Source organism: Haliotis cracherodii, unplaced genomic scaffold (genome assembly GCF_022045235.1).
Source record: "Haliotis cracherodii isolate W230 unplaced genomic scaffold, xgHalCrac1.p SCAF_6, whole genome shotgun sequence".
In the NCBI taxonomy this organism is placed as follows: domain Eukaryota; kingdom Metazoa; phylum Mollusca; class Gastropoda; order Lepetellida; family Haliotidae; genus Haliotis; species Haliotis cracherodii.
Window position 1 is genome coordinate 23,990,363 of NW_027266319.1, and position 62,157 is coordinate 24,052,519.

At 40.8% G+C, this 62,157-nt stretch overlaps 3 protein-coding genes across 3 annotated transcripts; 2 read left to right on the forward strand and 1 right to left on the reverse strand.

Annotated features, from left to right (window-relative positions):
- The first annotated feature begins 7,513 nt into the window (after window positions 1–7,513).
- Window positions 7,514–8,590, forward strand: LOC139446320 (homeobox protein prophet of Pit-1-like). Its single transcript, XM_071227668.1, has 3 exons — window positions 7,514–7,523; window positions 7,670–7,875; window positions 7,997–8,590. The coding sequence occupies exons 1-3, from the start codon at window positions 7,514–7,516 to the stop codon at window positions 8,588–8,590; spliced, it is 810 nt and encodes a 269-aa protein (XP_071083769.1).
- A 4,132-nt stretch (window positions 8,591–12,722) lies between these two features.
- On the reverse strand, window positions 12,723–14,037 carry LOC139446321 (homeobox protein prophet of Pit-1-like). Its single transcript, XM_071227669.1, has 3 exons — window positions 14,007–14,037; window positions 13,482–13,681; window positions 12,723–13,322 (listed from the first exon to the last, which is right to left on the reverse strand). The coding sequence occupies exons 1-3, from the start codon at window positions 14,035–14,037 to the stop codon at window positions 12,723–12,725; spliced, it is 831 nt and encodes a 276-aa protein (XP_071083770.1).
- A 6,641-nt stretch (window positions 14,038–20,678) lies between these two features.
- On the forward strand, window positions 20,679–60,261 carry LOC139446033 (uncharacterized). Its single transcript, XM_071227297.1, has 16 exons — window positions 20,679–20,825; window positions 30,681–30,802; window positions 35,049–35,197; window positions 36,238–36,314; window positions 37,046–37,168; window positions 41,442–41,602; window positions 43,132–43,321; window positions 45,464–45,697; window positions 47,212–47,511; window positions 48,120–48,305; window positions 49,656–49,838; window positions 50,444–50,614; window positions 51,897–52,068; window positions 55,376–55,563; window positions 57,329–57,724; window positions 58,826–60,261. Exons 2-16 carry the CDS (start codon window positions 30,732–30,734, stop codon window positions 58,997–58,999), a joined length of 2,775 nt encoding a protein of 924 aa, XP_071083398.1. The 5' UTR covers window positions 20,679–20,825; window positions 30,681–30,731; the 3' UTR covers window positions 59,000–60,261.
- Window positions 60,262–62,157: the final 1,896 nt, after the last annotated feature.

Below are 62,157 nucleotides of genomic sequence, written 5' to 3' on the forward strand. Positions count from 1 at the left end.
GTGTTGTAATTTCTTCTGGCATTTTGGTTGTTTTATTTGACATGTGTTCATGCCATTTTGTATTCATAACGGTGACATTATGACTGTGCCAGGATGACTCACGCACGTGTTGCAAGTTCAATTTACATTGTCATGAAACGGGGAAATATTTGTACAGATCTTTCAATGGTGAATGAGTATGGAAGGACACTGCATTTTTCCTTCAATATCCTAGCAGGGGATAATAATCATTATAATCATAATAATCATAATGATAATAACAACAACAACAACGACAATAATAATGTGTATATTCATGATGCACCAAATCCACACACTGAAACATGCTCAACACACTACAGTATTACCCCGGTCAATGGATCAGTGTTGACTCGAATTTCATTCTCAGCTCCCTGGGGAGTATACAACCCAAGCTGCCTTATGAGCACTATCACATTTAACAGTCACATTACCATCTAACCCTACCGGGTACCCATGAACAGAGGCATATGTCCATGTATACTTAGCACAGTGCACACCTGTTGTGAGATGGACGTAACTGAAGCTCAAACACTTTGGCTACTCTATGTCTGTCATAATGTATGGATAATATTATAAGTCATTTTGTAACTTGACCGGAAATGATTTTGATGTTTCTTAACAATGGATATGCCTGAAGTGAAACACGACCACTGTTGGTGTGGTGGCAATTCTAATCCATTCTTATTTCTGTACCCTGATCCTGTATCTTGCGATACATATGTGACATAAATGTTGCTTTCTCCATTTGGAAGAATACATCTTTTGATCTAATACATATCTTGCCAGATAATAATTTATGGATTTGTTTTAAAGCCAGATCAACTGTTTTTCTTTTTTATGATATGTGCAATCCAATCCCAAATTTTGGAGAAGTTGCTTGATGTATTTTGAACGAGTTCTAGTTCGAACATGTTCTATTTCAAAGTTTTATTGTCACAAGTTTCTTTGGGAAACTTAACTCTAATCAACCCAAATAATGTTTAGTGGGTTTATTTCCAGGCTAAGGGCTTCACTTTTTGACATGTTGATACAGTATTAGTGTGGTGGTCAGTATTGCAGTGTTATACTCTACAGTGTTTCTGACGTCCATTTGGCAAGATTTTTTTTTACGGTTTATGAATTTTTTGCCCAGTATTTCAGGGTGGTTGATAAAACATTAAAAAAATAAATAAAAAAAGAATTCATCAAAATATAAAGTAGGTAGAAAAAATAAAGTTAGGACAGGTGTAATCAGGAAAGAAACAAGTTTAGAGTTACCTCCCTTCAATTAGAGACGGGTATGTGTGGCAATCTGTCATAATTGGTTGTGTTTTCAAGTTAAATTTTCAACAAATTTTAATTTTTAATAATTAATCCTTTGAATCATTTATTTTTATCGATAACGACAGTAAATGAGAATTTTTAACATTCCACTTATTTCTTGCCGATTAATAAGAAAATGCTGCTTTTCATTTGTATTTATATTTTTACATTTCAATTTTGGAGAGTTGGTGGATTTGTAAACCAAGTTTTTAAAACCTGGTCTTACCACAATGCAAGATTTTATTTCATTATTGAAGTCAGAGTATTTTAGTCAGCACTTTTAATTTTTTTATGCCCCAACTCTGATCTTTTATCAGCATATGTGATTCCATTTTACAATGACATCTCTTGTGTAGATGTTTTGAAAATGTGTGTAAATGTCGTAAAATTGATGATTGCACCGATGTTTTGTGTAAATGTATGAAAATTGTGTAAATGTATTGAAACTGAGTGAAATCTTACTGCTATTGAAATATCACAGTGAAGTGATAAAGAATAAAGGTGATCTGATTCTGTCTTTATTGTGTTATTCATCATTGCTGAATCTAAGAGCCTGTCACTAAGGTGACTATGCTGTGGATTGGGTGGTCAAAATGACTGCACATTGTGAGCTTCCTGGATGAGCTTGGTGTGATCATACATAACGACAAACACTTGCATAGTATTTCATGACATTAGGTGGGTTTTTCAGGCTATGATCTTTCAACAATTCCCATGTATCATTGCACTACAGTAGGATAGTTGTATGCAATTGCCCCATGAAACATGTATCTTTGGTTATTGCTTACAACTATCCTACTGTATTCTTGTCACAGGATAAAGGCATTAGCTTGTGGGTTTCACCAAAGTGGTAAATGTCTGAGACCTGCATCACTTCAGGCATCAGGCTTTCCTGCCTCTGACACATCCTGTGAACACTGTGAAAAGTGGCCTTAAACCCAACTCACTCACTCACTCACTGTAATATAAAGTCCTGTGGCTTATGTACATGAAATTACATTCATAATGTTTACAAAGCGGCACTTTATACACCTTTGTGAATTCCTTTAATTTTCAATCTTAACTTTCTTTTGTAACCATGCATTGTTTATCAACTTAGCACAGTTATTCAACATGATTTTACTAATCCAGAGAAGCAATTATTTCTGGACAGCAACACTTACGCAATAAGAGCGTGAGAAATATATTATTCTCAGATAATGGTTAAAAGGGCTCATCAGTAAATGAAATATATTTTCTGTGACATGTTAATCACATACGCGACCTAGACATTGCTTACTGTGGACTATAGGATATACCTTTTTGACCTAACTTATGGTTAATGATTCTTCTGGCAAGGTTAAAACTTTGATGGAAAATGGCAGACGTATTCAGAGACAATCTCCCACACAGCTAATAGGGTGGGAATAAATAATTATTCGAACTAAAATTACCGACCGCCTCCTGGTCAAGTGGATAGAGCATCTGCGCGGAGAGTCGGTGGTTCGATTCCCCTCCACGTCTTACCAAACAACGTTAAAAGATGGCACTTTTTACCTGCATGCACTTGGCATTATAGGGTTAAAACAAGGACTGATTGTCTCGGAGTCCGTGTACTGTGTCTGAATGGGGTATCCGTGTTAAACTGTGGCATTGTATCTGACAACAGCACTATAAAACCGGCATTAAACCCAGACAAGTACAAGCAGACACACACATGTGCATACACATGGCACTATAAATGCAACAATATTGAACACAACCTGAAACCAATTTCCCCTCACCTCACTAAAATATAACCATGGCATATAAATCTGGGGTTTTGATTTCATATTTGTTTTAAAAAAAAGAAAAGATGAATTGAGCAACAGGCAAAATGCTTAATTTAAGACCTCAACTTACCTTAAGATTGCAAATATATTTAGAACATTAGCAAGTACAACACAATGGGGTAGATCAAATGTATGCATTTTTTAAAGGAAATTGGAAAACTGACATAAAATATTGACCCAGATATTGTTTTAAATATGATCAAATCGTTTACTGCAAGTAATTATCCAAATGTTATATAAAGATATGAAAGAGCATATATGTATAGCCAAAACGTACATATATGTGAATCTGTTTATATGATAACGGTGGGGCAAAAGAAAGTTGCTTTGTTGTTTAACACCGCTCTCGGCAATATTCCAGCTCTATTACGGCGGTTTGTAAATAATCGAGTCTGGGCAAGACAGTCCAGTGATTGACATCACGAGCATTGATCCACGCAACTGGGATACAATGACATGCATCAACCAAGTCAGCGAGCCTGACCACCCGATCCTGTTTGTCGCCTCTTACGCCAAGCATAGGTTGCTGAAAATCTATTCTAACCGTTATTTTGTGAAATACTAAGCTTTAAGAAAGCTTTATGTCAATAAATTGACCCTTGATTCTTGTGTATGGTTCAGGAATGAGTGAGAAATTCTCATTTTTGGCCCTGTTTGAAGTGTTTCAGTGACTGTTTTAAGACTAGTAACGTTTGTAATTATTTGGTCAATCCAATTTTCAAGTGAGTACTTTCTTTTTCTCAGCAGTTTAGTACACAAAACATGAAATTGATGTACAGCAGTCGAAACACATATGTAGTACAAGGGCCTCGTACACGCAGTACATAAAAGACACTGTATATTTAAGTATTCAAAACTTCATATTAAAAAATAATTTTCAATTAAGTAAATGAATTGTTTAATATAAACTGCAAATAGATTTATTATATGTACACATCTAGCTTGGCATGTGCAATTTATTTGTTACATCGAACCTTCATTGATGTATTTATTGTATCTTGTCTTATGTGTAATGGAGCGGTATTAACATTAGCGCTTCGCTTGTTTACCAATCAATTTTCACACGTTTGTGAAAATAAATATGTTTAAATCATATATAAGTAAGATATAAAACAAATAAGTGACACATTTGTTATATAGATTGTATTACACAATTAGGTTAACTTACCTGACGTAGGGCGGTCGGGTAGCCTAGTGGTTAAAGCGTTCGCTCGTCACGCCGAAGACCCAGGTTCGATTCCCGACATGGGTACAATGTGTGAAGCCCATTTCTGGTGTCCCCTGCTGTGATATTGCTGGAATATTGCTAAAAGCGGCGTAAAACCAAACTCACTCACTCACTTACCTGATGTATAAATCTAGTTACATACCTGGATGAAACAGTCAAAATCGTTCGTGAATTACACTGCCGATCAAAAGAAAGTTTACACCAGTGTTTGATGGTGGCTACAAATGAAACAAACAAGAAATGGTGCAGTTATCATAGTTGTGTTTTGTACCGTACGTTTGCAGTGTTTCGGCGACTGTTTTCAGTCTAGTAACGTTTTCTTAACGTTTGTATTTTTTTGTTCAAATCAAATTGTCAAGTGTGCACTTTCTTTTGCCCGTCAGTTTATCAAGACCTCCCAAAACCTGATCCCAACCTCTCAAACAACATTCAGCACATCCTGTAATAATCAGCATCGTGTGATGAAGCAGTCATCATGTCACTCTGCATCCCAGGTGTGGGAGGGGAAACCACCTGGACGGCTGCTACCACAGATGTGAACATACATTGTCAAACTCGAGTACTTTGCATTAGGTACTTATTCAATGTGACAAATCCAATCTCTAATAAAGAGGGATCGGGTCGTTGATAGTGCCACAATGCAGTGTATGGCGTAGGTACACCGGGTGTCTGTGGATTATTGAATTCAAATGCCCATTAACGATAAGGGGGATCTTGAAATAACATTATTATATAGTATTAAAGTATTCTTAAAACAAACACGTAATGAAGATTCGCACAGGCAACAGAAACGCCATTAGCGCATGTGTATTGTGACGTTTATTAGATAGTTGCACATTAATAAACACTCTTTTGCAAAGTGATCCTAATATCCCTCCACTTCGTGTACATTTACATATTTTCCAATAATGTTTCACGGATGAGAAACTGGTTAACAGGCAAAATACTGACTTTAATACATTTCTATAGGGATAGTTACCACGAGCAGTACGTCTCGAAAACTTCAATAGATATGTTATTTGTACCCGAAAACAAACAACTTGACCACATGTTTTACTCTCCATCTCCGCCACCCGCCCACCCCCTTCCCAAATTATATTTTCAAAATTCACGGGATATTCTGCATGTCCTCAAAAAAATAATGTGTCGAGAAAAAATGTTCAGCTACTATCACAGAAAATTTGCGTTTTGATGTTGTGGCTGAAAAAATACCCTTCTCCAACAAAATTCCAACCTCGAAATCACTTGCAATTTATTTATACATGTATATTAAGCTTTACCGCAATCTTCTCTGTATGCATTCGTTTGCAGAAAGACAATACAACCACACACAGTGAGTGTGCTAATATTTAACGCCATTGTAGAATTAAAAAAAACATGTCATGAATAAACTGCTGGTCAAAAGAATGTACACATTTGAAAATTGGATTTCACCAAAAAGAATACCCAAAGTGTTACTTGACCGAAAACAGTCGCCGAACACCGGGACCCAAAACACAACCATGACATCCGTATCAAATTCATCACCATCGAATAACCATTTTTTGTTTGTTTCATATTTAGCCACAATCAAACATGGGTCTATACTTTCTTTTGCCCTACAATATACATAGCATACACATAGATTAACTTTAAAACTGGTCAAGATTACGGTGATAAACTTCTGTTGGATTTGAGGGTGTAGGGAAGGATTATTCCTATGCGGAAGGTTGCACACTCTTTCAAAGTATCTCGAAATATTAAGAATTTGTCCGGTTTCCCTACATGATTTATTGTTTCGTTAAAAGGTTAATGTGATACAATTCTAAATTCTGCTCGCTTTATGCAACGTACGATTAAAACACATGCACTCTATCAATACCGTAATACTCATATTATAAATGAGAAATATTTTATCGTTTGAGTATTGCGAAAATGTCTTCCTTTATATACATATGTACATGTGTATACCATTAACATGTACGTTGATTGTATTTGACTGTTTGTCTTTCTGGTGCGATTTCAACATAAGTCGTAAGCCAATCCATCTGTTTTTGTTTGAAATAAATATATTGACAACACTTATATCTGACAAAAATATCACTTTTAATTTTAAAGAATCAGTATCACTGGACGGGACACAATAATTAAGTGTATGATCTACCAGTTTTAATATGAAGTTTTGAATAGCATCTAATATAGAATCAAGATTCTCAATTAAGTAAACGAGTTGATTAATATGAACTGCAAATATGTTTATTGTATATACACATCTAGGTTAGCTTTTTTAATATTTTTGTGAAAATATATATGTTTAAATCGACAGCGAACAACCTAAGGAAATCTGAATTTATTGTTTTATGTACAGTTTACTCTAATTAATTGTTAAATGTCCTTGTAGGGATTGTCTGTTCACCAACCGCATTTTTGGAAATAAATATTGTTTAAATCACAATATTCCATTCTCCTATTCTTTGTGTATTAATGGTTCAGGTAACAATTAAGTATTAAATTCTAAAGAAAGTGAATCAATTTAATTTGTCCAAATAAAACAGTAAACATCTTAAGATTAAGTATATTTGGCGAATTCTATGGACTGGCTATGTGATTATGTGTTAAAAAATGGTTTCACGTGTAATTGGCGGTATTTTTTGAAGATGGGCTTCCTCTCCAAGCATATGTTTTCCCGTGGTGTCTATCAAAACACTGGCATCAAACAGCGAGCCGCACTGTAGAAGCCAACGAGTTAATGATTGACTGTGATCAATTTCAGAAATAAACAACCATTTTGTGATAAGTTGACGTGTTTTCATAACACTATCAACACAGCAGTGATGTTTTGACTACACTCCATGGAAGGTCAAAGGGTGTTTGCATAGTTAACTTGGTAGGGGAGGGGCTTGATTGGCACACGAGCTTTGATCAGCTTCAAACAAAAGACGCCGATAATACTGATAACAAAAAACTGTGAAATCTCTGGTTTTGTTTTAATCGTCTTTTTGATGGCTCTACTCAGGTCTTTAATCGCACGTGCCGGGTATATATTGGGGTGAGCGGTGGTCACCATCAGTTCTCTTTCCGACTTCGTCACTTAAACATACCCGTGGATAATACACTGCTGACTGCTTTGGATATATACAAGATGGCGTTTACGATGGCATCTATCCTTGGAATGAACAAAGGTTTGTCAATCATTAATATCCTTGTCTGAATCGTGGCGAGTATTAAATCAATCTAGAAAATGTTCAAGAAAATGTTATACCTCAAGGTAATTCAAGAACTTACTCACGTTACTCCCTCTGTTAAAATATATATGTATGTTTTTCAGGTACTGATGTAAACGAATCTCCCGACAAGCCGTCCCTGAGCCCATCCAACAACCTTCCTCGTAGTCGTCAACGTCGTAGTCGCACCATCTTCAGCGACACCGCCATAGACCGCATGGAGGCAGTATTTGGAGAAAACCCTTACCCCGACATCAACCTTCGCGAACAGCTGGCAGAAGAGGCGGGCGTTACGGAGGCTAGAATACAGGTAGGCCAAACATAATTAAAATAATTGTCTTATAAAAGGTCGTATATTTCAACACATAATAAATGTAATGACAACTCAGTAAAAACGTATAATAATAAGGCTATTTCTGATTTCCTTCCAGGTGTGGTTCCAGAACCGTCGTTCACGAAGTCGTCGCACCAAGACCAAGCCCGCCAACGCCGCCCGTCGTGATTCCGGGTTTGTCTCGGCCTCACCCTCACCACCACAGAAGCTGACCCCACCCAAGAAACCCGAGTTCGTCGTGCCCACACCGTCAGTGACGTCACCGTTCCGTCACGGCTACCCGTTCTCCTACCCCTATCTGTTCGGGTGTTCACCCCTCATGTCTCCAGCCATGTACCCGATGTTGACCGGCTACACTGACGTCCCATCCATGCTGTCCACGTCGCCAATGTTCTCCCCCGGTGCCAGTCCAACCTATCAGCGTCTGTTCGACTTTCCAGCCAGTCACATCCCAGGATCTCCACTGACGAGCCCCACCACCCAGAGCCCCGTCCTCACAACCACCCGACCTGGACTTGTCCCCTCTTCATCCAGACTTCCCAAGCCACACCCTATCCGCCTCCCTCAGATGTCGTCTGCTGATTCCAGCCCTGTCGGCTGCAAGTTGGAGCCATTTTCCACTTCCGGTCTGGAGAGAAGCATCAGTCCCGTGCTTTCAGAAGAGGAGATTGACGTCACTTCCAGTACATAATCCTAGAAACAGGACATTTATATAAATAGTATGCCAACAACTGTGAACAGAAATACCTGTACTTGAATATCGAATGTGTTATCCGAACGGAGCAGATTCCGTTAACTGTCAAGGTGCGCTCCTGATAAAAACCCGACAGTTGAATTACCCTCATTTTTCATTTGTACATATGAAATAGTGCTGATGTGTTTTCAATAACAATTTTATTATCATTATCATGTCAACAACTAACCTCAATATTTTCATATACTCATTTCTAGTGCTAATTTATCAATGTACATATTGTCACATGTATGTATTAAGGTAGTGCTGTGTCTGACTTCATTGTAAATGTTCATTTCCGACGTGAAATTAAATTGAAATATTACTCATTAAATGACTGCTTGTTTTCTGTGTAGAACATGTGAGGACGAGTGCATGCATCGACCATATACAGTTTTGGGAAAAGGGGTGTTGCGTTTCATGAAATGGAAATAAATCTTGGTAGTCGTGTTATAGTATTGAAATCATCACCAGATGAGATGAGGTGAAATTGGGTTTAACGTCGCGTCCAAGATTATTGCACTTATATAGCGACGTGCATGCACGCGTGTGTGTGTGTGCTGCTTGTACTAGTGCTGTTTGTACTAGACCGATTTATAGTGCTAGCTGACTGAGATACCATGCCGCTGTTTAACATGAATACCCCACTCAGACACCTTATACTGACTCCGAGCCGACCAGTCCTTGTTTTGGCCCCTTAATGCCGAGCGCCAGACAGGGTAACAACAAGTACAATCTTTTAACGTCTTTCGGTATCGCGCCCCGGTATCGAACCCTGGACCTTCCGCTCTCCGGGCGGACGCTCTACCACAAGACCACGGGGGCGGTCCATCACCAGATGAGGTTGTAGTGTACATGTATGCACTAAGGATCGCCTATAAAATGTCCGCGTGTAAAACTGTTTAGCATGCCTGACCCCATCAAGGCCCGCGTATGTTGATTAACGTTGAATGGACATACATTGGATACACGCTCAAATGCATTTTCAACATGCGTGTTTTAACGTACTGCAACAGTATTACTAGCTCATATTTCAACAAAATATGTCCCACGACTGCCAAGCGTAATACCCCCTTTCCCCAACAGCTCTATCCATGCGAGTGGTTTTACGTTGTTTACCAATATTCTATCCATATCACGGTGGAGTTTTAGAAACACGTTGAAACGCTAACATCGCCAACAATATGTTGTAACCCAATCGACCTCTGTTTTACGGGTGGCCAAGTCGTCTCGCGTGCCGCTATTCCTTGTGTAGATTCGCGTTCCTTAGACTTTTTTGACCAAAACTAATTATGAACAATTAATGTTCAGTCTGGTTCTGTCTATGCCACTAGATTGTTGTCATCATCTGACTGTTTGGTTCAGTGACAAGTCACGATTTATGCTGAATCGAGGGGAGGGAAAACGTCGCCATTTGCGTCTAGCCGCCACCTGCAAACGGGAGGTAGCTGCAACATTCCCAGGGAACCACAGCTACGTGAAGATTCCGGAGTAGAATAGGTCTTCGGTAACTCATGCTTGCCGTAAAAGGCGACTTTGCTTGTCGTTAGAGGCGACTAACGGGATCGGGTGGTCAGGAGTGCCCATGGAAGAATATAAGATGACACGTTGGGGACTGTCGCCTGTGGAGCTCGTAAAAGCTGTTGGATCACGCGATTTAGAGTGAGTGAGTGAGTATGGTTTTACGCCGCTTTTAGCAATATTCCAGCAATATCGCGGCGGGGGACACCAGAAATGGGCTTCACACATTGTACCCATGTCGGGAATCGAACCCGGGTCTTCCGCGTGACGAGCGAACGCTTTAACCACACGGCTTTAACCCGACCGCCCCACACGATTTAGAGGATAACGGGAGGTCCGGTATGTTGTGGTTCCCATTGTTTGTTTGTTGTTTAACGCCGCACCCAGCAATATACCAGCTATATGACGTCGGTCTGTAAATAATCGTGTTTGGACCAGACAATCCAGTGATCATCATGTGCATCGATCGACGCAATTGGGATACGGTGACGTACATCAACCAAGTCAGCGAGCCTGACCACCCGATCCCGTTAGTCGCCTTTAGATGACAAACATAGTCGTCCGTTACGGCATGCATGGGTTGCTGAAGACCTATTCTAACCCGGATATTCACGGGTTGTTTCCAATATCAAGATATTACACGGACAATTCACAAAGATCGTGAGAATTGAATATCGCATGTGTCCACCATTAGCGTCATATGTATATTAGTTATAACTATTTTCTCTTTTTTTTCTATTATATTTTAAATGTACCATTATGTAATTATTGTCTCGTAGGCCAACTGGCCGGGTGCTGTTTTTTTAATGAAATGTTTATATGTCTACATATTATGTAATGCAGCATGTGACACTCTAATAAAAAAATTTTCGTCTTCTTTCTTTTTCTATATTCTGCCTGGCACCTGCGCATGGATAATATCAGAACCCTCGGCTTGCAGACCACGTGCAAGCTGTTGCAGTGTCTGTGGTTCAGGATGATGTTGTCCAACCAGCATGAAACAGCAATCATCTTGACTCGTCATTGAACCAAACAGTTCTTGATCTCGGTTTAGCTCATGCTGATTTCCCAATCCTGGAATTGCTGTTGTCGAAGATGCCAGAAATGACGCAGCCCTATGAAGCGCTCCTTGGTTTCGTTGTAACACGGGATGGGCCATATTCCCGAACCAAGGGATTGAAGAGACTGTAAAAGTCCAGTTTCCCCAAAACTTTTATAGTCAGTTAACTCCCTTGCCTCGGGAATATGGGGACTGGCTTGACCTGACATGGATCGGTCAAGCTACCTTCCATAATGTTGACACCGATACCAAAGTTTAGATAAGAGAAGAGGCTCCGGAACACACTGGCTCCTGGTTTTCCCACGACGTCGCACCGGTGTTTTGTTTGTTTGTTAGTGTGTTGTTTAACGACGACTTGCAAATAATATGGAGTCTTGGGCCAGACAATCCCGCAATAATTGATTTTATGAGCAACGATCCCCGTCGTCGAGGTACGTTGCCGTGCCATCAACCAAGTCGCCGAACCTGAACCACCTGTTCTATTTTGTCGTCTCTAACGACCAGCATAGGTTGCTAGGGACGCGGGACGCCACAGCTGAACCCACACATCCCTTTTTTACATGTCTGTTCGTTATGCCTTACACACGTGCATCTTTTCCATGGTTTTCATGTTGTGCAACTCTGTGTATTGTTACATCAGGGTTATGTCGTTGCTCCGTTTTGTTGATTCCAACAATGAATGTATTAATTTAATTCCAAATAACACCTTATTCAAGTATTCATGCTTCAGATGTCGTTCATGTGCTAATGTCTTTCATATACTAGTATAGACTACTACCCAAATGAAGTTAAGGACCATGGATTCTTTAAAGTTTTAATTTATACCACTGCCGTGCATCCTCAGCGCAACTATTGAAGGGCCACGTTTATTTTTATTTTGTCTCGTACGAGGTTGGCATTGTTTTGAATCGTTTTCCTTGGCTAAGCGTTAAAGTAATGTTGGAAAAACATATATTTAAAAACAAACCAAATAAAAAATCATTCGAGATACATACTATACAAGTCATAGTGATGCATGCCATCGTATCCCAATTGCGTGGATCGACGCACATGATGTCAACCACTGGATTGTCTGGTCCATCACGATTATTTGCAGACCGCCGTCATATATACAACAAACAAGCAACTTTACAATAGATCGAAATGAAGCCAGTTTAGAAGCCACGTATGGTAATATCTGTGCCCATGTTAAATAGCGGTGGATAACATCGACGTTCATATACAGAATGAACACGTTACCACCCGCTGGACATCTCATTGGTTGAATCAACAGAGAAAATGAGTGATTATGAACAATGTAAAATGTTTATTTACAGCAATAAAATACACACAAAATCATGCAATATTTGACATGTACATATTCTACTAATGTAAAGGAAGCACTAGATACAGGGATGAATATATACATCGAGAGAACAGCACTAAATTCTTCTGCCACAGGACCGGTAAACAGTATGATCACATGTCAATACAATATGTTTAACAATATTTACAGCAAATGTTTATGATTTACACGGAACAATCGTTGGAAGTGACGTCAATCTCCTCTGAAAGCACGGGACTGATGCTTCTCTCCAGACCGGAAGTGGAAGATGGCTCCAACTTGCAGACGACAGGGCTGGAATCAGCAGACGACATCTTAGGGAGGCGGATAGGGTGTGGCTTTGGAAGTCTTGATGAAGAGGGGACAAGTCCAGGACGGGTGGTTGTGAGGACGGGGCTCTGGGTGGTGGGGCTCGTCAGTGGAGATCCTGGGATGTGACTGGCTGGAAAGTCGAACAGACGCTGATAGGTTGGACTGGCACTGGGGGAGAACATTGGCGACGTGGGCAGCATGGATGGGACGTCAGTGTAGCCGGTCAACATCGGGTACATGGCTGGAGACATGAGGGGTGAACACCCGAACAGATAGGGGTAGGAGAACGGGTAGCCGTGACGGAACGGTGACGTCACTGACGGTGTGGGCACGACGAACTCGGGTTTCTTGGGTGGACTCAGCTTCTGTGGTGGTGAGGGTGAGGCCGAGACAAACCCGGAATCACGACGGGCGGCGTTGGCGGGCTTGGTCTTGGTGCGACGACTTCGTGAACGACGGTTCTGGAACCACACCTGGAAAGAAGGAAGGAAGGAAATCAGGAATATGCTCACAAACATCTCGATATATCTTTAATTGTCAATTATAATAACAATTTTGAATGCTGAATGTTCCGAATATATTTCCTTATATATACAAGGGAAAACAATGATTTTATTTCTGTTTTGGCCTACCTGTATTCTGGCCTCCGTAACGCCCGCCTCTTCTGCCAGCTGTTCGCGAAGGTTGATGTCGGGGTAGGAGTTTTCTCCAAATACTGCCTCCAGGCGGTCGATGGCGGCGTCGCTGAAGATGGTGCGACTACGACGTTGACGACTACGAGGGGCGTTGTTCGGGGGGCTCAGGGACGGCTTGTCGGGAGATTCACCTCGAGCTGAAACTTTCCAAATATTCCACCATGAATCAACCATCCATGCTTAATTATCCTCAATAATGTAATTATCGACAGCACACGATATATATATATCACACACATGTATACAAACTTTTGTTTAAAAGAAAACGTAAGCTAGTCTTTTATACTGACGCAAGAAAATGTTACGTATGTATAACTTCTGGGTCATTATTATAGTACAGACCCAGAACATTTTGCTATAACTCCCTGGTATACTGACCCAGAACATTTTTATGCATAACTCTCTAATAATCATGGTAAGGTCAAACAGAAATGTACACCAAGCCGTTGATTAAACACGTACCTGCGAGTATATTTGCGATGCTGAAAGCCATGCTGTCTGTTTTCGGTGGGATGTCTAGGACTATCGTTGAAGCTGTGACTATTTGCAATTTCGTCTGTATTTTATATACCCGAATTGAAGCCACTAATTGGTCTTGAGTAAAGGGATTAGATGGGATATAGAAAACTGTAAGATCCCAGAAACACTGTCTGCTTTTTGACCAATCACAGACGTTAATTGCTTTGTGATTTCGGGAGACAATGAAAAGGAAACCATATTGGACGAACCGTTTAATGACGAAGTCAGTTTGTTGTTAAAACAATACGGCTGGTATTGGTGTGGCTATAGTTACTGGCTTCGTTGTATGTGTTGTTGTGATGTTGTTTTAAGAATATGGTGTTTGTAATTGTTAATGTTTCAGAAAAGTAAAGAGGTTTCTAATCAGATTACAATTTGCTTGGTATCTACTTGTGTTTATTTTGATGGTATAGTTTTAAAGATTTACGGTGATAACATTTACCCCATGGTGTGGTTTAGACTAAAATATGAAATATGGATTGGACAAAAGTCAGTTTGCCGACACGAAACCGTTCCAAAATCCCGGGCAAAAGACAATATACATTAATGATGGCTAAAATGGAACAAACGGGGAAATGGTTATTCAATGGTGATGTATTTCATACAGGTGTCATAGTTGTGTTTAAGACCTGCGTCGGCAACTGTTCAGCACCCGTAACGTTTTGATAACGTTTGAAATACTTTGGTACAAATCCAATTTTCAAGTGAATACTTTCTTGTGCCCGTCAGTTTATTACAAATATGTCGGACAATTTGAAGTATAACACTCGTTGTTTGAATATACACGATGGTGTCAGGGTTATTAGCAAATGGATGGTGTCAGTGTTTAAAGTAATGCCTAGGACCAAAATCACCGCCCTAGTAATATCTGCACCCAACTGTTACAACTTGGGCAGTTGAGATGTTAGCATTTAGCAAAGGCAGTCATGTAGCATATTAAACAGCTTCCAATATTTTCTAATAAAATATAACATAGGCGTTTTTTCGCAACTTTGGAAGAAGAAGTTGAAGCCGATTTGAACGTTTCGCAATGATTAACACTTTATTAACAAACAACTTATGACTTTGTACTTCTTCAATAACAGTTCTCTCCATGTATCAATTTGGTCTAAAACTAGAATCGACTTGACTTGATGATGACGTCCGACCAAGGCCGACAACTGCAGAAGAACTGGTGTCAGCCATTCCTCAGAGTGTGGGCTCAAGTGCCTATGGTCTTCAACTATTCCATGTATCGACGTTGCACGGCAGTCACCAATGCACATTGCGGACACACGAGATACTGACTTGAGATGGCATTTTCTCATAGACTAGTGTTGTGTTTCACTTTAAGAACATTTGACAATTTAATTTCAACCTTGATGAACAGTTTTGCCAAGTTTCATCTTTTTAATATGTCTCAAAGTATGTTTACAGTGTTTGGACAAATAAGGTTTCTCATATATCTATCCATGGTGACGTTTCTTTTCCGGTTCAGTATATTTAACTATTGTTTCAACACGATTTAAAAACAACAACAGCACCACTTGAAGAGACATAAAATCACTCTCTGTGGTCATTGACTGTTCACATCACACCGTAACTGTCCACCAAGGAATATCTTGCGTAAGTATCATGTATACACCTTGACTTTCTTCTGTTACTTGATTTATATAGGAAGGGGTATTAAAATAAGCGTTGTCTGCTTTATCGATCCCAATTTTCAGTCGAAATAAAAAAAATTATTTAAACCATACGCGGCGTGTGGCATGACGCAAGCACAAAGTGCCGGATGCACGCTTTTCTCGTGACGTATAATACATAGGTATGGCTAATAACGGTTGATAACAGTTTGGTTTGTTTGTTTATTTCAGTAACAGGCCACCGGCCCATAATGCATTAATATAGCATGATAAATCACGCATGTTGGGGTAAAATACATACACATATATACATACATAAAACAATTTCATTGATGTAAAAAAAGTATTAGGTACTTTCTAAATTGTAGGTAATTGTTAAGTATATACCAACACTATGAAGGACAGGATTATCACGTGTTTGCATTAGCTGTGTGAATTGTATTAGAGATGGATATTCAGTGTTATATGGTGGGAGATACTTTCTTCTTATGGTTGCAGATCGTTCACATGTAAACATCACATTGTATTCATCCTAAGCATATTTACAGTTTTTGGACAAACAGAAATCTCAAAATCTTTTTAATGGGAAGTGTAACTGTGTCTTCCAAGTTCCACATTTAAACGGGAATTCTTACATCTAAACTTTTAAATATAAATCGTACTGCAATGTGGAATGTCATTTATTGAATAACGTTCTGTGTTCCGCCTATTTTCCATTGAAGAATGCCAGGTTTGATAAAGTTTTTCATTTAGGAATAATGTTATAACGGCGATTTCTTCTTGTAACCAGACCAGCCCCAAACCTAGGCTGAACAAAGCGTTTTTAATTGATGTTGCCCATGCCCCTCTTCCGACCTCATCTCGTGATTTTTAGCATGAAGAAGGCTTGGCGAGGTAATCTTTGAGAGTAAAGTCCGCACCAATATTTTACAGCTCTTGTCGTATAGATAGACTGCAGAGGAAGTCTGCTAATACTTCACAAGTACCATGATATTAGGCGTATTCTTTGAGAGAGGAAGATACCGTTTGCAGAAGGACATTTTCAATATGTGTGTTGTACGATGTTCTCAAACCTTCAGCTCCGTAACAAAAGACCGGAACGACAACACAGTCAAATATTTTAAAGGCATCTTGAAATGATGCTCTTGATTTCTTTTGACAGTAGTTGGTGAATATGATTATTTGTTTTCTTGAGCGGTTAGACTACTGAAGGTCTTACTCCGCGACAACTTGGGGGTGAAACCTGTTCTCAAATATATATAAAATTTCACTTCATTTTTTGTTCCATTGAAATACCATTTTTCGCAGTTTTTCAATATTCCACCTCGTGGAAACAATGATTTTAATTTCGTTTAAATTTGCATCCATTCCATGGGATACACAGACGTTTTTCGTCCCTTGGACACGCCAGGAACCTATGATTGTGGGTTCGAATCCCGGTTCGCCCCGATTATGTTTCTAGGTTTGTCAGCACCATACCCGTGCTTGTGGGTTTCACCGAAGTGGTAAACGTCTGAGACCTGCATCTCTTCGGGCTTTCCTCCCACATTAAGCTGACACGCCGTGATATAACTGGAATACTGTTAAAAGCGGCGTTAAACCCAACTCACTCACTCACACAGACGTTTTTAAGATCATTCATTTTCTTTTGTAGCTGAAAAGCACTGTCCGCAAAAGACGATACATCGTCTGAGTATAAATACAAATATATGTGGTATCTCACTGCTAATAAATATGCCTTATCCACCATTTGTTTCCAACATCACTGTGAGTTCATATAAAAAGATAATAAATAGTTTAGGGCTCAAGACACACCCCTGACGGGTGCCGACATTACAGGTGAAATAATAAGGAAGACCATCCTTCACTCGAACTCGTGATGATAAGTTAGAGTACATCGATGCTGTTGCAATTGGGATACGATGACAGGATCAAACAAGCGTATATTTGACAAAGTCATCTATATCCCTCGCCCATTTTAACACGTTATGGTCCCAAACCAGGTAACTGACCCAACATTGCTCTTAGCCCATGTCAAAATAGCTGCAATGGAAATTCTAAAATAAACATTTCTAATATCAAATTTTAACTCCTTAATGGCACTAGTTCAGTATGCGCTTTATATATGGACATGCAATGTTTGGCAAGGAAATACTTAACAGTATATGTGTTATACTACTTAAGTAAACCAATCCTATATTAAAACTTTAATCCAACTTGTTGTCATGGAAACATAAACAATAAAAATGTCTAAAAGTGCCATATATCAAAAGGCACCAGTTCAGTATGTGCCTGGTAGACATGCAAAGTTTTGTAAGAAAGTATTTAACGGTTTTTGAGTTACGCCCTGGAAACGAACACCACCCCTGTAGAACCTAAGTCCAACTTATTGGCATGGAAACGTGAACAATAAAAAATTCTAAAATTCCTAAATAGCAAGAGGCACCAGTTCAGTATGTGCCTAGTAGACATGCAAAGTTTCGGAGAGAAATTATTTAACGGTTCCTGAGTTATGCTCCGGAAACGATTTCGGGACGCACACACACGCACGCACACACACACACACACACACACACACACACACACACACACACACACACACACACACACACACACACACACACGGACGGAACCCATTTCTATATCCCCCGCCAACTTCGTTGAGGCGGGGGATAACAAGTCAGCGAGCCTGACCACCCGATCCCGTTAGTCCCCTCTTACGACAAGCATAGTCGCCTTTTACAACAAGCATAGGTTGCTGAAGACTTCACAGGATCGGTCTATAACAGCTATGGAATTATCGGATTTACTGATTCGGTTTGATACACGATATTTTTACATGGAATAACTCACATCATGTGTTGGCCATACCAATACTTCACAGGCTAAAGCAACCAAGTCAAGTGAGTGAATGCCGTTAGGAATACTCTACCCACATCACAGTCAGTGGTAATATGTACGTGTTGTTACTGATGCACACCACATGCCATCGTGGCATTACTCATGCCTAGCAGTACTAATGCCTAACAAACAAACCTGTCATGACGGTTCATACCAGTCGCCATACGTGTCATTACTGATGCCTAATAAACAAACGTGTCATGACGGTTCATACCAGTCGCCATACGTGTTATTATTGATGCCTAATAAACGAAAGTGTCATGACGGTTCATACCAGTCGCCATACGTGTCATTACTGATGCCTAATAAACAAACCTGTCATGACGGTTCATACCAGTCGCCATACGTGTCATTACTGATGCCTAATAAACAAACGTGTCATGACGGTTCATACCAGTCGCCATACGTGTTATTACTGATGCCTAATAAACAAACGTGTCATGACGGTTCATACCAGTCGCCATACGTGTCAGGACAGGGCAATGTTTGCTGACGTGTCATTACTGATGCCTAATAAACGAACGTGTCATGACGGTTCATACCAGTCGCCATACGTGTCAGGACAGGGCAATGTTTGCTGACAAGTCCTCAATTATCTCTATAAAGTCGTCTTAACTAGGTCTATCGACCAGTATTGTAATTGAAGATTTCGGACTCGATGTGATCTTGTGCATTAGAATCACTTGAAGATAATTACTACACCGACCATCCCAATTGTCACCATTAAGGACTCAGTGTGACCATGACAATTGACGTTTGAGATGCCCCCTGTCCAAAGTCTCGCCAACCTTCGCACAGGAGCTGTCTGTCATTTGATTGACATTTCATATTATTATTTCTAAGAAGAGTGTACATAACTGATTTGTTTTCTATAATTCAATAGTAATAACAAAGTCGAACATCATTAATAATCGCTTTCCATATTAGGCATGGACGGGAGTAGATACATGGTTGTGTCTCGCAGTTGAAGGATGGGGCCTGTTGTTACCCTGCCTGGTAACGGTATACTGTGTCAATGTTATAATAATAATAATAATAATAATAAGAAGAAGAAGAAGAAGAAGAAGAAGAAGAAGAATAGGCGATTTATATTGCGCATATTTCCACACCACACATGGGATTGCCCAAAGCGCTATTATTACCCCAGTCACTGGATCAGTGTACACTCAACAAACATTCTCAGCTCCCTGGGGAGTATACAACCCCAGCTGCCTGTTGGGTGCTTGAAGGTTAACAACCACATTGCCAGCTCATGTACTGTGTCTGAGTGGGGTATCCATGTTAAACTGCGGCATGGGAAATACACGCGCACGCACACACAAACGCACACACACCTCAACTCTCCTCACCAATCCATATAGTTATGTTGTCTTTGAAATGCCTCATCATGGCAGGCTCTTTGTTATCGTGTTTCATCACACGAGTCATCAGTAGAGTGAATCCACGCACGACTCTTTCAATATCATCTTTATTTACTCACCGTAAAGTTCACTGAAAACTTCTTATAACCCTTACAAGAACCATTGTACGCCTTAACGGATAAATGAAAATGCCATCCCGAAAGAAATATCATTTGTAGAATTACTGCTGCCTCAAGCCTATAGAAGCACGCTCGATCCCATTCCACTGATGACATCCTAATCATGAAATACAACAAGCTGGAATTTAAACCCACAATCTGTCTCTTTAAGCAAATAATGACATTTCTAAACATAACAAAAGTGATTTGCACAATCCAAACATGCTTTACTGAAATCCGAAATCCATTCACAAGCTGCGTCTCCGGTAGAACATCTATTCGATATTTCATTTAGTTCTAAGCCAAATTCCATCAGTGTAACACAAACCAGTCGATACAAGCATGCGAGGCGCCCGTTGACAAAATACCACCTCATCTGCCCATCCACAACTCAACACATGCCGAAAGTCTTCAAAACTCAATCACAGAGATCGAATTTCGCTGATCGATCTGACCCGTGTTCTTTTCCCCTTGCGTGGGACTCCAAGCAGGTGCTTTGGTTGCTATGGAAACCTAGAACGCTGAGGCGGGTGTTGAATCATTTAAAGCTCTCAAGGTGAAGCTGAGGCGGGATGTACGTTCAGTGGTGACACTAGAAATCGTCTCATTGTTGTAGTTGGTATTATAGGATAACTCCTACAGATATACTGCTTCACGAGAACACTAGGGACAGTGACCCCGCGGCGGGAAATAACAACATCTTCTATGTAATCACATAAGGTAAGAAATAATTATTACAAAGACATTTTTTGTATTTTGTTGTCAATAACACACAGTGCGTGATGCCCCCGTTAAGATCCGGGTTAGAATATTTCTTCAGCAACCCATGCTTCTCTTAAGAAGCGACTAACGGGATCGGGTGGTCTGACTCGTTGACATGGTTGATGCCTGTCATCGTATCCCATTTGAGTAGATCGATGCTCATGACACCAATCAATGGCTTTTCTGGTCCAGACTCGAGTATTTACCTACCGATCAGATAGCTGAAATATTGAGCTGCGTTAAACAATAAACAACAAACAAACAAACAAACAAACAAACATTGCATGGTGTCGATATGTCCAGGTTAAGTAAAGAGGTGTTGATGTGCCACCTTGGGCCATACCATTTTTACCTCCAACGTGATAATGTTTATACTGTAACCGTTTTAGGTGAAAATGGGCTGGGTGAGGATATCGTGTCACGAATATACTGTTTTCGTAACGTGAAACGTTGTGGGTCGATCGGTTTCATAAATAAACTATATCCTTAATATTTTTGTATTGAAGAATAGGCGTTTACCTTCATTACAAAGTGAAGTGGGTGCGGATGGTGTAATCGTTTCCCTCTGTCTAGATCCGATAACAGGGGCTTCGAATCCAAGTTTCCCTTGTTTTGACCCTTCGAATAAAAGGTTTCCGCACCATACCCGTGCTCGTGGGTTTCACTCAAGTGGTTATTAAACGTCTGAGACCTGCATCACTTCAGGCTTTCTCCCACATTAAAATTTCACTACGTGATATATGACCAAAATACTGTTCAAATTAGAGCCGCCTTCTATAATTAAAGTGTTCTGTTATGCATTCCATCTCTCACATGCTAAATGTCTGCATATGTTGTTCTAAGTTTAAGAACGGGTTAATCTACAGTTCCATCATATTTCTCATATGGTCCAAGGAAAATTAACATAATACATACAAAATTAAGACATGATGATAGTGAATTAAAAAAAATACATTTTTAGAAAAGGTTTAAACGAGGATCCGATGTGGCAGCCCATGTGAAAATTCATATAATTATTTCACTGAATGTCCTTTTTTTAAATCAGCTAGAAAAGAATTGATGCTCTCACTATTGATGTAAATATTGACCTGATGCAAGTTGGCAATGCAGTTTTACCTAATCCTGTGAACGAAAACATTTTTATACATGTACATACATATATAAAGAAAACAAAAAGGTTTGAGTGAGCAACGTGAATGTACATACGTTTCTCTATTTCTTTTCTTTCGTTTCTGTCATTTAATGTATTAATTGTAAAGAAACACACACGTAAATCTATGAGAGAGGGTTTTCTAAGTTCATGAGAATAAAATATGTTTAAACTAAGCTTATGGAGTAATCATTTGATATTCAGGGTGGTGGGTCACTTTAATATATTCTTCTGTACAGGGTGTCAGGTCACAGGTCAGGTCACAGGTCAGGTCACTGGTCAGGTCACCTTGTGTTTTTTTACTAAAATGCGATGTATATGTAAAACAAACCTGTAAAACGGGTCGATTATGGTTTCCGCAAAAAATCTCCCCAACCACATTTCACACCCTACCCCAACGACACTCCACCCCACCACACCACACTCAACACCCCACCCCGCCCCGCCCCGCCCCACCCATCAATTTGCTTGATAACATTACAATTTCGATTTAACTTTGTCAGGCATGTAAATTCACGATCATTAGCCAGTAGCTTTCAGTTTATACCATATGTCAACGCTTTCACTTAGCGGGTTTAGTGCGAGTTGGTGTTTATTAGAGCGAAGGGGCCACCCAGGCATTATACAGCTTCAAAGTGAGTAAGGGAGTGAGTTGGGTTTAACGCCGCTTTTAACATTATTCCAGTCATAGCACGGCGTGTCAGCTTAATGTGGGAGGAAAGCCCGAAGTGATGCAGGTCTCAGACGTTTACCACTTTGGTGAAACCCACGAGCACGGGTATGGTGCTGACAAACCTAGAAACATAATCGGGGCGAACCGGGCTTCGAACCCACAATCATAGGTTTCTGGCGTGCCCAAGGGACGCAACTCTGCACAGCGAATCGCGACGCCTTAGACGAGTGGGCCACCCGTGTCCCCTACAGCTTCAAAGCATGTAAAACAGTTATCTTACAGAGCGCACCGATGGGGTTGCAGTCTAATATAATCCAGCATGGTGACAACAACAATAATTTAACAATAATATAAAATATATTAAAGTATACAGCACAGATCACAAAGAAATTAAGATATTGCTTCGAATACTTTATATCCTTGAAATAATTATCTCTCTTTTTTTAGCTAAGAATAAATACTTTGCAAGATATTTTAGTTAAGGGGAGTTACAACAACTGTCTGAATTTCTCATGACTAGGAAATTCCCAATAATATAACGGAAGGATATTATGTCTAAAAGGTCAGAATAAAAGGCGCATTCTAAACAAAAGTGGTATTCAGTTTCTATTTGTGTTACTTACACACTTAGCAGAACAGATGTATACATGTTAAAACTGTTCATTCATAATTGAGCGTTTTATCCAAAGAAAACAATTTAGAGAGATACTGTAAGATAAACGTAACAAGGTCCATAGGCAATTCATGTTGTGGAATGAATGTTTTGTAATAATCTTTCTATTGATGTATGTTAACATTATTCATACTTAATCACGACTCAGTGAGAGGCGTTTTAAGGTAATTGTCAAGATATGACATAATGAAATATGAAGTTAACGATCCCGTGTTCATTTCACGATGCTTGGAAAAAAAATCCCAACAGTTTCTTGTTAACGAAACAACACCTCCACTTTCGCCAGGACAAGAAACTGCAATGTATGAAACACTGCATTCGTTATTACTGGTGATACACTTGATAATTGTATGCTGGACTTTGAGTAAAAGAAAATAATGTTTCTCTGTGTTTGTTTAAAGTATTATTTGCACTATATATTCCCGTGGCCATGTCCCAAGGTATTCGTGTTGTCACATTTCGGAACGAGCGAAATGTGTGTGTACAGGTGTAGCACGTGCAGCACGTGCAACACGTGCAGCACGAGCATATCCACATGAGCTGTTGTTGTTCTGGTTTGAACACCTGCCATATCACAAGAGGTTGTATGACGGCCGGCATTGATCCAAGGTTTTTGATGTTCCAATCGCGCGAACTTCCTTTTTGTAAATTTAAGTCAACATATACTTCGATGCCAAACGGGTCGTTTGAGAAAAATAAAGGCTATGTATTTGTTTGGTGTCATTGGTTGTATATTATGCTGTGAAAATATATGCCCGGGTATTGGGCAAAATAGGCTGTGTAATTCAAGATCGGAAACATTCTCATATCCGTTTTGGTTCCGTCTCCCGATTTTGTTGAATAATCGATATCACAGTAAGAAAGTTGACTTAGAGACAAATGTCACGAAATGTTTCAAAGCACTAGCGATATGAATTGTTTATGTTTGATATATAATCGACACGTGTACTACATGAATATTATTGATAATAATTCGACCTGAAAAATATTAAATTCTCTGCTCCACTTTTGAATAAAATGAGAACGTCAGACGAATATACTGTAGAGATAATTATTGTCGTCAAGTTAAACATTGACATTCCTGGTTTGCGGGATCTTTGTGAAGAGTTGCTTCCCTTAATCGTGTCACGATCCTCTGATCGTGTGTTCGAATCCCAGATTCGCCCGTATAATGATACCTGGATTGTCAGCACCATATATATATAAGGTCGGTCAGGACCCCGTGGACGTCCCGGGGTATTATTTAAAATGTGTATATCGTTATGGTAGGAATAATACAGGCCTAAGGTATGTCTGAGAAATGTCAGAGATTCATAGGTATGAGTAACACAAATGTACGTTTATTTTTAATTGAAGCTCCATATTTTACAGGGCGAAGACTGTCTCCGCGCAGCTCCGTTCTAAACAATTCAAGCCTCCCGTTTTACTGAAAATAAATTACATATGCCTCGCATCGTATCCCAATTTCGTGGATCGATGCTCAGGATGTCAATCACTGGATTGTCTGGTCCAGACTCGATTATTTACAGACCGCCGTCATATAGCTGGAATATTGCTGAGTGCGGCGTTAAACAACAAACATATGCTTCGCATTGTGGGTAACATTGTTTCCATTTCTTGCAGGTGTGTATTGAAATTTCGATAAATTATGTGTTTTTTTGTGTGTAAAACATGATAATTCAGCACTTACTTATTTTTGAAAAAGTAATAGATATTCTAAACATTTCCTTGAAAAAATAATTGATATCCTAAACAGATATCAACAGTTGAAAGCCTGCCCGCCTTGTGAACTAGTTCGTAACTCAACCATTTCGCCATTTAGATTCCTGATAGAATAACATTAATTTCATTGTTTGTAATTATGACCCGAATGTTAATTATTTCTCATATTGTATGAATGGCTTTAACTGATTATTTACTCAATATAATCATTGGATCGATCAAGTGTTCCAATTGGTGAGTGAATGGGTATGGTTTAACGTTGCTTAGAACAGTAACTTGACTTACAGTGAATTCTGTCTGAACCGGATTTCTTTGGGGCCGTAATTAAAGTCCGGTTAGAACAGAGGTCCGGATTATTGCGACTATAGCGCTAGATACAGATATAGAAACAAAGATGAGGTTGAAGGAAATACATGTATCATATTTATTAAAGTATATTCGGGACCAGGTGTTCGCGAAAAGGTGGACGTATCTTGCCCCACCGGTGGCACCTATAACAAACACACGCAAAGGCAAGTCAATTGTTCACCTGAAATAAACACGGGATCAGATATTACAGATTTGAAAATGGGAATTGTACCGGACGTATATTTTCTGCGTACAGTAAACTACGGTTATAACGAACTCGAAGGGACTACTAATGTTAGTTCGTTATAACCGTAGTTCGTTATAAGCATATATACAGCATAACTACAGCAAATAGTCGGGACCAAAAAAGTGAGTTCGTTATATCCGTCAGTTCGTTATAAGTGTGTTCGTTATAACCGTGGTTTACTGTATATGTGTTACATTCAGGACGCCTAGGCCGACTATTTAACAGAAGTGTTTGTTGTGGTCTGTTGTGCTTACAAATCAATATATCTCAACTTATCTGTAGAATCAAGGAGAAGTATCGACATAAGCTGATTGATTGGTATCGGAAAGGAAATTTGCTTCGATATCACTATTTTTGTGCGCACGCAATGGAACATACATTCCATTTACATTGTTTAAGGTGGGTTACATTCACTGAGCTAGTGTTATTCACCAGCATACAATGGCTACTACTGGGTGGGACAAGCGATTGTGTGTAATGTCACGACAAGAGCGTCACCGAAAGAAACAATTAACTCTTGTACGACATCGGGCCGGAACTATGCTTCTGTAGTAATTACGTCTGAGCCGAGCCTCTAGCCACAGCCTGGTAAAGACTTGATGAATTCCTATTTCCAATATCTGTGTAAAGTCTACATCAGAAAACGACGGTGTTTGCAAGAGTCGTGTGGCGCTAGAGTACCAGAGTGGGTGAGTGTTGTTATACGCAGCAATCAGCAATATTTCAGTTAATGAAAACTACTCAACCCAAATTAAAGAACACCTACAATTTGAAAGTTTTGTGTTGCAATACCCACGAGGGTGCCGTTGTACAAAGCAACCTTAGCGCCACGGCTGTCGTTAGTGAGTATGTGAGTATGGTTTTACGTCCTTTTAGCAATATTTCAGCAATATCACGGCGGGAGACACCAGAAATGGGCTTCACACATTGTACCCATGTCGGGAATCGAACCCGGGTCTTCGGCGTGACGAGCAAACTCTTAAACCACTGGGCTACCCGACCGCCCCCTGTCGTTAGTCTTTGTTAGGGTATAGGAGTTACGATCACCCCCCTTGACAGATTAACTGAAGTCATATGAATATAGCGGGTGTTCTTTAACTTCTTTAAGTAGTATATATCACGACCGTCTATACATAATCGGGGCGGTCGGGTAACCTAGTGGTTAAAGCGTTAGCTCGTCACGCTGAAGACCCGGGTTCGATTCCCGACATGGGTACAATGTGTGAAGCCCATTTCTGGTGTACCCCGCCGTGATATTGCTGGAATATTGCTAAGAGCGGCGTAAAACCATATCCACTCACTCACTCACTATACATAATCAAGTATGGGCCAGGGGACCCAGTGGTTGATATCATGAGAAACATTCCATGACGTCGGGTAACGATACCTAATCAGGCAGGTAAATATTGTGACCATCTGGGTGTCCTTGTACAAAGCGATTTCAGCGCTGAGGTGATCATAGCTCCATTACCTTAACGTAGAGTTACGACATTCGTAGTGCTGAGGTTGTTTTTGTACAACGTCACCCGACCGCCTCCGTGGTCTAGTGGTAGAGCGTCCGCCCGGAGAGCGGAAGGTCCGGGGTTCGATCCCCGACCGCGTCATACCAAAAGACGTTGAAAGATGGTACTTGTTGTTACCCTGTCTGGCGCTCGGCATTAAGGGGCTAAAACAAGGACTGGTCGGCTCGGAGTCAGTATACTGTGTCTAAGTGGGGTATTCATGCTAAACTGCGGCATGGTATCTCAGTGAGCTAGCACTATAAATCGGCATCAGTCCGGACTAGTAAAAGCAGCCACACAAACACACACACGTACACACCTCACCTACAACGACACCCTGGTCCAGTTTAAGTCGACTCTTACCACAAGCATGGGTTTGTTTGTTGTTGAACACTCACCAATCTCCAAAACCGTTAGGGTATGACATGCCCCCATCCGATTCATTTATTTGCCACTCACGAAATTTCCGTAGAGTTCATTCTTGTATTTTGTAGACAGACAGACAGACATACATAGTTTATTAAAGTGGCACATGGCATGGAACAATCAGAATGCATCATATTAAATTTATCATACCACTCAGCCTAGCTAGGCTTATGAGACACTATTTTAAAACAGATATACACTAGTAAGTTCATACCTAATAGAAAAATAAAATAGATTAAAATGTATTAAAATATACAGATATCAATCGAATAAGACATATATTATGTAAAACGATTTTAAATCATCTGATAAGACTTTTACTATGTTTACATTATTAACGAGGCGTCAGAGCTTGACATGACGTCATTTAACACAGTAAAAGTCTTATCAGATGATTTAAAATCTATCTGTATTTTGTATTACGGGTGTACGACAGTACGTGAATGTTTATGTAGGTAATAAGGAGTAAATCTTCCCTAGGCAAGAGAGTTAACTGACTTAAACAGTCCAGTTTCCACCCTTGCCGAACTAGGCTCTCGTATCACTTGCATTTGTTTCAAACAAAACGTTGGCGCCCAGTCAAGACGATCTGATCGATAATGAAGATCTATATTGTGATAAAACGAGTCTTACATCGCGAAGTGCATCAAATCACGTAAGCACCTTGATTAAAAACATGAAAAGATTTACAAAATATCTGTTGACAACGAGTTCGCGGTGCACATGCTTTTCAAATTTAGCAGTCGACCGAAATCTGCATGACAGTTTACGAACCAGATTTCGATTTCGGTGCGCGATTTTGATTGGACTATGAACAGACTCGTTAGTCCAGCCAAAATGTAACTCCATAATACCAGCGTAGTTCGGCAAGGGTGGAAACTGTACTTTTATAGTCAGTTAACGCACTTGCCTCGGGAAGATGTAAGGAGTTACGGTTCTTGGATCCCGCACTTCTGGACTTGGAGAACCTCTCACAGCCAGGCGTGTTACAGGGTAGCGTCTCAGACTCACTCTGGGACACGGAAGGCAAAACTCAGATAGCTGCTGATTGACCCCTTGGAATCCCTCATGCTTGTGGCACCATGAGATGATCGACGGACTCCCCACAGGGTACAAACACGGGTACTGGGGACACCCTGTCCCAGGTTATAAACCTATCACTGCGTTACCCTATATTGCATTAGGTTCCTGACAACGTCGGTTAAACCTAGTAACCAGCTCGTCTTCCATACCTAGGTTTTGAAATGGTCCACTTCTAAACCTGCGTTTGAGGTTTTACATCTCAACTGCAATACCTCGATTTTACAATTGCCTTTGTGTAAACTTGCGTCTTGATATGAACACAATAGTTATTCACACGTATCGTATCACTCGTTAAGTTTTGTAATCCACTGTTTTCCAACTGAGCCACAGCGGCAGGTGATGAAAACTTGTTCAATTTTACATGTCATGACTCCAATTGGTCTATGCTGCACGTGTTTATTCTCTCGCACACTTTGATCGAATTCCTTCGTAACACGCTGTATTGTTCCACTAAAGGGTATCTCTGGTATTTCTTGCATTAAGACGGTTCATAAGTTGGATAAAACACGCCTCCTCGGTTTGGGTTGAAATTGTAAAACCTTGAGCTCGGGAAAAGCCCTCAGACTTTTCCCTCGCTCGCTCGCTCGCTACATTTTCAACCCAAACCTCAGATGCGTGTTTTATCCTGTACTTAATGGTACAGTGTACAAGTATATATCCTTCATCAACTGAAAGCTGATATCCTCAGCCAATCACAGTGTTTTTGTGACAATGGAATGAAAATGTTTGTGTTCGAGGCTGATCATGGCACTAAGAATATTATGTTAGGGGCCCACCAGTTCATATTCCGTTCCCGTAAATGTTGGGAAAACATGTGTCCTCATGTTTAACACAGAAATCTACCTTTTCACTGGACATGCTAGATGTTCTGTAAAAACATAGTCAGTCGATACAGTTAAACTGTTATTTCTGTCAAGAGGAGGATGCGCTACGCTTCAAACACTTGAATGAAAATGTTTCATCTATCAAGCCGCATTCATGATTATATTAGGACGGTAATTGTATCCTTCAATCATAATTCATCCTTTCCAGAAGAATGTAATTCATTAACGTCAACTACAACTTACAATAAGAGTAGGCTGTTGTGTGAGACAGGACAGTTCGCAGTTTCGAGTCTTAGGCGTACCAGAAACCTATGATTGAGAATTCCCTGATTCGCCACGTGCTCGTGTTTTTTTGTTTGTTTGTGGTTTAACACATCATTCAACAATGTTCCAGCTATATGACGGCGGTCTGTAAATATGAGCATCGATCCACTTAATTGGGATACGATGACATGCATCAACCAAGTCAGCGAGCCTGATCACCGATCCAGTTAGTCGCCTCTTACAAGCACGGGTTGCTGAAGACCTATTCTAACCCGGATCATTACGAGTCACGTGCTCGTGGGTTTCACCAAAATGGTAACCGTCTCTCAACCCCATTCTAGAGCTGACACCCCACTTAAAGACCTGACACGACATCTGATATGACTAAGCTACATGAATAACTAAAACTAAACTCACTCCCACATTTGGGTCGGTCGGGTAGCCTAGTGGTTAAAGCGTTCGCTCGTTACGCCGAAGACCCGGGTTCGATTCCCGACATGGGTACAATATGTGAAGCCCATTTCTGGTGTCCCCCGCCGTGATATGGCTGGAATATTGCTAAAAGCGGCGTAAAACCATAATCCCTCACTCACTCCCACATGTATGCATTTGTCTGATCTACGACGTTACAATGAAGGTTTACAAGATTTACCTAAAAAATCTTGAACCAACCCCTCTAGCTTTTCAAATATACTATCCCATACACACCCCTTGCTAGGTAGGTCTCAAACCATCCCTCACAAATTAAGCGAGCGGACGATCGATTTCACGATAAATCTCTGGAGGTAAACAGAGCAGATGAACTACAACTACAAAACACTTTCCTCCTGCCCCAACCTGCACGCGATATTGATGATGGCCGTGTGGAACTGCTCGCACCTGTTCTCATTACATACTTCAGGCTCCGGCTGCTGATAACCGTGGCTGGTCGTTCAGGGGACGAAGAAACAACATGGAGGAATGCAGTGAAGCCAGTCTATATTCCAACGAGGATGAAGTAAATTGCCCCGGGCCTTTGTTTAGGTAAGTCATTTTAATCATTCCGTTTCAAAGAATTCCATATATGTGTATGTCATATGATTTTTGTTGTGTCAAAACAAAGACTTTAAACACGTTTAGCTGGTAAACACAATCCTAAACATATTAAGACCTAAACATGTCAATGTTTTGGGACAAGGAACGTGTTTTAACTTTGTTTTTAGGATCTAAACACAATCCTAAACATATTAAGACCTAAACATGTCAATGTTATGGGACAAGGAACGTGTTTTAGGTTTGTTTTTAGGATCTAAACACATTTTTGCAGTGTATAGATTATTATACGAGCATGTGTGATACTGATTTTACGAAACGAGTGTCAGAAATCTTGTATTGCCCGAGCAAGTGACCAAATCAGCTAACCGGAATGCAGGAATCTCCATGAACACAACAAAAAATTAATTATATAGGTAATAATTGTTATTACCCAGTCTGGCGCTCGACATACACGTCGCTATATAAGTGCAATAATTTTGGACCCGATGTTAAACTCCATTTCACCTCACGTCAGGGCATATTCACATTCTCAATACGTACCACACGCAATGCTTCTCAGCAGGCCTCTTTGGCTGCAGTTTTGCTTCCCGTTTCTTTTATCATTACTTTCGTTTCAAATTCCAGCTGTTACGATAGTCAGTGTCGATTAAGGCCTAGCTTCACTTGAAACAGACAGACAATGCTTGTACCACAGGGACAGAGGGGACTGGTTGATTATAGTCTGGATGTGCTCAGACTCACGGCAGGTCATCCGGCCACACGTCGTGAAATGACGCATGTCGGTCGGCCAAACTGAACCAAAATTGACCCGAGACGTTACTGTAGAAGTACCGCCATGATCTTTATGTTCGACATTCGACCTCGTATCTTTTATCTGTGTGTTTTATATCTCCCCGAGGAGAATGCGGATATATTTCAACACTCCAGGACTGTCAGAGCCGAATAAAATATGATCCGGTTGGTCGAGGCCAGACTTGTTTTATTGTTTTTGTTTCAAAAAAGTAAAATAAAATAATTAATTTAAAAAATAATAATAAAATAAATAAATAAATAAACAAATAAAAATGTTTTTGTTTTTTTTATCAAAATGTTAACAAGGTAGAAAATAAGTTGGGGCGGGGGGACAAGGGAATGAAACATTTAAAGTTACCTCCCTTCCGTAACCTTCGCGGATCTGTCGCGTTTCGTCATAATTCGTTGTGCTCTGAATTTAAAAAAAATATGTTTTCAAAAAGTTTTAATCATAGTATTTTAATAACTTATTTATATTGATTATTGATAGCGACTGAAAATTAGTTCTTATCTTATCATATCATTTGTTTTTAAATTATTTACCATATGCATATACACTATCAGTAAAATTAATTGGCTTTAATGATGTATGTCTTAAAGATAATAATGCCAAAGAAGAAAGAAATGTATATAGTTTTCGTTTTTTCACACTTTAGACTACTTCAATCAAAACAAATAATCTACTAAAATATATTTTTTTTACTTTACAGATGTAGTGATGGGTAAATACATTACAAAATGTTTATTTTTCATAATGTATAAGTATAGTGTGTATGAGGGGAGGCGCAGGGTTCATGTAACTGTGTTGGCACATTTACTCGTTACCCCGCTTTGCAAATATGGTGGTAACTGTAATCACATTTTATTTCCCGAGCCAACCAAACCATTAGCCATTTACAGCATATTTCAATAAATACAAATATTGTTCTTTAATATTCTGGTGTTGCCATTGTGTTCACGAAATGAGTATACAATATTGGCATAGTTAATTGGCCTCAATGAAGTATGTCTTAAAGATATGCCGAATAAGAAAGAAATGCATATGTTGTTCCCACTTTAGATTACCCAAATCATGATAAAGAGTCTATTATGATAAAGTTGTATACTTCATAGATGTAGTGTGGGGTACATACATTCCAAAATGTGCATTTTTCTTTTGATATTTGATATTTGCCGCGATATAAGTGGAATACTGTTAAAAGCGGCGTTAAACACAGCTCACTCACTCACTCATTTGATCTTTAGGTTGTGGGTCATATTCACATGAGATATACTAAAATTCCATTCCTCCATGCGGCCATAGTGGATTTTTTTGGGTGACCCCATATCTGAAAATATTTAGAATGTCAATACCTGCAACTGTACCAAGTCTCATGCTTTTATCACAAAGTACACAGCTGTTCTATACCTGTCACGATACGGCGCCACAATATACCATGTTGGTGAAACCAACGAGGACCGGTATGGTGCTGACACACATAGTAAACATTCGGGGGAACCGACATTTGAACCCATGTTTTTAAAGAAACATATGATACTGCATAGTGCTGACTGGGGGAGATCAAATATTTAAAAAAGACTCAATTTATCATCTGAATCGTGATCAAGTCCGGACTAATGCCAATTTCATAGTGGTAGCCCACTAAGATACTATGCCGCAGTTTAACATGAGTACCCCACTCAGTCACAGTATACTGACCCCGAGTCGGCCAATCCTTGTTTTAGCCCCTTAAAGATGATTGTATCATTGTATCATCTTTTAACGTCTTTTGGTATGACGCGGCCGGGGATCGAACCCCGGACCTTCCACGCTCTACGGTTAGATTAGACCACGGAGGCCACACACACACATGAAACAATCAAATGTATCAGATACTCTCATTGTTTGAACGAACACAAGCCTTTACATTACTGTAGATGGATTGTATCATTTTACACATTTTAACATCATGTTTGTACAATATATTCCATTGAAGCTGAAGCTGAATGGAGTCAAGGATTTATATAAATTAATAAATGCTACATAAAAATGTCCCCATTTACGTGAAAGGTAACGCTGAACGGTAGAATTTAAAACAAACAGTTATGAATAGATGAATAACCTTTACTGTTATTTTTCAAGGAACAGACGCTCTCAAAAAGTTCGGATCTGGTGATTTGAGAATCTAATATGTCAGTTTTCAGTTCATGCACATCACCTGGAAATAGCTCTTTGCCCTCCAACACACCAGGATCTTTCTGTTCAGAATACAGTGACGAGTAGTATACTCCCCCTACCCCTCCCCACTAACGTTTAGAGTCGAACACTGCATTTTCTAAGCCTCCTTCTACAGTGTGTATGTATACTGATCCTGCTTGATTGTGCCCTTAAGTACCCGAGCAACTGAGAAACATGGACGCCATAAGCTGGAGTTGATGGTATATTGCTCGATGGGGTAATTCCAGACTGGAAAATCGAAATCATCAATCTTGTCATACAACATGACACAGGGGTTGCCACATTTGAATTTCTATACATAGATCTGATGGGACACTGACTATTGTTTCTCAGTTGTTTCTTTGACCTCGGGTGGATCGATGACGACATTTATCTCGGCATTGTTGAATGAAATGAGGTCACACACACACTCTCCCCCACCCCCACCCCCTCTCTCTCTCTCTCTCTCACACACACACACACACACACACACACACACGCACGCACGCACGCACGCACTCACACACACACACACTCCCCCCCCCACACACAGGCACGCACACACACGCACTAATATTATGTCATTCACTCATCGATATAGGGGTATTCCGGTTGCTAGTGAATTCTCTTGATACATTTTTGCAACATTATCATATGCCTCAGATGCATTTGGGTTTGTTTAAACAGATGTGTAATGGCAATAGTTCTATCTGGACCATTATCTGCTTGACACTGAGCTTCTGTACCCACACGTATCAGGGGATTGACTCAGATCAATCAATGTCAATAGCATCTGAAAACGGCAACACGCACCTGGTTCACAGCCTCGCCACGATAAGTCTGGGATTGTTTGAGTGCTTCAAGACATAAACTATTTCCCAGAAAAAAAGGCGAGGTGCACAGTAGATTCATCACACGTTTTTAAAATGTAACATTTTGCCGTATAGAGAGAGAGTATGGTTCTACGCGGCTTTTAGTAATGTTCCATCAATAACACAACAGAGGACGCAAAATGGGCTTCACAACACGAGGGTGAGATTCTATTTTCTGTTTGTAAGCAGTAATGATCAGTGTCGCGAGTGTAGCTTGACAGCCTTCTGGAGATATCCCATGATTTACCCAAGCGACATCTCCTGTGATCACAGTGGGGAAGTAAAATAGTGGCATAGATAACTTGAATATTAATTCCTTTCCAAAATATTTATTCAGTCTATTATATATGCAATTGTTTCATTGTTTCTCCAGAGTGAAGATGTTTGTTATGGGCGATGTTGGCTGCGGCAAGACAAGCCTGGTCCAGTCCCTCATCGGCCCCACCCCCAAACTTAACGACAACCCCACCGACGGCGTCAAGGTAGAGCTATGGTACCCCTTTAAGACATCCAAACACAATGGTATGTACACACTAGATGGACATTCATTTTACCCCCCTCTTGTTTTAAACGACAAAGCTTTGATGGAAGCGGTATATGTTAATTCTTTGATTGGCATAGTATAAATTGGAAAAAATAACAAGCAATGTTGTGGATTGCAACTTCTTTATTTATACTAATTCGACATGCAGTCAAACACCGTTGTGTCGAAGTTGAAGGGTCCTACATAAATACTTCGAGTTAGCCGAGGTTCGACACAACCGAAACCGATGACTAAAGAAGGAAGATGCAATGACCAAGCTTTTACTTCGAGACAACAGTAAGTTCGACACAACAGTGTTTGACTGTATCAATGCAGATGCTTGCACGTTTGTCTATTATTTTGCCCGGAGAACGGAAGGTATGTGGTTCGATCCCTCCCACGTCATGTGCCAATAGTGAAAAGAAGGTACTTGTTGTTACCCTGCCTGGCGCTCGGAATTAAGGGGATAAACAAGGACTCTTCGGCTCGGAGTCCTTACAGTCTGTGTCTGGGTGGGGTATTCATGTTAAACTACGGCATGGTATTCAGTGGACTAGCACTATAAAACCGGCATTAGTCCGGGCTAGTACAAGCAGACACGCAAACACGCAAGCAAGCACGCACGCACGTACGCACGCACACACAGAGTTATATAATCTTGAACGCGACGTAAAATCCCATTTCACCATACCTTATCAAGCCTGTGAAGTGTTAGCAGGATTCACTCATCACTATCGTGTGTACATCAGATTCTGATTGATATACGCAGGATTAGTATAAGCAATGAAATGTCATAACAGTGGAAACACAGACGCTGCTAATAATACTAGATGCACACAACATTAACAAAAATACAACATCATGAAAACACAATGAATATGACATGAGCCAGTACATCAGGAGCCCATGTGTTTTAAAAGGAGAAATGTCAATCTGGTAATACGTCTTTGTCAACAGAATTATGAACCTTTTTCTTATTTGTATATGTCATTGGTAAAAGCGTCGACCGATTCATGTGGGATTTTAAAAATGGTTCCAGAAAACTTGCTCGACAGGAAGCTGAGTGGGGAGGAGCATCACCTCATCATAGAGATTTGGGATATGACAGGGAGGCAGGTGAGTGAGTGAGTGAGTTAGTTTGGTTTTTCGCCGCTTTTAGCAATATTCCAGCAATATCACGGCGGGGGACACCAGAAATGGGCATCACACATTGTATCTATGTCAAGTATCGAACCCGGGCCTTCGGCGTGACGAGCGAACGCTTCAACCACTAGGCTACCCGACCGCCCCGAGGCAGGTTAGCCATAGATGTATCTATGTATTATTGTCGGTCAGTACACTGGGTATCCCATTGTGGTGTAGAATCTGATCTCTCTCTACCTGCCTCTGTGCTCCTAGTGGATAGAGCGTCCGCCCGGAGAGCGACAGGTCGGTGGTTTGATCCCATATGATAACTATGGTACTTGTTGTTACCCTGCCTGGCGCGTTACTAGTGTAAGGGGACATAACAACAAATAGGCGCCTCGGACTCAGTATACAGTGTCCGGATGGGGTATCCACGTTAAACTGCGGAATGGTATCTCACTGGGCTAGAACCGGCATTAGCACGTCGCTCTATATACATCCATTAATCTTGAACGCGACGTTAATCCCCATTTCACCTCACCTCACCTCATCTCACCTTACTTCACCTCTGATATTTATGACATTTCGTTCACATTGTGTTAGATCAGTTACGACACTTCTTAAAACAATGAACATGGTGATAGCGGCTGCAATCAGGGTTTTTACAACGTTAATGTTTCCATTGTTGTACACCATTCTGAACAATGCTGACTGTGCTGTAGGTGTGTCAACACGCCCATCAGATGTACCTGACCCGGGAGTCCATCTTCCTTCTTCTCTACAACAGAGTGGACCACACCAGCTGCGACAGTGTCCTCCCCATCTACACCAACATTCAGGAGGCCGTGAGTTGCCTGACTGAAATCAGACTTCAGCTTTGCCAAACACTTACCACGTGGTGATTACAAGAAAACAATGCTTGTTGTAAAGCCGACTAAAGTGGGCACCGCATGTTCACAATATCTTACATAGCTAATTACACGTCACCGTACCGATGATCGTTGCTCTTCCTTTAAAACAACTGTTCTGCCATGCCCAACGCGTGCTATAGCTTATATAGCTACCTGCGGCGTTAAACAATATTCACCCCCTCACTCTTCAAAACCCAGATTCACCGTGGTCAAATAATTCTAGGTTTGTCAGCACCATTCCCACGCTCGTGGGTTTCACCATGATGGTAAATGTCTAAGACATGCATCACTTCGGGCTGTCTTCCCACGTGAAGCTGACACACCGTGGTATAAGTGAAATACTGTTCAAAGCGGCGTTAAACCAAAACAACTCACTCACTCGCCACGCCGTGATATAACTGGAATACTGTTCAAAGCGGCGTTAAACCAAAATACCACACTCGCCACGCCGTGATACTGTTCAAAGCGGCGTTTAACCAAAATAACTCACTCACTCGCCACGCCGTGATATAACTGGAATACTGTTCAAAGTGGCGTTAAACCAAAATACCTCACTCTCCACGCCGTGATATAGATGAAATACTGTTCAAAGCAGCGTTAAACCCAAATACCTCACTCGCCACGCCGTGATATAAATGAAATACTGTTCAAAGCGGCGTTAAACCAAAATAACTCACTCACTTTCCACGCCGTGATTTTGCTGGAGTACTGTTCAGAGTGACGTTAAACCCAACTCACTCACTCCGAAAAACTCAAGTGCCCGGAAACTCATGCACGCTCTTGAAACAATTCTACCCTTAAAATCCTGGCAGTGGACCAAACACTACTACTATAACAGCACAACAACTATCACACTCATATTGATCAGCATGTTCCCCTCGCCCGTCAAGATATTCAGCGTATAAGTATGTCTACCATTGATTATACCGTGTCACAGACACCATCATCCTACAAACAACTTCCTTCAACAAACCCTGAATTTCTAGATCATCCTGACACCGATGCTGCTAATGTGGATTTCCATCCGTGTTTAAGTAGCCCCGTATTCTCATTCTTGATTTATCTGAGGTGTAATGGTTTGTGCTGATTGGTGCGAATGTGTGTGAACGGTGCAGGGGCGGTAATGGTTTTGAAATGGGACATTGGATCTCACTCTAGGATCTCACTCTAGGAGCCTTTACGATTCCAATAATGGATTTCACAGGTCCGGGTTGTTTATGGTCATTGATTGGGAATGTGTTGGCTGTGATGGGCCGGTGTTTATTACCATAGTTTCAGGGGAATGTGTTGTGAAATGTTTAAACTTTGCAATAGTTTGAAATATCGACTCTGTCAGAATGGTAATTACTCGTTTGGGTATCATGGCCGTGGTTGTTTGTAACTTACTACGAGGGCTGGTCAAAAAGTTCTAAGCCTAACAAACAAAAACCAACAATTGTGAAAGTGTTTTTAATTTTATTCTTCAACATGATCTCCCTGCTTTTCAATACGCTTCTCATATCGATAGTGAGGCTTTTTAGTTTTAGTCAGGAAGACGTTTTCTGAAGCTACCCTGAAAAACCCATTCGCAGCAGCTTTGAGGCCATCGTTGTCGTCATAGCGATTTCCACGAAGGTGTGGTTTAAGTTTAGGAAACAGGTGGAAATCACTTGGTGCCATGTCTGGCGATTATGGAGGATAAGGAAGCTCTTCGAACCCACATTGTTGCACAGCAGCCTTTGTAAGTCGAGAGATGTGTGAAGAGGCATTGCCATGAAATAGAAGAACTCCAGTAGTCAGCATTCCTACTTTTGAATCTCTCAGGCGATGAAGCAAATCAGCATAGTAGGCACTGGTAATCGTCTTTTGACTTTCTAAGTAATCAACAAGGATGACACCGTTTTCATTCCAGAATACAGTGGCCATAACTTCCTTCACAGATCTTGAAGACTTGAATTTCTTTGGTGCCGGAGAAGTGAAATGGTGCCATTCCATGGATTGACGTTTTGACGTTGGGATCATATTGGTAGACCCATGTGTCATCATCCGTTACTAATCTCTTTTTGAATTTGAGGAAATCCTCCTCAATCAGCTCTATATTTTCATCTGGAAGTGTCAGTTCTTTATTCCTTAAGATCAGAATTTAGAAACTTTGGGACCCAACGAGCAGATATCTTATTCATCTGTAAATATTCATGAATGCTAGTTTCAATGGATCCATGGCTTAGACCTGTGTCTTCCTCAAGTTCAGCAAGTTCACACTTGTGACATGCGGTCATGAATTTCTTGGGGAGTGCATTTCTCTGAAACCAAGCACTTGATGTGTCCTCGGTAGTTAAACAATGTAATACATTGACTAGTTCACTTTGTTATGGCCCATAGTTGAAAGTTTGTCAGGCTTAGAACATTTTGACCAGCTTTGTAAAAGACAAAATAATAGTTGACTATGTGTTTCAGTGAGTGAGTGAGTATGGTTTTAAGACTCGTTAAGCAATATTCCAGCAATATCACGGTGGGGGACACCAGAAATGGGCTTCACGCTTTGTACCCATGTGGGGAATCGAGCCACGACCCCAGGCGTGACAGGTGAACGCTTTTACCACTAGACTACCCCACCGCCCCTTATGAATTTCAACTTCTTTATTATTACAATGCGATGTTTCGGTGCAGATGCTAGAACCTCTATAATTAACGATTGGTTGGTAGCCTTGTCTTCCTTGACACCACAGCTTCTAAAATATCACTTAAAGAAACTGCAGTGATGTTAATCTGGACTTGTCTCAGATGAACTACGGGGGTACGGGTACAGTTGTTCAAGGCGCCGCGATTCGCTGTGCTGAGTTGCGTCCCTTGGGAACGCCAGAAATCTATGATTGTGGGTTCGAATCCCGGTTCGCCCCGATTATGTTTCTAGGTTTGTCAGCACCATACCCGTGCTCGTGGGTTTCACTGAAGTGGTAAACGTCTAAGACCTGCATCTCTTCGGGCTTTCCTCCCACATTAAGCTGGCACGCCATGATATAACTGGAATACTGTTAAAAGCGGCGTTAAACCCCACTCACTCACTCACTCAGATGAACAACCAGTACTTCATCAAATGCAGCGTCAGTATTTCACCGGCCTGTATAAACCATGTTCCTCAACTACCCGTGATCAAAACACGTCTGTGACGTCATTCTATTGTTTAAACGCTCCATTATGTTTCAGGAATGGACTGTTTGCCAATCATACATTATCTTAAACCAACATTGCAAATAATACGTGGAATAGACGGAACTGTTTTATGAGCTATTGAATGATTTCAAGTTTTGTTGGAAAACGTGTCGCTAGCGGGGTTCGAACCCACATCGTCTGATTTCGAGGGCGTCCAATTGTCGACCCCAGCTACTGCGACACATGACGGTTCGGTGTGAATTTAACTTTTAAATATTTTCAAATATTTGCATGATCCTGAAAAAATAACCACGTGCATGGTCCCCCTTGAACATTGTATGTGTTTTTTCAACATAATTTTCACAGTTTCTCCACCGACTTCTATTACGAGTTTAGCAATTCATAATCATAACACAAACAGTCCCCCCCCCCCCGCCCCCAACACACACACACACACACACACACACACACACACACACACACCACACTCTTATTCATTCATGGTATGTTAACTTCTCATCCGAATCGCTTTTTAATAGTTCTTTTAGCAGGAATTTGCATTACGTGATTCGCGGTGACTTTGCGTGTTCCGGACGAAAGATCATAAAACATGTTGACCTTCAACTTGTGATTATGACCTTGTACATATGTAACACGTTTTGGATACTTCCCGGCTGTTTTCCAGTGAATCATAACCAGTGGTCGATAGTGTGAGCGCCGAATTATGCATTTGGGACACGATGACGAACTAGTTCAGGTCATATAGTATTTTACTGGTTGTCGTGATGTGGTGGTGATTATGCAGATGTAGCTGTGATATAAGTGTGATATCGCTGATATCATATTCTGATATATCGCTGATCGCGATGATAATGCTGTGATATCGTTGTCATATAGCTGTGTTATCGCTGACAGTTGCGTCAAGGAATCGCCCATCACACTACAATACTGGCTGTCAATTATGATCCTTAGGATCCCCTAAGACTTTAAAAGAGCTATAGAGATATTGGCAGAATTTCTGCAAGATTATACCTTTCAGTTTATGTTCAATCAATACGAAGAGATTGTTCAACAGGCTCCGGGAAGCACGGTAATCATTGCCAGCACAAAGGCGGACAAATCCCCGCCTGATGGGAACCGGGCCACACTGCCGTCGGGGGAGCAGATCCTGGACTCCCTGAGAAAGAGTCTGGACAACTGGAGGTTCTACGTCCTGAAGGAGATGGACGAGCTCAAGTGAGAGCAGATTATGTGAAATAACGTTTCCGGGTAACTCAAGTGAGACCAGCTAATGTGAAATAACCTGAGTCAATTACTCCAGGGAAAGTAATTTGAAATAACTTTACTGAGTAACTCCAGTGAAACTAGATATTGTGAACTAACTTTTCTGAGTAACTCCAGTGAAACTAGATGTTGTGAACTAACTTTTCTAGGTAACTCCAGTGAAACCAGATATTGTGAACTAACTTTTCTGAGTAACTCCAGTGAAACTAGATATTCTGAACTAACTTTTCTAAATGAATCCAGTGAAACTAGATATTGTGAACTAACTTTTTCTGAGTAACTCCAGTGAAACTAGATATTGTGAACTAACTTTTCTAAATGACTCCAGTGAAACTAGATATTGTGAACTAACTTTTTCTGAGTAACTCCAGTGAAACTAGATATTGTGAACTAACTTTTCTAAATGACTCCAGTGAAACTAGATATTGTGAACTAACTTTTTCTGAGTAACTCCAGTGAAACCAGATATTGTGAACTAACTTTTCTAAATGACTCCAGTGAAACTAGATATTGTGAACTAACTTTTTCTGAGTAACTCCAGTGAAACCAGATATTGTGAACTAACTTTTCTAAATGACTCCAGTGAAACTAGATGTTGTGAACTAACTTTTCTAGGTAACTCCAGTGAAACCAGATATTGTGAACTAACTTTTCTGAGTAACTCCAGTGAAACTAGATATTCTGAACTAACTTTTCTAAATGAATCCAGTGAAACTAGATATTGTGAACTAACTTTTTCTGAGTAACTCCAGTGAAACTAGATATTGTGAACTAACTTTTCTAAATGACTCCAGTGAAACTAGATATTGTGAACTAACTTTTTCTGAGTAACTCCAGTGAAACCAGATATTGTGAACTAACTTTTCTAAATGACTCCAGTGAAACTAGATATTGTGAACTAACTTTTTCTGAGTAACTCCAGTGAAACTAGATATTGTGAACTAACTTTTCTAAATGACTCCAGTGAAACTAGATATTGTGAACTAACTTTTCTAAATGACTCCAGTGAAACTAGATATTGTGAACTAACTTTTGTAATGACTCCAGTGAAACTAGATATTGTGAACTAACTTTTTCTGAGTAACTCGGAGATTAGATTATGTGAAATAAGTATTTGGTAAACTCAAGCCTGACCAGGGCGTTCTGAAAAGATCATGCAAAACGGTAGGGTACGGCTGTAGGTGCTAATATATCGATGCCTTGATGTTCTCGCTTCTGGGAAATTCTGTGCCTAGTTTGGCTGGCATCAAATACGTCCAAAATATACGGTATCTAACTATCAATAGTAGCTTTGATATGTAGAATAACCGTTTACCGTCGGGACCGCGGGCGCCCGTCTATACGTCTTGGCACCGCAACTCACTGTTCAAAGCGGCGTGAAACCAACTCACTCAGGCACTCACTAAATTTACCATCTGAACTGTGGGGTGTCTTAGTAATGATGCCAGGAGTGAAGAGTAAGTCTGACCGTCTTCTTGAAGGTTGTTGTCCAGGGAAACACACGCCAAACATCCAGAGTCGGCCAACAAGAGCAAGAAGAACGACTCGCGACACCGACACAGCGAGACCAACCCTGCCCTGAAATCTCAGATGGAGGCTTGTGAATCTATCCTCGTGAAGGTCAAGGATGTTCCTAGCAAAGTCCACGACGTGAGCTCATTAGACGGGCAGGTAATAAAAACAGGAAGTTATTAAACTATCCAAATTCTTTCGAAACATGATTACAGACCTTTGTTGCAGATAGGACCCGGGTAGCCCAGTGGTTTAAGTATCCACTGAACGTTGCTTTGGAACGGGGTTTCATACTGATTTTGACCCTTATTTTGTCAGGGTCGGTACCATACCTGCTCATCGCAGTGGTAAACATCAGTGTTGACTTTCATAAAGTTTAAGCTTACTCACTGTCATGTTTCTAAGACAAAATATAGTTCAAAGCGACGTTAAACTGATACATATAATTCATCTTATGTTCATGTTGAAACCTAAACTTCAAAGGGGGAGTGGTCAGTAAGATCATCAATATGAAAGAGTTCGGGAAGGAACAGAGATACACCGGATCTTAAAAAAAAATTGTACTATGAATTTGAAAAAATAAACTCCATTCTGATTGGTCAACTAGACTGATAGAAACTGTTGATTTGACGGCCGCATCACCGCGGAAGCTAACATTTGTAGAGAACAACTTCTTTCTCATTCATTGCCGGTCGGCAGTTGAAAATATTCATTCTGATTGGTCAACCAGAGGTATCAAATCACAATAACCACGTCTGATAGAAACAACTTGTTTGACTGTCGCGTCACCATGGAAGCTAATAAAAAATTATCTTTCTTTTTTTTAAACATTGACATTTTTTTGAAAATTTGGAATAATGATATATCCTTTGCGTCACAATAAATTGACCGTGTGGGGTAGAACTAAACTTTGCAAGGCTTGCTTCATTTTCTTTATGGAGTGCACACTTTGGATGTCTTATTAATGATATATTCAAAAATAGTCAATATCTTCATTGACACCAAGATTTCGCGTTTGGCTATGCTGCGTTTTCGGTTCCAAATCCAGTTCATTGTGGTTAAATCTATAGGTAACCAAGCTCAACATTGAAATGGCACCGTGTGTATCTCCTAATTTTTAACGGAATATGTTTTCGTATAACAAATATAATTTATTGAGAATATAATATTTATTATGCAAGCCTTTGCCGAACATAAAACATTTTTTTTAATTATTTTTAATATATGACATGCGAAAACACACAAATAATGATCTCGAGCTCTTTTTCGTGTAAGTTCAATCTGAAACAAACGAGGTTTAAGACATAACTTCATTCTTTTACTGAACTTTGGAAATCGAGTAGGAATAAAACGCCTGAGTGAACCGCCCCCTGTACTATAAAGTGCCAAATGATTTAGACCCACGTTAGGTTACAACCTTATGCAATGGTTCCTTGGCAAAAAGGCAACGCGTCGAAGAATGGACTTCATAGAAAGTAGTTCATGCTGTATGACAACATTTGCATATTTATCGGATCGTGATATCAAAATTAGTGTATGAGATTGGTATATCGCATCCAGAACTTGACCCATCATTTGATAAACTATTATAGCTAAAATGGATAGAATTATCATTAAACCGCCCGCAAGTTATCAAAAATGAGCGGGCCACTGTAACTTGATAATGCCCTCATATTGCTTGACGACGGGCCATTATTACGCCCGTTGTTAGGTGACGTCATAGAATAGGGAAAGGTGACGTTACGTTCAATAGTGACATCATCTGGTTTGTTCATTGACGTTTCCATATTTGTAAAAGTGGGTCAATGACATTCTTGTCGACAGCAGTAAATCTTTCGAAACCCATAATGTTGTCTCTTTTTATTTGATAACAAATTCCATCCATTTTAGCTAAAATAACAGTAACGTTATTTTTCAGGGCATTATCATCTGCAGAAGCCCTCGGTCTTTTCCACTGCCCACCTTCATCGGGCAGTTACTGGAAGACCTCAGACTTCTGCAAATGATAATGCCCTGAACAATAGCGTTACTGTTATATTATATACAATTTCGGTTTTATATGAACCAGGGAAAAAGTAAGGACACAAACATACAAGTAGAATCGTTAGTAAAACACGTTTCATGTCATTTTAAACCTCGTTGCTAGGTTACCAATGCGGATTTCGAGTCAAAGTTAACGTGCAGACAAAAACGAGGATTAGTATAGGTGGTTACAGTGGTGACCTGACTGGTCTTGTGTCAACGTCGTTGTTCTTGCTAACAAACACTTAAAGTAGAACTTGTTTTTCACTTCACATTAAGGGTCTCGATGAGCTGAAAACGGTCATCTTCCGGGCTGCCCTGGACCCCGTGAAGTTCCCTCACCTTGATCGGACCATCAAACCCAGCACGATCTCGTTGTATGACGAGATTTTGAAGCTGCGAGAACGAGATTTAGTTCTGTTGACATGGGGTCAATTTTGTGATATAGCCAATCAGCTAAGCCGAGATGGAGATGACACTCTGGAGGAAGATACTGCATTCCTTCAAACAATTGTGAGTTAATATTCATAAATGTTTTGTATGTTAAGTTTTCTAATTATATATTCAAATAAGAGTATTACATGGACTTGAAAATATGGAGGTAAACTTGTTGATATAAATTATTTAAATGATATTTCAATATTTATTAGATATATGAAACACTCAATTAAAATAAATTTCTTTACATGAAACACGACACGTGAAGATCCGGCTTAGAATAGGTCTTCAGCAACCCGTGCTTGTCACTAACGGGATCGGGTGGCCAGGCGCGCTGACTTGTTTGATGCTTGTCATCGTATCTCAATTGCGTAGATCGATGCTCCTGATGTCAATCACTGAATTGTCTTGTCCAGTCTCGATTATTTACAGACCGCCGTCATGTAGCTTTAATATTTCTGAGTGCGGCGTTAATCAAACATATTACACAGTTATATGAAGTCATATCATCAATCATTTATTTGCTTTACCGAAAGGCCATAGGCCTATCTATACATGACTTTTCAAGGGCGGTGGTTCATGATTATATATATTACATTATGTTCTGTTTAACATTCCTGATGGCCAAATGTAGTTTCTGTTAACATTCACTGTATGTTTATGCTTGTTCGGGTTGCATAAAGAAGTTGCTCCATATATTTAGTGTTGTATATGGCGAAAATACGAGTGCTTTGTACCATTTTACTTGAAACATTTACAGAAAGAAAAAGAATGCGTGTAGTTCTGACAGGCTTACAGAAAACCTCAAATTTCTAAAATTATGATGGTAAACCGTTTGCTTTAATCTATAACGATAATATCATTGGATAGATTATGATATTAAAATTTCCTGTTGGCGACTGGCGTTAATGGCAAAAAACAGCCTTCAAGTTTAGACTACGAATACTTACATAGCCGTCCACAAAACACCTGTAAACGAGTATTTAAGACAGATGGTACTTTAAGTCGTGTATAAAATATGTTCTGTCACCATTTTCATAACCACCTACTTTTTGGGTGTGTGGTGGTTGACAGTGGTGGGGTAGAACGCGCAACCTTTTTCGCGAACACCTGGTGTCATCACTGTTTTTTAGTGATCCGCCTATATACTTTTCACCGCTATTTTGCCTTTTGGAATCTGTTTTGGTAGAGAATCGAGACTGGTTATTCTCTGGCGTTGAAGTTTTATATTTATATGAACGACTTTGACTTGTGGAGTTTATAGAGCCACTTTCTGAAAGCTGTTAAATTGTTTGTGTTCATGACTGTTTCCAGTTTGTACACGTAGAGCATCGTAAACTGGGTTTCGATGAAGTTGCTCGTCACGTCTGAGCTTGTCCTCATCAATTTCGACTTCCCGAGGCAAGGGCGTTAACTGACTATAAAAGTCCGACTGGACTTTTCAAGTCAGTTAACACCCCTGCCTCCGGAGGATGCACCAATGTATGAGTATATATGAAGTTTCTCCTACAAACAACAGTTTGCATTGAAACTTAAAGTACCACGAGCTGTAATGGCCCATTTCGATTTATATTTTCTCATCGTTACAGGGAGGTCTCCTCGATTTCAAAATGACCCCATCTCTCTCGAACACTCCTGACAACCCCCCTTCCAACATCCCCGCCGCCGGGACAGGCCGGTTCATCTGTATCCACCCCAGCGTCTTTGCCAACGCCGTGTGCTGCTGTCTAGTGGATGATGACAAGAAAGCCTTCCGGTTCGAGTCGTGCAGGTTCTGGCCCAAAGATTCCGGGTTCAAGCGCCCAGATCCTCAAGTGTTGTGCAAGGTGCTAGAGTCGATACCTCACGAAGGACTGATCAGAGAGTCCTTGCTTCCATTGTTGTGGCAGGTGAGCTATGTCTTATCGAGGCGAACGCTTGTATAATCAGCAAGTGTGAGTGATCCCTGAATGGATTGCAACATTTCATTAGCAGCTTCTGTCATTAGCTCCACCATCCTTTCTATATATGTAAACATGTTACCAGGAACATTATGTAATCACTTAACATGGTGAATACTAGGGAGATAAGGCTACATACTGGGTAGGGAGGGATGTAGTCCTTTTTTTAAATATTGAATGCAAAGTGATGGAACATTTTTTTCTCTCCACCTATACCAACAAACACATTTGAGCACAGCGGAAAACGTTTGTTTTTCTTTCATGGATCCTGCTATGACAAACAGGATTGATTGGGCCTAATAGACGTTTAATTGAATAAAGACTTAGAAAGTGGATTATGTTTGGCCTGCTATGCTACGAAATGTTTTAACGCCAGACAAAGGGTCGTGCACTATTTTGACGTACCTTCTAGAATACGTTAATCCCGTGCTCGGTGTCTCCTATCGAGATATGCTAAATATTGCAAGAGTATTTTTATAAGCAATACTCTTGCAATATTTACCATCTCGCGATCGGAGACATTGACACTGTCTGACAGCCCCTGCCTCGTGTTGAAGGAGAGTAACCTGTACGAGGATCAGATACTGCACCTGGTGCGGGTGTTCACCTACCTGGGGCTGTTCATCCGCTACTGCACCTGCAAGGCAAACTGTGAGGGGCTGGCCCTCCCCTACTACCCCCACCTGTCTGTACAGCGGTGTCTGTACGCCGTGCTCCTGGACCTTCTGCCCAACAACAGACCCGTGAGTACTGACCAACCCACTTGACCTCTCATGTGGACCTAGTTGCAGACTGACCAACACACTGGAACCCTCGTGTTGACCTAGTTTTTAGACTGACCAATACACGTGACCCCTCATGTGGACCTTTTTGTAGGCTGACCAACACACTGGACCCCTCGTGTGGACCCAGTTTGTGGACTGACCAACACACTGGACCCCTCGTGTGGACCTAGTTTGTAGACTGTCCACTACGCTTGATCCCTCGTGTGGACCTAGTTTGTAGACTGACAAACACTTGACCCCACATGTAGAAATAGTTTGCAGACTATCACACAATTGCAGTCACTGGTTATTTCTGAAACGAATGCATTTTCTCTCAATGTTTTTGTAGTATTGGTGAAGCCTGGGTTGACATAGGGTCTGTAAATAATCGAGTCTGGACCAGACAATCCAGTGATTGGCATCATGAGTATCGATCCACGCATTTGGGATACGATGACATGCATCAACCAAGTCACCGAGTCTGGCCTCCGATCCCGTTAGTCGCCACTTGCGATAAGCATCGCCACTCTTGGGACAAGCATGGGTTGCTGAAGACCTATTCTAACCCGGATCTTCACGGGTTTAAACTTTGGTACAGATGCTTGACAAAGGTACTAGCATCTGTACTGAAATGTCGTTGTAAAAGAATAAAGAAGTTCAAATCAATAAGTTAAATTGATACTGCAGCTTCTAAAATGCTTCTTTAAGATATTCTGGCAGTATGGAAAGGAATCATTGAGGGAGATATGGTTTGTGGATGCAAGAAAAGGTTGCAACAGCTAGGGTGAAAATGTTTTTGTCTGAATAGATTTATTGGTAATCATCTTCAAGCCTGACACTTGTGTATTGAATTGATGAATAAGTCCCAAATACCACAGTGTCTCCGTATGTTCCTGATGCGGATCGGGTGGCTAAAATGTGCGATTGTAGGTCATCGTCCACAACGGCCTGGATCGTTCCTCTGTCAACTGCATTTTGTCTGCCATTTACAGACCATCGATAGCTGGAATAGTGCTGACTGTGTAATAAAACCACGCACATTTACTCGTCAAACCTGCTCAATAAAAATGTTGCCGGGAGAGGTATGTCATAATGCACACCCTTAAAAACCACAAACATGCGTTTTTATAGCGAAGGTGAGGTAGCCTACTGGTTAAAGCGTTCGCTAAAGGCCTGAGATCTATCCCCCACATGGGTACAAAGAGAGAAAACCCATTTTCGGTGTCCCCCGCTGGAATATACCTAAAAGACTTACTTTTGACTACAATAGTATGTGATTTAGCAATCGGTTTAATGTCACGAATAACATGTTGTCTTAATGTTCTTCAGCAACTAAACTGGACTCCAAAGCCTTTCAAGGGAGATTTGCAGATCACCATCGGCTACATATTCGCGACCGGTCTCCCTGTGGGCGTGGCCAAACAGCTGCTGGCACACTGCCAGTACGTGGGGCAGGACACCAGCTCCTACAGACACATGTGGAAGTACGGGGTCCTGCAGAGGGTGGGGGAGGTACGTTCTACAAGGTCCGTGGTTTTAGGCGGGGTTGGACTTCTCGAGAAACCCCTTCCTTGAAACCTTGAATGTAATAATGATAATAAGTAAACACAGCGGAAAAACAAAACACAATCTCGCCAGAGTCGGTGGAAACACATTTTACTTTTAATCAATGCGAGTTGATGACAGATATTAAATCTAGAGATGCTTAATATTTCCTTTTCTGAATATATTACATGTTAACTGAGGTCCAGATTTTGAGTTGCATTTTTTCTTGTATGGTTAGGTAATTTCAATAATAAAAATAATGATGATAATAATAATAATAATAATAATAATAATAATAATAATAATAATAATAATAATAATATGCATTTGTATAGCACAGCATTTACTGTGCATAAGTGCTCTGTGATAGTCATGTTTGTCGGGCAGACTATCCATGATATCTATTTAATTGTTGAAACGTATTTTAGGGAATTGCCTCAAACTATGTTGTACCAGAAAGTTCAAATAAAAAGACAAATCTTATTAAGTAGTTTATTATATATCTCTTTTACATGATGCATATCTAATATTGGGTATTATAGTACACTGACGTAAGGACCCTGTTATTGCAGGCTATAGTTTGTGCAGAACACGACAACACCCAGTTCAACATCAGCTGCCGGGTGAACGCCGACGAGCCGGGTCAGGAAGACTCTGCCGTGCAGCTGCTCTGGGTGTCGCTGTCGCAGTTCCTCTTGTCCCTCAACAAGTTCCTCAAATTCTGGCCCGGGCTCTTCTACAAGGTGACGTTGTTTTTTCTTCATTTCAAGGGTGCGCGGTGGTCTAAGGCGACGAAATTCGCCGTGTCGAGTTGCTTCCCTTTTGCCCCCATTTCACTACGACCACGAATATCCCGAATCACCTCGAATAAGAAATTTTTCATGTTCATCTTTTCTTGAAGTTCTTAAATGAATCTTATTTGATTCCCTAACATTCGGACAGTTAGCGTGAGTTCGTCGAATCGGTGAGAAAGTTTTTGATTGTCAAAACCTTTCGTGGAAGGGTCCCCGAATTGCAATTTCGTGGCTGTATCGTAATCCATTCGTAATTAACTCTTATGCATTCTTAGCCATTCTTAGCGATTTGTGGCTCCCAAAATGTCTTGTCCTCAACCCTAAAACATCCCGTAACAGCCACGAATGTCCCGAGTCAACTACGAATCATGTAAGAATTAAATAAGAACCACACGATTCCCCAAGAACCAGAGTAACACGTGGTCTCCGTTGAACCTCCATGGTGGAAATGATGGGTTGGCCACCCTTTCGGGACCCAAGAACATGCCGAAGTGTCAGGAAAAGTACCGATTTTCGCAAACTATTCGTAAAAATGTTGTATTAGTCGTATCATCTTATTCGTTGCGATCGTCTTGCATTCGTAAATGCATTCGGCATCTTACAAATTGTGCATGATCCGTACATGAATCTTGTAATTCGTACATGTTTCTTAACCCATTGCTGGCATTCTTCATATTTTTTAACCCGATTAGCCACGAGTTTTCGTAACTCCGTCGTACGTTTGTCGTAACTGCTTCGTACCTCCTACCGATTCTCCACATTTGCATTATTGGCCAAATCATCATGAATTTCGAACGTTTCCGATTAGGGGTGATTCGGGATATTAGGGGGCCATTAGGCGTGCCAAAATGTCTAAGACTTTGATATTTCCTCCGACACCAAGCTGATGCCATGATATAACTGGACTACTGTTCAAATTCGTGTTAGTCCCATATCATTCTCTCGCTGTTACCAAAGGCAATTTCGTCGTTTGTGTGTTGTTTAAGGCCGCACTCTGTAAGGTTAATGTACATGAAGATGAATTCCTCATGCTTGTCGTAAGAGGCAACTAGCAGGGTCGGGTGACCAGGTTGCTGACTGGGAGGATGCATTTCATCGTATCCCAATTGCGTGGATCGATGCTCATAATGGCAATCAGACCAGCGTCATATAGGTAGAATATTGCTGAGTGCGGCGTTAAACAATAAACAAACTAATGACTAACTCCAATAACAACGCATCTACCCCTCAGATTGTCATCATGCCCTTGGGCCACCAGTTCTACCACGAGGAGAAGGTGGAGAATGAGCCGATGGTGTCCCTGCTGAGGTGCCTGTCCTACTGGCTGGCAGACAAGAAGTACAGCTTTAAGGATGGGGAGGTGGAGAGGGAAATCCACCTGGAGCTGCTCTTCCCCTTCAGAGGTGAGGCTACAGCTCTCTCGTCTTCATACGGACCCGCGTCCTACGTAGGAGTACTGTGGGGTGTCACGCAACAAACACTAGCTTTTGTATGCTACTTAACTGTGTGAGTGACGTGTGTTAAAGCTAGGACGTGACAGGCTTACCCTATTCGTGAAAACCTGTTGTCATCACTGATTATTAGTGATCTGACATGTAATCGAGACTGATTATTCTCAGGCGTTAAAAGGGGTATTCATGTTAAACTGCGGCATGGTATCTCAGTGGGCTAGCACTATAAATCGGCATCAGACTAGTACAAGCAGCCACATACACTCACGATCTGTGAAGATCTGGGGTAGGATATGTCTTCAGCAAGCCATGCTTGCCATAAAAGGCGATAATGCTTGTCCTAAGAGGCGACTAACGGGATCGGGTGGTAAGGCTCACTTGTTTGTCCGTTCCAGACTCGATTATTTACAGACCACCGTCATATAGATGGAATAGTGCGGCGTTAAACAAAAAATAAACAAACAAACAAAACATACACACACATACATGCACGTCGCTATATAATCTTGGACACGACGTTAAACCCCATTTCACCTCACCTCACCAAATACGGATAATTTTCGACAGGTGAGCTACGGATCTATTTATTTTCTAATATCAGAGATCAATGAAACAATGTTCAACGTGATATTGTAAGATGATGTGAGAGTCAACTCCTCTAATTACCCCGATAATAAGTTCTGTCCTGAAGTGACATTAATAAGCTGGTCACTCCTCATTATCACGCAACAGCTGGTCAAGCAGGAGTCTCGTGACACAAGCCTCACACCCTCTTTCAGAGTTCACTAATCAGTTTCCTGGTGGCTTGTATTGATTTCTTCTATAAACACCTGTCAGTGGTCGTTTTCCACTGACCACACCATAGAAAGGTCTTAACAGGAGCTGAAGGAAGCAGACACCTCACGTCAGGGTAAGTGATATCCTTCAGAGAGTATTACAGTCCTGTCCAAGAGAGTATGGTAATAATGACCTATTGGTGGAAGACTGCTTGTTTGGCTGACAGGCTGCCAGGATGAGTGATGTAGGATATGTCCTGTTTGACATTTGGTTGACTGATGACACCTGTAAAGCTCAATAACTGATGAGGCGGAAACTTGTATATACCACTGAAAAAAGGTTAAGGGTCACCCGCTTCATTCATCTTAATACAGTTGAATTGTCATGGCATGACAGATTAAATATTAAACTATTACACTAAACTACGTTTATAACGAACATGCTTATAACGAACTGACGGATATAACGAAATGTGTTTTGACCCCGTCCATTTGCTGTATATTTGCTGTTTATATGCTTATAACGAACTATTCTCATCTTAATACAGTTGATCTGTCATGGCATGACAGATTAAATATTGTACAGTAAACTACGTTTATAACGGACATGCTTATAACGAACTGACGGATATAACGAAATGTGTTTTGACCCCGTCCATTTGCTGTATATTTGCTGATTTTATGCTGTTTATATGCGTACAACGAACTACGGTAATAACAAACTAAAATCAGTGAGTCCCTATGAGTTCGTTATAACCGTAGTTTACTGTAATGTGAAAGAATTGGGTGGTCCTTCACTTTTTTCAGCATCAACCAAGTCAGCGAGCCTGACCACCTGATCCCGTTAATTGCCTCTTACGACACGTATAGTCGTCTTTTACGACAAGCATGGGTTGCTGATTACCTTTTCTAACCTGCATCTTCATGCGGCTCACTGGGGTTACAGGCCAAAACTTAATTAATTAACATCCTAGACTACTGTTGACAGCAACGTAAAATAACATGCATTCATTCACTAATCATATTTCAACACATGATTATGAGAGTGAAGAAGAGACCCCTGTACCTATTGCATGTCGATTGAGCCGATTCTTGGTTGTTGAATGCTATATTCCAGCTACAGTAAACTACGGTTATAACGAACTCAAAGGGACCACTAATTTTAGTTCGTAATAACCGTAGTTCGTTATAAGCATACATACAGCATATTTACATCAAATGGCCGGGACTACAAAATAATTTCGTTATATCCGTCAGTTCGTTATAAGCGTGTTCGTTATAAACGTAGTTTACTGTATATGACAGTGGCCTGTAAGTAATCAAGTCTTGGCAGTCACATGATGTGATGAGCATCTATCCATGCGATAGGGTTACAATTTCAACCAAGTCCCCGAGTCTGACCACCCGATCCATCACGCCACCTCTTACAACCAGCATGGGATGCTGGTAGTGCTGGGACCGGTAATTCGGGTACTCTGGTCGGGTGGTTCCTGAGTAGGACTCGAGTACCCACAGGACTTACCGGTCCCGTGTTTAGTCACGTGATATATTGTTTAATGACAAAAATTATCTAAAACTCTGTTACGCTACAAGTCACTAATGTTCCCATTTCTTTCTGACAATGCACCCTTCTGACTTGTATATGTTTGAATAAAGATAATCTCCAGTCAACTTCAGCGGATGCATGACCAGATCGTTTTATACGTGTATCTAAATACATTTGGTCCAGGGCTATGGTCAAACTATTCACCAATCGCATATTTTGTACCTATCTCTTGAGACCTATAGCGGTTACCCGGGTAGGGTCGGGTAGTAGAGGGGTGGGTACCCGGGTAGTAAATTTGGACTCGTCCCAGCCCCAGATGCTGGGGTCCAACTCGGAATCTTCACGTGATGAAAAAGGCCACTTATCTGATTGACTGGTGATAGCGGGGTGCATCACTGTTCGCCAAAAACACTGATTAGTAGTCATGCTATCAACCACTGGTTCACTTTAATATTTACAGGTGGCCTTAATGTGGCTGTAATATACTACTCACGAGAAGTTAAAGAACACCCGACTCTTTCATGTTACTATAGATAACCTGAGTAGTATACATCGTCAGTACTTTACTGATCTATGAAGATCTTCAGCAACCCATTCTTGCAGTAAAAGGCGACTATGCTTGTCGTAGGCGACTAACGGGATCGGGTGGTCAGGCTCGCTGGCTTGGTTAATGCATGTCATCGTATCTCAATTACGTGGATCGATGCTGATGATCACTGGATTGTCTGGTCCAGACTTGATTATTTACAGACCGCCGTCATATAGCTGAGAGTGGCGTTAAACAACAAACAAACAAACAAAAAATACTTCAAGGTAGACGTAATTTTAATTCTTCTGAAACAATTTTTTTTAAATACTTCACTGCGATCCTCCATCAGAATGCTTTAGTTGAGGGCACCTGTCTATCATGGCAATGTTCACAGCTTGTTTATTGCAGATTGCCCGACTCTGCATTGTGTCGATGACTGGCTGACGTTTGTGTTGACCAAGAAGCACCTTGTGTTCCCGTCTGAGGAGAGCAACACAATTATGGAGCCCAACGCAGACACAAAGACTGCCCTGAAGATCAACCCATTGCTTCTACTCAGCAAGGGATCCATGAAACTCAAAAGCAGGAAGAAAAAGGTTGGTTGCCTTTTTGTGAGTGAGTGAGTGAGTTGTGGTTAACAGTATTCCAGTTATATCGCGGCGTGTCAGCTTAATGTGCGAGGAAAGCCCGAAATGATGCAGGTCTCAGAAACACCACTTCGATGAAACCCACGAGCACGGGTAGTGCTGACAAACCAAGAAACATAATCGGGGCGAACCGGGATTCGAACCCACTATCATAGATTTCTGGCGTGCCACCCGTGCCCCCGCCTTTTTGTGACTGTAGGTAATAAAAATGTGTATTCACAGGTGAAGGAGGAATGTAGTGTATACAAACCTGTATTGATGATGTATTCACTGGTGAAGGAGGAATGTATTGTATACAAACCTGTATTGATGATGTATTCACAGGTGAAGGAGGAACGTAGTGTATACAAACCTGTATTGATGATGTATTCACAGGTGAAGGAGGAACGTAGTGTATACAAACCTGTATTGATGATGTATTCACAGAGGAAGGAGGAATGTAGTGTATACAAACCTGTATTGATGATGTATTCACGGGTGAAGGAGGAATGTAGTGTATACAAACCTGTATTGATGATGTATTCACGGGTGAAGGAGGAGTGTATACAAACCTGTATTGATGATGTATTCACAGGTGAAGGAGGAATGTAGTGTATACAAACCTGTATTGATGATGTATTCACTGGTGAAGGAGGAATGTAGTGTATACAAACCTGTATTGATGATGTATTCACGGGTGAAGGAGGAATGTAGTGTATACAAACCTGTATTGATGATGTATTCACTGGTGAAGGAGGAATGTAGTGTATACAAACCTGTGTTGATGATTTTTCGGGGGGGGGGGGGGCGCGATCGTCTAAGGCGCCGCGATTCGCAGTGCAGAGTTGCGTCCCTTGGGCATGCCCAGAAACCTATGATTGTGGGTTCCAATCCCGGTTCCACTCCGATTATGTTTCTAGGTTTGTCAGGACCATACCCGTGCTCGTGGGTTTCACCGAAGTGGTAAACGTCTGAGACCTGCATCACTTCGGGCTTTCCTCCCACATTAAGCTGACACGCCGTGATATAACTGGAATACTGTTAAAAGCGGTGTTAAACCCAACTCACTCACTCACCTTATTTGAATCAGAATAATTTGTATTGATATATATACTACTCAAAATAAGTTAAAGAACGCCCAATAATTACAGTTATATGAAGAAGTCGGGTGTTCTTTAATAATTTTTGACTACCGGTAGTATATGTCCGTCCATGTAGACAGGGTGGAATATTGTACAGTTCCTGTTTGTCAAAAAAAAAACACACCGTGTGATTTATTTTAATTCATTTTATAGTTCACAAGTAGCAGCATACTGCTGACTTGATAGGGGTTACATGTATATATACTTAAGGCAAAACAAGTGTTGTTCATTATTTATCACATCACCATGCTTGTCGTTAGAGGCAACTAACGGGATCGGCTGGTCGGGCTCGCTGACTTGGTTGATGCATGTCATCGTATCCCAATTGCGTAGATCGTCTCATGATGTCAGTCATTGGATTGTGTGGTGCAGGATCGATTATTTGCAGACCACCGTCATATAGCTGGAATATTGCTGAGTGCGACGTTAAACAACAAACAAACAAATACTACAAGAATGGGTAGTCTGTAAAACAATATGGTTATATATTCATATGATTAGTCACTTTGAGTGTATATTAATTAACCTGGGGTAAAGTGTCATTAGAATTTGAAAAAATGTGAGACTGAATATAGGTGTCCTTGTTTTAATAGAGTGTAGAAGTTAAGTGGAAGCTGGACCCACTAGGTGACAAAACCCCTCCACCTCAACCCATGACTGGAGCTCCTTCAACTAATACCACACACAAGCCTGATGCTAATCAGAAAACAGAAGACAACAAGGAGGAGACAACTCCATTTGCACAAACCACCACCCCTGTTGTCAGTGGTACAGAGGAGAGTAATTCCATCCCACCTATGACTGGCGTGGCCTTGCCATGTGGAAAGGGCGCGGTTATGAAGGCGTGGTCGGAGGAGGAGGAGGTGAAAGAAGCAACGCGGATTGCCTCCGGGTTTGTGGCAGCCATCATGGCTAGCGCTGTGGCGGAGTTCATCTCATCCGAGTGTGAGAGCAGCCAGATGTACAAGGAGGTCGTGTCAGCAGCTCAGGTGAGTCCGCCATGGACTGATTGACATACAGGTGTGTAAGACAAGGACTGATTGACAAACAGCTGAGTAAGACAATGGACTGATGGACAACAGGTGAGTCCGACAAGGACTGATTGACAAACATGTGTGTCAGACAATGGACTGATTGACAAACAGCTGAGTAAGACAATGGACTGATTGACAACAGGTGAGTCCGACAAGGACTGATTGACATACATGTGTGTCAGACAATGGACTGATTGACAAACAGGTGAGTAAGACAATGGACTGATTGACAACAGGTGAGTCCGACAAGGACTGATTGACAACAGGTGAGTCCGACATGGACTGACTGACATACAGGTGTGTCAGACAATGGACGCATTGACAAACAGGTGAGTAAGACAATGGACTGATTGACAACAGGTGAGTCCGACAAGGACTGATTGACAACAGGTGAGTCCGACATGGACTGACTGACATACAGGTGTGTCAGACAATGGACGCATTGACAAACAGGTGAGTAAGACAATGGACTGATTGACAACAGATGAGTCCGATAATTGACTGATTGACATACAGGTGTGTCAGACAATGGACTGATTGACTGATACACATACACGTCAGTCAGACAAAAGACAGCTTGATTGATGGACAAACATGTCAGGCGATAGATTGCTTGTTTGATAGACATACAGGCAAGTCAGACAATGGACTGATTGACATGTAGGTGTGTCAGACAATGGACAGATTGATTGACATACAGGTGTGTCAGACAATTTACTGATTGATTGATTAACATACAGGTGTGTCCGACAATGGACTGATTGATTGACATACAGGTGAGCAGACAATGGACTGATTGATCTATTTACATACAGGTCAGTCGGACAATTGACTGATCAGCTGATTGATTGACATACAGGTTCAGATATAGACATTACTGGGAGTAATTGACAAAGGGCAGAGAGACAGAGAGACACTGGACTAGGTGTAATAAGCAACTGACCAACACGGGCTAGAGAAATACTAATGTTGAGAAACACAATGTTGCATCTGATGTTTCAATAAACTTGCCACTCCACACTGGTCCCCCGATATACCCTGTTCTGTCTCATCTAGGTGGCTGCAGCCAGGGTGACAGCCGAGGCGGCGCGGGCAGCGCAGACAGGAGACATCGACGGCGCAGCCAAGGCAGTGTTGCAGGCTGTGAAGGCCGTGGAGATAGCCATGGGCAAGTCGAGCACCTCCAGCGGGCAGGGACCCATAAGAAGCAGACTGTGTGTAATACTCTGAGGAGCTTGTGACAGTCTTGTGTTTACACTGTGTACTGACATCATGACCAGACAGCTGGCGAGCCCCCCTGGGATGTGGAATTTATGATTCATCTCGTTCTGATATTTATATGGATGGTAAAAACAATTTGTCAGAGAGCTTGACAATGTCACTGGGCAACAGACAGTTTGTGCAGCACATCTGATTGGCTTAGGGCTCAACTGTCTGATGGGTACATGACACATGTATCAACAGAGGCAATATCTCATGGCAGGTCACAACTAGTGCACCGACATAGGAACATTATATGGATATATGTTTAAAAAAGAGGAAGGAAAAGTGTGATTAATACGTTTCTTTTGTTAGATGAATGGCAATCTTGTCTGGTGCCTCTTCATATCAGATAAACAGGTTTCAGCGGATTCAGAATAGTGCTGTGCTGACAGTGTTCCTGTCATAAGTACAATCACATTACCCATGTACTCTCCAGCTCATACTGGCTTTCTGTGTGCTACAGAATCACTTCCAAACTTCTCTGCCTTACCTACCAGTGCTTGTCAGTAGGTGCTCCACTCTACTGTGAGCTACTGAAGCACATACAGCACATACCCCCAAGTCAAAATCTCACCATCTCCTCTGTGTAAAAGAAGACTCATGATTCGGCCATAGCTCCTTTTCCTTCGCCATGGCAACTGTTTGTTTGTTGTTCACTCAGCAATATCCCAGCTATATGACGGCAGTCTGTAAATAATCGAGTCTGGACCAGACAATCCAGTGGTTGACATCATGAGCATCAATCCACGCATTTGGGATACATTGACATGCATCAACCATGTCGGTGAGCCTAACCACCCGATCCCGTTAGTCGCCTCTTAAGACAAGCATAGCATACAATATAAATATATAACGTTGTGCCTGAGAATAATCAGTCTTGTTGTTATGTCGGAACACAAATAATCAGTGATGACACTAGGTGTTCACGAAACAGGTAAGCCTGACCACCCAATCCCGTTGGTCGCTTCTTACGACAAGCATAGGCACCTGTTACGGCAAGCATTACTTGCTGAAGACCTATTCCAGCCGGAATCTTCACGGGTTCCATGGCAACTGAGTGGAACAGTCTCCCTCTTGAACTCAAGAATTCTTCAACTTTCTTTGAGCACCAACTAAATATCTTTTCAAACTCGCCTTCATTGACGGAACTGAAACCTTTCTTGTGCTTTTCGAGCATACATTGCTTGTGGATTTATGCGCTCCCTAAAAGGAGTATCACTATCATTATAATAAAGACAACTGTAAAATTGGTTGAAGTATTTTTATTTCATAATTTGTAAATTTATGTAAAATATAAGGTAAGGCTATGAGGTTACAAACAGGATATATTATGTCAACAGAATGTACAGAGACAACAAGTCATAATGTGTACTGACTGAACAGTTATCTTCGCATAACTGTAAAACAAATCTTAAAATAACACAGGAACAACCCAATTCAAATGAACCTTGATCAACACAGCTTGAGCAAGACAAGAATGACTTTATCTTTAAGTCAGCGCAATAAATAAAAAGCTGTTCATTTAAATACCAAAAATCGTAATTATACTCAAGAAAGAAAGTTAGCTAGCATGAATATTGTTTTGTAACGAAGACAATATTTCATAAAAATATCCCCCAAAACATTCGAGATCCTAATTTTGTTCCGCATATGTTCTGTGATCTGTATTGGAAGTTTATTCCTTTAGTTGGAACTTGAACAAAATTAAGGAATAATTTCCTAATGCATAATCAAGAATTCACTGAATCGGTCTTACAACAGTAAATAGTGTATATCACATCACCCAGTAATAATACATTCATAAAAAAATTCACATCTGATTACATGATTACAAACAGCACCTTTCTCTTCGTATATAAGTCATTTCACCGACCATTGAATACAAGAGTGAAGAGTAACTATAGTAATAATAGTAATAATAATAATAATAAGCAATACAGTAGCCACATACTGTTCATTGTAAGCTCTTGATTCATCTTCAACTCATTGGGGTGGACTTCTTGCTGCTGTTATCAATATTGCAGCATAGATATTGCTAAAAATCAATTGACTTTAGTTAAGCACAAACCGAATCCAAAGCGAATCATAAGTAAGAGCATCTGTTACTATCATAAAACAAGCATTGATACAGCTTTTTGGAAAAGTAGGGGTATAGTTTTTGGCAATATACATTCTGAAACTTCATGAATTGATGAAAATGATTACTCAAAGAACACCCAATTCCTTCATGTTAGTAATTACCATAGTCAATCTATCATGCCATGACAGATTGACTATAGCAATATGAAAAAATTGGATTGTTTTTTTTAAAGATATTATACATCCAAAAATGACTTTAAATGTGTCAGTCAGTGTTTTTATATGTTTATTTTTAGTACCTGATCAAGTGACTAAATTTCCAAAAAGGCGGGATGTGCACCCCTGCTCTCCCTTTCCCTCCCCCAAGATATGTGGTGTTAAATATCTAGCAGGTACCAAGAATATTGAAACGGTCTAAGAACATACCAACATGATACAATCACGTTTACATAAAATGAATAGCAGGCATGATACTACAGACTAAAGAAGGACATGAAAGGTTTTTTAATACCAAGGTCATTGCGAGCTGTCCTTTATTAAGGCAGACTGATTACCACACTCGTCCTTCCGTGATCCTGGAATATTTCATGCAGCTCATGTCAAAATTGGAGCCATCAGACAGATCCCGTCAAAAGCATGTTTTACCAAGCTGGAGAACATGATGCACATTAATTTGGCTGTCATGATGAGTGAGTGTTGTTTTACGCACTTGGCCACAAGACTTCCACCAACCCAGATGATGCGATCATAAGGATGTGATACGGGTACTAGGTCTTTGGCATCTTGACCAATGCCTTGGCCACAAGACTACCACCAACCCAGATGATGCAATCATAAGGATGTGATACTGGTTCTAGGTCTTTGGCATCTTGACCAACAGCTTGGCCACAAGACTTCCACCAACCCAGATGATGCAATCATAAGGATGTGATACGGGTACTAGGTCTTTGGCATCTTGACCAACAGCTTGGCCACAAGACTTCCACCAACCCAGATAATGCAATCATAAGGATGTGAAACGGGTACTAGGTCTTTGGCATCTTGAC

Bases quoted from the DNA above. Each gene is read 5' to 3' on its own strand.
- LOC139446320 (XM_071227668.1), top strand. The intron at 7,876-7,996 runs GTAGGCCAAACA...ATTTCCTTCCAG, and splicing joins TTACGGAGGCTAGAATACAG to GTGTGGTTCCAGAACCGTCG.
- LOC139446321 (XM_071227669.1), bottom strand. From the start codon at position 14,037: ATGGCTTTCAGCATCGCAAATATACTCGCAG. The intron at 13,682-14,006 runs GTACGTGTTTAA...GGAAAGTTTCAG, and splicing joins CATCGCAAATATACTCGCAG to CTCGAGGTGAATCTCCCGAC. The intron at 13,323-13,481 runs GTAGGCCAAAAC...CCTTCTTTCCAG, and splicing joins TTACGGAGGCCAGAATACAG to GTGTGGTTCCAGAACCGTCG.
- LOC139446033 (XM_071227297.1), top strand. From the start codon at position 30,732: ATGGAGGAATGCAGTGAAGCCAGTCTATATTCCAACGAGGATGAAGTA. The intron at 43,322-45,463 runs GTAATAAAAACA...CTTCACATTAAG, and splicing joins TGAGCTCATTAGACGGGCAG to GGTCTCGATGAGCTGAAAAC. The intron at 55,564-57,328 runs GTTGGTTGCCTT...TTGTTTTAATAG, and splicing joins TCAAAAGCAGGAAGAAAAAG to AGTGTAGAAGTTAAGTGGAA.